The following is a 72089-nucleotide window of genomic DNA, read 5'->3' on the forward strand; positions in this document are numbered from 1 at the left end:
TCCCGGACATCAAATACGGCATAAGAAACAATTTTCACCCACTCAAAATGACCACATTATATTTTTTGGCATTTTACAGCCATAAAACTGCAAATCCGCGCGAGTCCCAAATTTTTGTGTGCTATAGTCCATGCCTTCCGCCTTGGGACCGGATGGATCCGTCGTGGAATCGCTTAATATTTGTCCCGAACATTAAATACGGCCTAAGAAACAATTTCCACCGACTTGAAATGACCACATTATATGTTTTGGCATTTTACAACCATAAAACTACAAATCCGCGCGAGTCCCAAATTTTTGTGTGCTATAGCCCATGCTTTCGGCCTTGGGCCCGGATGGATCCGTCGTGGAATCGCCTAATATTTGTCCCGGACATCAAATACAGCATAAGAAACAATTTCCACCCACCCAAAATGACCACATTATATTTTCTGGCATTTTACAACCATAAAACTGCAAATTCGCGTGAGTCCCAAATTTTTGTGTGCTATAGCCCATGCCTTCCGCCTTGGGCTCAGATAGATCCGTCAGGGAATCGCCTAATATTTGTCCCGGACATCAAATACGGCATAAGAAATAATTTCCACCCACCCGAAATGACCACATTATATTTTTTGGTATTTAACAGCCATAAAACTGCAAATTCGCGCGAGTCCCAAATTTTTGTGTGCGCCCATGCCTTCCGCCTTGGGCCCGGATGGATCCGTCGTGGAATCGCCTAATATTTGACCCGGACATCAAATACGACATAAGAAACAATTTCCACCCAATCGAAATGACCACATTATATTTTTTGGCATTTTACAGCCATAAAACCGCAAATCCGCGCGAGTCCCAAATTTTTGTGTGCTATAGTCCATGCCTTCCGCCTTGGGACCGGATGGATCCGTCGTGGAATCGCTTAATATTTGTCCCGAACATTAAATACGGCCTAAGAAACAATTTCCACCGACTTGAAATGACCACATTATATGTTTTGGCATTTTACAACCATAAAACTGCAAATCCGCGCGAGTCCCAAATTTTTGTGTGCTATAGCCCATGCCTTCCGCCTTGGGCCGGATGGATCCGTCGTGGAATTGCCTAATATTTGTCCCGGACATCAAATACGGCATAAGAAACAATTTCCACCCACTCGAAATGACCACATTATATTTTTTGGCATTTAACAGCCATAAAACTGCAAATTCGCGCGAGTCCCAAATTTTTGTGTGCTATAGCCTATGCCTTCCGCCTTGGGCCGGATGGATCCGTCGTGGAATCGCCTAATATTTGTCCCGGACATCAAATACGGCATAAGAAACAATTTTCACCCACTGGAAATGACCACATTATATTTTTTGGCATTTTACAGCCATAAAACTACAAATACGCGCGAGTCCCAAATTTTTGTGTGCGCCAATGCCTTCCGCCTTGGGCCCGGATGGATCCGTCGTGGAATCGCCTAATATTTGTCCCGGACATCAAATACGGCATAAGAAACAATTTTCACCCACTCAAAATGACCACATTATATTTTTTGGCATTTTACAGCCATAAAACTGCAAATCCGCGCGAGTCCCAAATTTTTGTGTGCTATAGCCCATGCCTTCCGCCTTGGGCCCGGATGGATCCGTCGTGGAATCGCCTAATATTTGTCCCCGACATCAAATACGATATAAGAAACATTTTCCACCCACTCGAAATGACCATATTATATTTTTTGGCATTTTATAGCCATAAAACTGCATATTCGCGGGAGTCCCAAATTTTGTGTGCGCCCATGCCTTCCGCCTTGGGCCCGGATGGATCCGTCGTGGAATCGCCTAATATTTGTCTCCGACATCAAATACGATATAAGAAACATTTTCCACCCACTCGAAATGACCACATTGTATTTTTTGGCATTTTACAGCCATAAAACTGCAAATCCGCGGGAGTCCCAAATTTTGTGTGCGCCCATGCCTTCCGCCTTGGGCCCGGATGGATCCGTCGTGGAATCGCCTAATATTTGTCCCGGACATCAAATACGGCCTAAGAAACAATTTCCACCGACTTGAAATGACCACATTATATGTTTTGGCATTTTACAACCATAAAACTGCAAATCCGCGCGAGTCCCAAATTTTTGTGTGCTATAGCCCATGCCTTCCGCCTTGGGCCGGATGGATCCGTCGTGGAATTGCCTAATATTTGTCCCGGACATCAAATACGGCATAAGAAACAATTTCCACCCACTCAAAATGACCACATTATATTTTTTGGAATTTAACAGCCATAAAACTGCAAATTCGCGCGAGTCCCAAATTTTTGTGTGCTATAGCCTATGCCTTCCGCCTTGGGCCGGATGGATCCGTCGTGGAATCGCCTAATATTTGTCCCGGACATCAAATACGGCATAAGAAACAATTTTCACCCACTGGAAATGACCACATTATATTTTTTGGCATTTTACAGCCATAAAACTACAAATACGCGCGAGTCCCAAATTTTTGTGTGCGCCAATGCCTTCCGCCTTGGGCCCGGATGGATCCGTCGTGGAATCGCCTAATATTTGTCCCGGACATCAAATACGGCATAAGAAACAATTTTCACCCACTCAAAATGACCACATTATATTTTTTGGCATTTTACAGCCATAAAACTGCAAATCCGCGCGAGTCCCAAATTTTTGTGTGCTATAGCCCATGCCTTCCGCCTTGGGCCCGGATGGATCCGTCGTGGAATCGCTTAATATTTGTCCCGAACATTAAATACGGCCTAAGAAACAATTTCCACCGACTTGAAATGACCACATTATATTTTTTGGCATTTTACAGCCATAAAACTGCAAATCCGCGCGAGTCCCAAATTTTTGTGTGCTATAGTCCATGCCTTCCGCCTTGGGACCGGATGGATCCGTCGTGGAATCGCTTAATATTTGTCCCGAACATTAAATACGGCCTAAGAAACAATTTCCACCGACTTGAAATGACCACATTATATGTTTTGGCATTTTACAACCATAAAACTACAAATCCGCGCGAGTCCCAAATTTTTGTGTGCTATAGCCCATGCTTTCGGCCTTGGGCCCGGATGGATCCGTCGTGGAATCGCCTAATATTTGTCCCGGACATCAAATACAGCATAAGAAACAATTTCCACCCACCAAAATGACCACATTATATTTTCTGGCATTTTACAACCATAAAACTGCAAATTCGCGTGAGTCCCAAATTTTTGTGTGCTATAGCCCATGCCTTCCGCCTTGGGCTCAGATAGATCCGTCAGGGAATCGCCTAATATTTGTCCCGGACATCAAATACGGCATAAGAAATAATTTCCACCCACCCGAAATGACCACATTATATTTTTTGGTATTTAACAGCCATAAAACTGCAAATTCGCGCGAGTCCCAAATTTTTGTGTGCGCCCATGCCTTCCGCCTTGGGCCCGGATGGATCCGTCGTGGAATCGCCTAATATTTGACCCGGACATCAAATACGACATAAGAAACAATTTCCACCCAATCGAAATGACCACATTATATTTTTTGGCATTTTACAGCCATAAAACCGCAAATCCGCGCGAGTCCCAAATTTTTGTGTGCTATAGTCCATGCCTTCCGCCTTGGGACCGGATGGATCCGTCGTGGAATCGCTTAATATTTGTCCCGAACATTAAATACGGCCTAAGAAACAATTTCCACCGACTTGAAATGACCACATTATATGTTTTGGCATTTTACAACCATAAAACTGCAAATCCGCGCGAGTCCCAAATTTTTGTGTGCTATAGCCCATGCCTTCCGCCTTGGGCCGGATGGATCCGTCGTGGAATTGCCTAATATTTGTTCCGGACATCAAATACGGCATAAGAAACAATTTCCACCCACTCGAAATGACCACATTATATTTTTTGGCATTTAACAGCCATAAAACTGCAAATTCGCGCGAGTCCCAAATTTTTGTGTGCTATAGCCTATGCCTTCCGCCTTGGGCCGGATGGATCCGTCGTGGAATCGCCTAATATTTGTCCCGGACATCAAATACGGCATAAGAAACAATTTTCACCCACTGGAAATGACCACATTATAGTTTTTGGCATTTTACAGCCATAAAACTACAAATACGCGCGAGTCCCAAAGTTTTGTGTGCGCCAATGCCTTCCGCCTTGGGCCCGGATGGATCCGTCGTGGAATTGCCTAATATTTGTCTCGGACATCAAATACGGCATAAGAAACAATTTTCACCCACTCAAAATGACCACATTATATTTTTTGGCATTTTACAGCCATAAAACTGCAAATCCGCGCGAGTCCCAAATTTTTGTGTGCTATAGCCCATGCCTTCCGCCTTGGGCCCGGATGGATCCGTCGTGGAATCGCCTAATATTTGTCCCCGACATCAAATACAGCATAAGAAATATTTCCACCCACTCGAAATGACCATATTATATTTTTTGGCATTTTATAGCCATAAAACTGCATATTCGCGGGAGTCCCAAATTTTGTGTGCGCCCATGCCTTCCGCCTTGGGCCCGGATGGATCCGTCGTGGAATCGCCTAATATTTGTCTCCGACATCAAATACGATATAAGAAACATTTTCCACCCACTCGAAATGACCACATTGTATTTTTTGGCATTTTACAGCCATAAAACTGCAAATCCGCGGGAGTCCCAAATTTTGTGTGCGCCCATGCCTTCCGCCTTGGGCCCGGATGGATCCGTCGTGGAATCGCCTAATATTTGTCCCGGACATCAAATACGGCCTAAGAAACAATTTCCACCGACTTGAAATGACCACATTATATGTTTTGGCATTTTACAACCATAAAACTGCAAATCCGCGTGAGTCCCAAATTTTTGTGTGCTATAGCCCATGCCTTCCGCCTTGGGCCGGATGGATCCGTCGTGGAATTGCCTAATATTTGTCCCGGACATCAAATACGGCATAAGAAACAATTTCCACCCACTCAAAATGACCACATTATATTTTTTGGAATTTAACAGCCATAAAACTGCAAATTCGCGCGAGTCCCAAATTTTTGTGTGCTATAGCCTATGCCTTCCGCCTTGGGCCGGATGGATCCGTCGTGGAATCGCCTAATATTTGTCCCGGACATCAAATACGGCATAAGAAACAATTTTCACCCACTGGAAATGACCACATTATATTTTTTGGCATTTTACAGCCATAAAACTACAAATACGCGCGAGTCCCAAATTTTTGTGTGCGCCAATGCCTTCCGCCTTGGGCCCGGATGGATCCGTCGTGGAATCGCCTAATATTTGTCCCGGACATCAAATACGGCATAAGAAACAATTTTCACCCACTCAAAATGACCACATTATATTTTTTGGCATTTTACAGCCATAAAACTGCAAATCCGCGCGAGTCCCAAATTTTTGTGTGCTATAGCCCATGCCTTCCGCCTTGGGCCCGGATGGATCCATCGTGGAATCGCCTAATATTTGTCCCGGACATCAAATACGGCCTAAGAAACAATTTCCACCGACTTGAAATGACCACATTATATGTTTTGGCATTTTACAACCATAAAACTGCAAATCCGCGCGAGTCCCAAATTTTTGTGTGCTATAGCCCATGCCTTCCGCCTTGGGCCGGATGGATCCGTCGTGGAATTGCCTAATATTTGTCCCGGACATCAAATACGGCATAAGAAACAATTTCCACCCACTCGAAATGACCACATTATGTTTTCTTGGCATTTAACAGCCATAAAACTGCAAATTCGCGCGAGTCCCAAATTTTTGTGTGCTATAGCCTATGCCTTCCGCCTTGGGCCGGATGGATCCGTCGTGGAATCGCCTAATATTTGTCCCGGACATCAAATACGGCATAAGAAACAATTTTCACCCACTGGAAATGACCACATTATATTTTTTGGCATTTTACAGCCATAAAACTACAAATACGCGCGAGTCCCAAATTTTTGTGTGCGCCAATGCCTTCCGCCTTGGGCCCGGATGGATCCGTCGTGGAATCGCCTAATATTTGTCCCGGACATCAAATACGATATAAGAAACAATTTCCACCCACTCGAAATGACCACATTATATTTTTTGGCATTTTACAGCCATAAAACTGCAAATCCGCGCGAGTCCCAAATTTTTGTGTGCTATAGCCCATGCCTTCCGCCTTGGGCCCGGATGGATCCGTCGTGGAATCGCCTAATATTTGTCCCGGACATCAAATACGGCCTAAGAAACAATTTCCACCGACTTGAAATGACCACATTATATTTTTTGGCATTTAACAGCCATAAAACTGCAAATTCGCGGGAGTCCCAAATTTTGTGTGCGCCCATGCCTTCCGCCTTGGGCCCGGATGGATCCGTCGTGGAATCGCCTAATATTAGTCTCCGACATCAAATACGATATAAGAAACATTTTCCACCCACTCGAAATGACCACATTATATTTTTTGGCATTTTACAGCCATAAAACTGCAAATCCGCGCGATTCCCAAATTTTTGTGTGCTATAGCCCATGCCTTCCGCCTTGGGCCCGGATGGATCCATCGTGGAATCGCCTAATATTAGTCCCGGACGTCAAATACGGCCTAAGAAACAATTTCCACCGACTTGAAATGACCACATTATATGTTTTGGCATTTTACAACCATAAAACTGCAAATCCGCGCGAGTCCCAAATTTTTGTGTGCTATAGCCCATGCCTTCCGCCTTGGGCCGGATGGATCCGTCGTGGAATTGCCTAATATTTGTCCCGGACATCAAATACGGCATAAGAAACAATTTCCACCCACTCGAAATGACCACATTATGTTTTCTTGGCATTTAACAGCCATAAAACTGCAAATTCGCGCGAGTCCCAAATTTTTGTGTGCTATAGCCTATGCCTTCCGCCTTGGGCCGGATGGATCCGTCGTGGAATCGCCTAATATTTGTCCCGGACATCAAATACGGCATAAGAAACAATTTCCACCCACTCGAAATGACCACATTATATTTTTTGGCATTTTACAGCCATAAAACTGCAAATCCGCGCGAGTCCCAAATTTTTGTGTGCTATAGCCCATGCCTTCCGCCTTGGGCCCGGATGGATCCGTCGTGGAATCGCCTAATATTTGTCCCGGACATCAAATACGGCATAAGAAACAATTTTCACCCACTGGAAATGACCACATTATATTTTTTGGCATTTTACAGCCATAAAACTACAAATACGCGCGAGTCCCAAATTTTTGTGTGCGCCAATGCCTTCCGCCTTGGGCCCGGATGGATCCGTCGTGGAATCGCCTAATATTTGTCCCGGACATCAAATACGGCATAAGAAACAATTTTCACCCACTCAAAATGACCACATTATATTTTTTGGCATTTAACAGCCATAAAACTGCAAATTCGCGCGAGTCCCAAATTTTTGTGTGCTATAGCCTATGCCTTCCGCCTTGGGCCGGATGGATCCGTCGTGGAATCGCCTAATATTTGTCCCCGATATCAAATACGATATAAGAAACATTTTCCACCCACTCGAAATGACCATATTATATTTTTTGGCATTTTACAGCCATAAAACTACAAATACGCGCGAGTCCCAAATTTTTGTGTGCGCCAATGCCTTCCGCCTTGGGCCCGGATAGATCCGTCGTGGAATCGCCTAATATTTGTCCCCGACATCAAATACGATATAAGAAACATTTTCCACCCACTCGAAATGACCACATTATATTTTTTGGCATTTTACATCCATAAAACTGCAAATCCGCGCGAGTCCCAAATTTTTGTGTGCTATAGCCCATGCCTTCCGCCTTGGGCCCGGATGGATCCGTCGTGGAATCGCCTAATATTTGTCCCGGACATCAAATACGGCCTAAGAAACAATTTCCACCGACTTGAAATGACCACATTATATGTTTTGGCATTTTACAACCATAAAACTGCAAATCCGCGCGAGTCCCAAATTTTTGTGTGCTATAGCCCATGCCTTCCGCCTTGGGCCGGATGGATCCGTCGTGGAATTGCCTAATATTTGTCCCGGACATCAAATACGGCATAAGAAACAATTTCCACCCACTCAAAATGACCACATTATATTTTTTGGCATTTTACAGCCATAAAACTGCAAATCCGCGCGAGTCCCAAATTTTTGTGTGCTATAGCCCATGCCTTCCGCCTTGGGCCCGGATGGATCCATCGTGGAATCGCCTAATATTTGTCCCGGACGTCAAATACGGCCTAAGAAACAATTTCCACCGACTTGAAATGACCACATTATATGTTTTGGCATTTTACAACCATAAAACTGCAAATCCGCGCGAGTCCCAAATTTTTGTGTGCTATAGCCCATGCCTTCCGCCTTGGGCCGGATGGATCCGTCGTGGAATTGCCTAATATTTGTCCCGGACATCAAATACGGCATAAGAAACAATTTCCACCCACTCGAAATGACCACATTATGTTTTCTTGGCATTTAACAGCCATAAAACTGCAAATTCGCGCGAGTCCCAAATTTTTGTGTGCTATAGCCTATGCCTTCCGCCTTGGGCCGGATGGATCCGTCGTGGAATCGCCTAATATTTGTCCCGGACATCAAATACGGCATAAGAAACAATTTCCACCCACTCGAAATGACCATATTATATTTTTTGGCATTTTACAGCCATAAAACTGCAAATCCGCGCGAGTCCCAAATTTTTGTGTGCTATAGCCCATGCCTTCCGCCTTGGGCCGGATGGATCCGTCGTGGAATTGCCTAATATTTGTCCCGGACATCAAATACGGCATAAGAAACAATTTCCACCCACTCGAAATGACCACATTATTTTTCTTGGCATTTAACAGCCATAAAACTGCAAATTCGCGCGAGTCCCAAATTTTTGTGTGCTATAGCCTATGCCTTCCGCCTTGGGCCCGGATGGATCCGTCGTGGAATCGCCTAATATTTGTCCCGGACATCAAATACGGCATAAAAAACAATTTCCACCCACTCGAAATGACCACATTATATTTTTTGGCATTTTACAGCCATAAAACTGCAAATCCGCGCGAGTCCCAAATTTTTGTGTGCTATAGCCCATGCCTTCCGCCTTGGGCCGGATGGATCCGTCGTGGAATTGCCTAATATTTGTCCCGGACATCAAATACGGCATAAGAAACAATTTCCACCCACTCGAAATGACCACATTATATTTTTTGGCATTTAACAGCCATAAAACTGCAAATTCGCGCGAGTCCCAAATTTTTGTGTGCTATAGCCTATGCCTTCCGCCTTGGGCCGGATGGATCCGTCGTGGAATCGCCTAATATTTGTCCCGGACATCAAATACGGCATAAGAAACAATTTTCACCCACTGGAAATGACCACATTATATTTTTTGGCATTTTACAGCCATAAAACTGCAAATCCGCGCGAGTCCCAAATTTTTATGTGCTATAGCCCATGCCTTCCGCCTTGGGCCGGATGGATCCGTCGTGGAATTGCCTAATATTTGTCCCGGACATCAAATACGGCATAAGAAACAATTTCCACCCACTCGAAATGACCACATTATTTTTCTTGGCATTTAACAGCCATAAAACTGCAAATTCGCGCGAGTCCCAAATTTTTGTGTGCTATAGCCTATGCCTTCCGCCTTGGGCCGGATGGATCCGTCGTGGAATCGCCTAATATTTGTCCCGGACATCAAATACGGCATAAAAAACAATTTCCACCCACTCGAAATGACCACATTATATTTTTTGGCAATTTACAGCCATAAAACTGCAAATCCGCGCGAGTCCCAAATTTTTGTGTGCTATAGCCCATGCCTTCCGCCTTGGGCCGGATGGATCCGTCGTGGAATTGCCTAATATTTGTCCCGGACATCAAATACGGCATAAGAAACAATTTCCACCCACTCGAAATGACCACATTATATTTTTTGGCATTTTACAGCCATAAAACTGCAAATCCGCGCGAGTCCCAAATTTTTGTGTGCTATAGCCCATGCCTTCCGCCTTGGGCCCGGATGGATCCATCGTGGAATCGCCTAATATTTGTCCCGGACGTCAAATACGGCCTAAGAAACAATTTCCACCGACTTGAAATGACCACATTATATGTTTTGGCATTTTACAACCATAAAACTGCAAATCCGCGCGAGTCCCAAATTTTTGTGTGCTATAGCCCATGCCTTCCGCCTTGGGCCGGATGGATCCGTCGTGGAATTGCCTAATATTTGTCCCGGACATCAAATACGGCATAAGAAACAATTTCCACCCACTCGAAATGACCACATTATGTTTTCTTGGCATTTAACAGCCATAAAACTGCAAATTCGCGCGAGTCCCAAATTTTTGTGTGCTATAGCCTATGCCTTCCGCCTTGGGCCGGATGGATCCGTCGTGGAATCGCCTAATATTTGTCCCGGACATCAAATACGGCATAAGAAACAATTTTCACCCACTGGAAATGACCACATTATATTTTTTGGCATTTTACAGCCATAAAACTACAAATACGCGCGAGTCCCAAATTTTTGTGTGCGCCAATGCCTTCCGCCTTGGGCCCGGATGGATCCGTCGTGGAATCGCCTAATATTTGTCCCGGACATCAAATACGATATAAGAAACAATTTCCACCCACTCGAAATGACCACATTATATTTTTTGGCATTTTACAGCCATAAAACTGCAAATCCGCGCGAGTCCCAAATTTTTGTGTGCTATAGCCCATGCCTTCCGCCTTGGGCCCGGATGGATCCGTCGTGGAATCGCCTAATATTTGTCCCGGACATCAAATACGGCCTAAGAAACAATTTCCACCGACTTGAAATGACCACATTATATGTTTTGGCATTTTACAACCATAAAACTGCAAATCCGCGCGAGTCCCAAATTTTTGTGTGCTATAGCCCATGCCTTCCGCCTTGGGCCGGATGGATCCGTCGTGGAATCGCCTAATATTTGTCCCGGACATCAAATACGATATAAGAAACATTTTCCACCCACTCGAAATGACCACATTATATTTTTTGGCATTTTACAGCCATAAAACTGCAAATCCGCGCGAGTCCCAAATTTTTGTGTGCTATAGCCCATGCCTTCCGCCTTGGGCCCGGATGGATCCATCGTGGAATCGCCTAATATTTGTCCCGGACGTCAAATACGGCCTAAGAAACAATTTCCACCGACTTGAAATGACCACATTATATGTTTTGGCATTTTACAACCATAAAACTGCAAATCCGCGCGAGTCCCAAATTTTTGTGTGCTATAGCCCATGCCTTCCGCCTTGGGCCGGATGGATCCGTCGTGGAATTGCCTAATATTTGTCCCGGACATCAAATACGGCATAAGAAACAATTTCCACCCACTCGAAATGACCACATTATGTTTTCTTGGCATTTAACAGCCATAAAACTGCAAATTCGCGCGAGTCCCAAATTTTTGTGTGCTATAGCCTATGCCTTCCGCCTTGGGCCGGATGGATCCGTCGTGGAATCGCCTAATATTTGTCCCGGACATCAAATACGGCATAAGAAACAATTTTCACCCACTGGAAATGACCACATTATATTTTTTGGCATTTTACAGCCATAAAACTACAAATACGCGCGAGTCCCAAATTTTTGTGTGCGCCAATGCCTTCCGCCTTGGGCCCGGATGGATCCGTCGTGGAATCGCCTAATATTTGTCTCCGACATCAAATACGATATAAGAAACATTTTCCACCCACTCGAAATGACCACATTATATTTTTTAACATTTTACAGCCATAAAACTGCAAATCCGCGCGAGTCCCAAATTTTTGTGTGCTATAGCCCATGCCTTCCGCCTTGGGCCGGATGGATCCATCGTGGAATCGCCTAATATTAGTCCCGGACGTCAAATACGGCCTAAGAAACAATTTCCACCGACTTGAAATGACCACATTATATGTTTTGGCATTTTACAACCATAAAACTGCAAATCCGCGCGAGTCCCAAATTTTTGTGTGCTATAGCCCATGCCTTCCGCCTTGGGCCCGGATGGATCCGTCGTGGAATCGCCTAATATTTGTCCCCCACATCAAATACGATATAAGAAACATTTTCCACCCACTCGAAATGACCACATTATATTTTTTGGCATTTTACAGCCATAAAACTGCAAATCCGCGCGAGTCCCAAATTTTTGTGTGCTATAGCCCATGCCTTCCGCCTTGGGCCCGGATGGATCCGTCGTGGAATCGCCTAATATTTGTCCCCGATATCAAATACGATATAAGAAACATTTTCCACCCACTCGAAATGACCATATTATATTTTTTGGCATTTTACAGCCATAAAACTGCAAATTCGCGCGAGTCCCAAATTTTTGTGTGCTATAGCCCATGCCTTCCGCCTTGGGCCCGGATGGATCCGTCGTGGAATCGCCTAATATTTGTCTCGGACATCAAATACGGCATAAGAAAAAATTTCCTACCACTCGAAATGATCACATTATATTTTTTGGCATTTAACAGCCATAAAACTGCAAATTCGCGGGAGTCCCAAATTTTGTGTGCGCCCATGCCTTCCGCCTTGGGCCCGGATGGATCCGTCGTGGAATCGCCTAATATTTGTCCCGGACATCAAATACGGCATAAGAAACAATTTCCACCCACTCGAAATGACCACATTATATTTTTTGGCATTTTACAGCCATAAAACTGCAAATCCGCGCGAGTCCCAAATTTTTGTGTGCTATAGCCCATGCCTTCCGCCTTGGGCCCGGATGGATCCATCGTGGAATCGCCTAATATTTGTCCCGGACATCAAATACGGCCTAAGAAACAATTTCCACCGACTTGAAATGACCACATTATATGTTTTGGCATTTTACAACCATAAAACTGCAAATCCGCGCGAGTCCCAAATTTTTGTGTGCTATAGCCCATGCCTTCCGCCTTGGGCCGGATGGATCCGTCGTGGAATTGCCTAATATTTGTCCCGGACATCAAATACGGCATAAGAAACAATTTCCACCCACTCGAAATGACCACATTATATTTTTTGGCATTTAACAGCCATAAAACTGCAAATTCGCGCGAGTCCCAAATTTTTGTGTGCTATAGCCTATGCCTTCCGCCTTGGGCCGGATGGATCCGTCGTGGAATCGCCTAATATTTGTCCCCGATATCAAATACGATATAAGAAACATTTTCCACCCACTCGAAATGACCATATTATATTTTTTGGCATTTTACAGCCATAAAACTGCAAATTCGCGGGAGTCCCAAATTTTGTGTGCGCCCATGCCTTCCGCCTTGGGCCCGGATTGATCCGTCGTGGAATCGCCTAATATTTGTCTCCGACATCAAATACGATATAAGAAACATTTTCCACCCACTCGAAATGACCACATTGTATTTTTTGGCATTTTACAGCCATAAAACTGCAAATACGCGCGAGTCCCAAATTTTTGTGTGCTATAGCCCATGCCTTCCGCCTTGGGCCCGGATGGATCCGTCGTGGAATCGCCTAATATTTGTCCCGGACATCAAATACGGCATAAGAAACAATTTCCACCCACTCGAAATGACCACATTATTTTTCTTGGCATTTAACAGCCATAAAACTGCAAATTCGCGCGAGTCCCAAATTTTTGTGTGCTATAGCCTATGCCTTCCGCCTTGGGCCGGATGGATCCGTCGTGGAATCGCCTAATATTTGTCCCGGACATCAAATACGGCATAAGAAACAATTTTCACCCACTGGAAATGACCACATTATATTTTTTGGCATTTTACAGCCATAAAACTACAAATACGCGCGAGTCCCAAATTTTTGTGTGCGCCAATGCCTTCCGCCTTGGGCCCGGATGGATCCGTCGTGGAATCGCCTAATATTTGTCTCCGACATCAAATACGATATAAGAAACATTTTCCACCCACTCGAAATGACCACATTATATTTTTTGGCATTTTACAGCCATAAAACTGCAAATCCGCGCGAGTCCCAAATTTTTGTGTGCTATAACCCATGCCTTCCGCCTTGGGCCCGGATGGATCCGTCGTGGAATCGCCTAATATTTGTCCCGGACATCAAATACGGCCTAAGAAACAATTTCCACCGACTTGAAATGACCACATTATATGTTTTGGCATTTTACAACCATAAAACTGCAAATCCGCGCGAGTCCCAAATTTTTGTGTGCTATAGCCCATGCCTTCCGCCTTGGGCCGGATGGATCCGTCGTGGAATTGCCTAATATTTGTCCCGGACATCAAATACGGCATAAGAAACAATTTCCACCCACTCGAAATGACCACATTATATTTTTTGGCATTTTACAGCCATAAAACTGCAAATCCGCGCGAGTCCCAAATTTTTGTGTGCTATAGCCCATGCCTTCCGCCTTGGGCCGGATGGATCCATCGTGGAATCGCCTAATATTTGTCCCGGACATCAAATACGGCATAAGAAACAATTTCCACCCACTCGAAATGACCACATTATATTTTTTGGCATTTAACAGCCATAAAACTGCAAATTCGCGCGAGTCCCAAATTTTTGTGTGCTATAGCCTATGCCTTCCGCCTTGGGCCGGATGGATCCGTCGTGGAATCGCCTAATATTTGTCCCCGATATCAAATACGATATAAGAAACATTTTCCACCCACTCGAAATGACCATATTATATTTTTTGGCATTTTACAGCCATAAAACTGCAAATTCGCGCGAGTCCCAAATTTTTGTGTGCTATAGCCCATGCCTTCCGCCTTGGGCCCGGATGGATCCGTCGTGGAATCGCCTAATATTTGTCTCGGACATCAAATACGGCATAAGAAAAAATTTCCTACCACTCGAAATGATCACATTATATTTTTTGGCATTTAACAGCCATAAAACTGCAAATTCGCGGGAGTCCCAAATTTTGTGTGCGCCCATGCCTTCCGCCTTGGGCCCGGATGGATCCGTCGTGGAATCGCCTAATATTTGTCCCGGACATCAAATACGGCATAAGAAACAATTTCCACCCACTCGAAATGACCACATTATATTTTTTGGCATTTTACAGCCATAAAACTGCAAATCCGCGCGAGTCCCAAATTTTTGTGTGCTATAGCCCATGCCTTCCGCCTTGGGCCCGGATGGATCCATCGTGGAATCGCCTAATATTTGTCCCGGACATCAAATACGGCCTAAGAAACAATTTCCACCGACTTGAAATGACCACATTATATGTTTTGGCATTTTACAACCATAAAACTGCAAATCCGCGCGAGTCCCAAATTTTTGTGTGCTATAGCCCATGCCTTCCGCCTTGGGCCGGATGGATCCGTCGTGGAATTGCCTAATATTTGTCCCGGACATCAAATACGGCATAAGAAACAATTTCCACCCACTCGAAATGACCACATTATATTTTTTGGCATTTAACAGCCATAAAACTGCAAATTCGCGCGAGTCCCAAATTTTTGTGTGCTATAGCCTATGCCTTCCGCCTTGGGCCGGATGGATCCGTCGTGGAATCGCCTAATATTTGTCCCCGATATCAAATACGATATAAGAAACATTTTCCACCCACTCGAAATGACCATATTATATTTTTTGGCATTTTACAGCCATAAAACTGCAAATTCGCGGGAGTCCCAAATTTTGTGTGCGCCCATGCCTTCCGCCTTGGGCCCGGATTGATCCGTCGTGGAATCGCCTAATATTTGTCTCCGACATCAAATACGATATAAGAAACATTTTCCACCCACTCGAAATGACCACATTGTATTTTTTGGCATTTTACAGCCATAAAACTGCAAATACGCGCGAGTCCCAAATTTTTGTGTGCTATAGCCCATGCCTTCCGCCTTGGGCCCGGATGGATCCGTCGTGGAATCGCCTAATATTTGTCCCGGACATCAAATACGGCATAAGAAACAATTTCCACCCACTCGAAATGACCACATTATTTTTCTTGGCATTTAACAGCCATAAAACTGCAAATTCGCGCGAGTCCCAAATTTTTGTGTGCTATAGCCTATGCCTTCCGCCTTGGGCCGGATGGATCCGTCGTGGAATCGCCTAATATTTGTCCCGGACATCAAATACGGCATAAGAAACAATTTTCACCCACTGGAAATGACCACATTATATTTTTTGGCATTTTACAGCCATAAAACTACAAATACGCGCGAGTCCCAAATTTTTGTGTGCGCCAATGCCTTCCGCCTTGGGCCCGGATGGATCCGTCGTGGAATCGCCTAATATTTGTCTCCGACATCAAATACGATATAAGAAACATTTTCCACCCACTCGAAATGACCACATTATATTTTTTGGCATTTTACAGCCATAAAACTGCAAATCCGCGCGAGTCCCAAATTTTTGTGTGCTATAACCCATGCCTTCCGCCTTGGGCCCGGATGGATCCGTCGTGGAATCGCCTAATATTTGTCCCGGACATCAAATACGGCCTAAGAAACAATTTCCACCGACTTGAAATGACCACATTATATGTTTTGGCATTTTACAACCATAAAACTGCAAATCCGCGCGAGTCCCAAATTTTTGTGTGCTATAGCCCATGCCTTCCGCCTTGGGCCGGATGGATCCGTCGTGGAATTGCCTAATATTTGTCCCGGACATCAAATACGGCATAAGAAACAATTTCCACCCACTCGAAATGACCACATTATATTTTTTGGCATTTTACAGCCATAAAACTGCAAATCCGCGCGAGTCCCAAATTTTTGTGTGCTATAGCCCATGCCTTCCGCCTTGGGCCGGATGGATCCATCGTGGAATCGCCTAATATTTGTCCCGGACATCAAATACGGCATAAGAAACAATTTCCACCCACTCGAAATGACCACATTATATTTTTTGGCATTTTACAGCCATAAAACTGCAAATTCGCGCGAGTCCCAAATTTTTGTGTGCTATAGCCCATGCCTTCCGCCTTGGGCCCGGATGGATCCATCGTGGAATCGCCTAATATTTGTCCCGGACATCAAATACGGCCTAAGAAACAATTTCCACCGACTTGAAATGACCACATTATATGTTTTGGCATTTTACAACCATAAAACTGCAAATCCGCGCGAGTCCCAAATTTTTGTGTGCTATAGCCCATGCCTTCCGCCTTGGGCCCGAATGGATCCGTCGTGGAATCGCCTAATATTTGTCTCGGACATCAAATACGGCGTAAGAAACAATTCCACCCACTCGAAATGACCACATTATATTTTTTGGCATTTAACAGCCATAAAACTGCAAATTCGCGGGAGTCCCAAATTTTGTGTGCGCCCATGCCTTCCGCCTTGGGCCCGGATGGATCCGTCGTGGAATCGCCTAATATTAGTCTCCGACATCAAATACGATATAAGAAACATTTTCCACCCACTCGAAATGACCACATTATATTTTTTGGCATTTTACAGCCATAAAACTGCAAATCCGCGCGAGTCCCAAATTTTTGTGTGCTATAGACCATGCCTTCCGCCTTGGGCCCGGATGGATCCATCGTGGAATCGCCTAATATTAGTCCCGGACGTCAAATACGGCCTAAGAAACAATTTCCACCGACTTGAAATGACCACATTATATGTTTTGGCATTTTACAACCATAAAACTGCAAATCCGCGCGAGTCCCAAATTTTTGTGTGCTATAGCCCATGCCTTCCGCCTTGGGCCGGATGGATCCGTCGTGGAATTGCCTAATATTTGTCCCGTACATCAAATACGGCATAAGAAACAATTTCCACCCACTCGAAATGACCACATTATGTTTTTTGGCATTTTACAGCCATAAAACTGCAAATTCGCGCGAGTCCCAAATTTTTGTGTGCTATAGCCCATGCCTTCCGCCTTGGGCCGGATGGATCCGTCGTGGAATTGCCTAATATTTTTTCCGGACATCAAATACGGCATAAGAAACAATTTCCACCCACTCAAAATGACCACATTATATTTTTTGGAATTTAACAGCCATAAAACTGCAAATTCGCGCGAGTCCCAAATTTTTGTGTGCTATAGCCTATGCCTTCCGCCTTGGGCCGAATGGATCCGTCGTGGAATCGCCTAATATTTGTCCCGGACATCAAATACGGCATAAGAAACAATTTTCACCCACTGGAAATGACCACATTATATTTTTTGGCATTTTACAGCCATAAAACTACAAATACGCGCGAGTCCCAAATTTTTGTGTGCGCCAATGCCTTCCGCCTTGGGCCCGGATGGATCCGTCGTGGAATCGCCTAATATTTGTCCCGGACATCAAATACGGCATAAGAAACAATTTTCACCCACTCAAAATGACCACATTATAATTTTTGGCATTTTACAGCCATAAAACTGCAAATCCGCGCGAGTCCCAAATTTTTGTGTGCTATAGCCCATGCCTTCCGCCTTGGGCCCGGATGGATCCATCGTGGAATCGCCTAATATTAGTCCCGGACGTCAAATACGGCCTAAGAAACAATTTCCACCGACTTGAAATGACCACATTATATGTTTTGGCATTTTACAACCATAAAACTGCAAATCCGCGCGAGTCCCAAATTTTTGTGTGCTATAGCCCATGCCTTCCGCCTTGGGCCGGATGGATCCGTCGTGGAATTGCCTAATATTTGTCCCGGACATCAAATACGGCATAAGAAACAATTTCCACCCACTCGAAATGACCACATTATTTTTCTTGGCATTTAACAGCCATAAAACTGCAAATTCGCGCGAGTCCCAAATTTTTGTGTGCTATAGCCTATGCCTTCCGCCTTGGGCCGGATGGATCCGTCGTGGAATCGCCTAATATTTGTCCCGGACATCAAAATACGGCATAAGAAACAATTTTCACCCACTGGAAATGACCACATTATATTTTTTGGCATTTTACAGCCATAAAACTACAAATACGCGCGAGTCCCAAATTTTTGTGTGCGCCAATGCCTTCCGCCTTGGGCCCGGATGGATCCGTCGTGGAATCGCCTAATATTTGTCTCCGACATCAAATACGATATAAGAAACAATTTCCACCCACTCGAAATGACCACATTATATTTTTTGGCATTTTACAGCCATAAAACTGCAAATCCGCGCGAGTCCCAAATTTTTGTGTGCTATAGCCCATGCCTTCCGCCTTGGGCCCGGATGGATCCATCGTGGAATCGCCTAATATTTGTCCCGGACATCAAATACGGCCTAAGAAACAATTTCCACCCACTCGAAATGACCACATTATATTTTTTGGCATTTTACAGCCATAAAACTGCAAATCCGCGCGAGTCCCAAATTTTTGTGTGCTATAGCCCATGCCTTCCGCCTTGGGCCGGATGGATCCGTCGTGGAATCGCCTAATATTTGTCCCGGACATCAAATACGGCATAAGAAACAATTTCCACCCACTCGAAATGACCACATTATATTTTTTGGCATTTAACAGCCATAAAACTGCAAATTCGCGCGAGTCCCAAATTTTTGTGTGCTATAGCCTATGCCTTCCGCCTTGGGCCGGATGGATCCGTCGTGGAATCGCCTAATATTTGTCCCCGATATCAAATACGATATAAGAAACATTTTCCACCCACTCGAAATGACCATATTATATTTTTTGGCATTTTACAGCCATAAAACTGCAAATTCGCGCGAGTCCCAAATTTTTGTGTGCTATAGCCCATGCCTTCCGCCTTGGGCCCGGATGGATCCGTCGTGGAATCGCCTAATATTTGTCTCGGACATCAAATACGGCATAAGAAAAAATTTCCTCCCACTCGAAATGATCACATTATATTTTTTGGCATTTAACAGCCATAAAACTGCAAATTCGCGGGAGTCCCAAATTTTGTGTGCGCCCATGCCTTCCGCCTTGGGCCCGGATGGATCCGTCGTGGAATCGCCTAATATTTGTCCCGGACATCAAATACGGCATAAGAAACAATTTCCACCCACTCGAAATGACCACATTATATTTTTTGGCATTTTACAGCCATAAAACTGCAAATCCGCGCGAGTCCCAAATTTTTGTGTGCTATAGCCCATGCCTTCCGCCTTGGGCCCGGATGGATCCATCGTGGAATCGCCTAATATTTGTCCCGGACATCAAATACGGCCTAAGAAACAATTTCCACCGACTTGAAATGACCACATTATATGTTTTGGCATTTTACAACCATAAAACTGCAAATCCGCGCGAGTCCCAAATTTTTGTGTGCTATAGCCCATGCCTTCCGCCTTGGGCCCGGATGGATCCGTCGTGGAATCGCCTAATATTTGTCCCGGACATCAAATACGGCATAAGAAAAAATTTTCACCCACTCGAAATGACCACATTATATTTTTTGGCATTTAACAGCCATAAAACTGCAAATTCGCGGGAGTCCCAAATTTTGTGTGCGCCCATGCCTTCCGCCTTGGGCCCGGATGGATCCGTCGTGGAATCGCCTAATATTAGTCTCCGACATCAAATACGATATAAGAAACATTTTCCACCCACTCGAAATGACCACATTTATATTTTTTGGCATTTTACAGCCATAAAACTGCAAATCCGCGCGAGTCCCAAATTTTTGTGTGCTATAGCCCATGCCTTCTGCCTTGGGCCCGGATGGATCCATCGTGGAATCGCCTAATATTAGTCCCGGACGTCAAATACGGCCTAAGAAACAATTTCCACCGACTTGAAATGACCACATTATATGTTTTGGCATTTTACAACCATAAAACTGCAAATCCGCGCGAGTCCCAAATTTTTGTGTGCTATAGCCCATGCCTTCCGCCTTGGGCCGGATGGATCCGTCGTGGAATTGCCTAATATTTGTCCCGGACATCAAATACGGCATAAGAAACAATTTCCACCCACTCGAAATGACCACATTATTTTTCTTGGCATTTAACAGCCATAAAACTGCAAATTCGCGCGAGTCCCAAATTTTTGTGTGCTATAGCCCATGCCTTCCGCCTAGGGCCGGATGGATCCGTCGTGGAATTGCCTAATATTTGTCCCGGACATCAAATACGGCATAAGAAACAATTTCCAGCCACTCAAAATGACCACATTATATTTTTTGGAATTTAACAGCCATAAAACTGCAAATTCGCGCGAGTCCCAAATTTTTGTGTGCTATAGCCTATGCCTTCCGCCTTGGGCCGGATGGATCCGTCGTGGAATCGCCTAATATTTGTCCCGGACATCAAATACGGCATAAGAAACAATTTTCACCCACTGGAAATGACCACATTATATTTTTTGGCATTTTACAGCCATAAAACTACAAATACGCGCGAGTCCCAAATTTTTGTGTGCGCCAATGCCTTCCGCCTTGGGCCCGGATGGATCCGTCGTGGAATCGCCTAATATTTGTCTCCGACATCAAATACGATATAAGAAACATTTTCCACCCACTCGAAATGACCACATTATATTTTTTGGCAATTTACAGCCATAAAACTGCAAATCCGCGCGAGTCCCAAATTTTTGTGTGCTATAGCCCATGCCTTCCGCCTTGGGCCCGGATGGATCCGTCGTGGAATCGCCTAATATTTGTCCCGGACATCAAATACGGCCTAATAAACAATTTCCACCCACTTGAAATGACCACATTATATGTTTTGGCATTTTACAACCATAAAACTGCAAATCCGCGCGAGTCCCAAATTTTTGTGTGCTATAGCCCATGCCTTCCGCCTTGGGCCGGATGGATCCGTCGTGGAATTGCCTAATATTTGTCCCGGACATCAAATACGGCATAAGAAACAATTTCCACCCACTCGAAATGACCACATTATATTTTTTGGCATTTAACAGCCATAAAACTGCAAATTCGCGCGAGTCCCAAATTTTTGTGTGCTATAGCCTATGCCTTCCGCCTTGGGCCGGATGGATCCGTCGTGGAATCGCCTAATATTTGTCCCCGATATCAAATACGATATAAGAAACATTTTCCACCCACTCGAAATGACCATATTATATTTTTTGGCATTTTACAGCCATAAAACTGCAAATTCGCGCGAGTCCCAAATTTTTGTGTGCTATAGCCCATGCCTTCCGCCTTGGGCCCGGATGGATCCGTCGTGGAATCGCCTAATATTTGTCTCGGACATCAAATACGGCATAAGAAAAAATTTCCTCCCACTCGAAATGATCACATTATATTTTTTGGCATTTAACAGCCATAAAACTGCAAATTCGCGGGAGTCCCAAATTTTGTGTGCGCCCATGCCTTCCGCCTTGGGCCTGGATGGATCCGTCGTGGAATCGCCTAATATTAGTCTCCGACATCAAATACGATATAAGAAACATTTTCCACCCACTCGAAATGACCATATTATATTTTTAGGCATTTTACAGCCATAAAACTGCAAATCCGCGTGAGTCCCAAATTTTTGTGTGCTATAGCCCATGCCTTCCGCCTTGGGCCCGGATGGATCCATCGTGGAATCGCCTAATATTTGTCCCGGACATCAAATACGGCCTAAGAAACAATTTCCACCGACTTGAAATGACCACATTATATGTTTTGGCATTTTACAACCATAAAACTGCAAATCCGCGCGAGTCCCAAATTTTTGTGTGCTATAGCCCATGCCTTCCGCCTTGGGCCCGGATGGATCCGTCGTGGAATCGCCTAATATTTGTCCCGGACATCAAATACGGCCTAAGAAACAATTTCCACCGACTTGAAATGACCACATTATATGTTTTGGCATTTTACAGCCATAAAACTGCAAATCCGCGCGAGTCCCAAATTTTTGTGTGCTATAGCCCATGCCTTCCGCCTAGGGCCAGATGGATCCGTCGTGGAATTGCCTAATATTTGTCCCGGACATCAAATACGGCATAAGAAACAATTTCCAGCCACTCAAAATGACCACATTATATTTTTTGGAATTTAACAGCCATAAAACTGCAAATTCGCGCGAGTCCCAAATTTTTGTGTGCTATAGCCTATGCCTTCCGCCTTGGGCCGGATGGATCCGTTGTGGAATCGCCTAATATTTGTCCCGGACATCAAATACGGCATAAGAAACAATTTTCACCCACTGGAAATGACCACATTATATTTTTTGGCATTTTACAGCCATAAAACTACAAATACGCGCGAGTCCCAAATTTTTGTGTGCGCCAATGCCTTCCGCCTTGGGCCCTGATGGATCCGTCGTGGAATCGCCTAATATTTGTCTCCGACATCAAATACGATATAAGAAACATTTTCCACCCACTCGAAATGACCACATTATATTTTTTGGCAATTTACAGCCATAAAACTGCAAATCCGCGCGAGTCCCAAATTTTTGTGTGCTATAGCCCATGCCTTCCGCCTTGGGCCCGGATGGATCCGTCGTGGAATCGCCTAATATTTGTCCCGGACATCAAATACGGCCTAATAAACAATTTCCACCCACTCGAAATGACCACATTATATGTTTTGGCATTTTACAACCATAAAACTGCAAATCCGCGCGAGTCCCAAATTTTTGTGTGCTATAGCCCATGCCTTCCGCCTTGGGCCGGATGGATCCATCGTGGAATTGCCTAATATTTGTCCCGGACATCAAATACGGCATAAGAAACAATTTCCACCCACTCGAAATGACCACATTATATTTTTTGGCATTTAACAGCCATAAAACTGCAAATTCGCGCGAGTCCCAAATTTTTGTGTGCTATAGCCTATGCCTTCCGCCTTGGGCCGGATGGATCCGTCGTGGAATCGCCTAATATTTGTCCCCGATATCAAATACGATATAAGAAACATTTTCCACCCACTCGAAATGACCATATTATATTTTTTGGCATTTTACAGCCATAAAACTGCAAATTCGCGCGAGTCCCAAATTTTTGTGTGCTATAGCCCATGCCTTCCGCCTTGGGCCCGGATGGATCCGTCGTGGAATCGCCTAATATTTGTCTCGGACATCAAATACGGCATAAGAAAAAATTTCCTCCCACTCGAAATGATCACATTATATTTTTTGGCATTTAACAGCCATAAAACTGCAAATTCGCGGGAGTCCCAAATTTTGTGTGCGCCCATGCCTTCCGCCTTGGGCCCGGATGGATCCGTCGTGGAATCGCCTAATATTTGTCCCGGACATCAAATACGGCATAAGAAACAATTTCCACCCACTCGAAATGACCACATTATATTTTTTGGCATTTTACAGCCATAAAACTGCAAATCCGCGCGAGTCCCAAATTTTTGTGTGCTATAGCCCATGCCTTCCGCCTTGGGCCCGGATGGATCCATCGTGGAATCGCCTAATATTTGTCCCGGACATCAAATACGGCCTAAGAAACAATTTCCACCGACTTGAAATGACCACATTATATGTTTTGGCATTTTACAACCATAAAACTGCAAATCCGCGCGAGTCCCAAATTTTTGTGTGCTATAGCCCATGCCTTCCGCCTTGGGCCCGGATGGATCCGTCGTGGAATCGCCTAATATTTGTCCCGGACATCAAATACGGCATAAGAAAAAATTTTCACCCACTCGAAATGACCACATTATATTTTTTGGCATTTAACAGCCATAAAACTGCAAATTCGCGGGAGTCCCAAATTTTGTGTGCGCCCATGCCTTCCGCCTTGGGCCCGGATGGATCCGTCGTGGAATCGCCTAATATTAGTCTCCGACATCAAATACGATATAAGAAACATTTTCCACCCACTCGAAATGACCACATTTATATTTTTTGGCATTTTACAGCCATAAAACTGCAAATCCGCGCGAGTCCCAAATTTTTGTGTGCTATAGCCCATGCCTTCTGCCTTGGGCCCGGATGGATCCATCGTGGAATCGCCTAATATTAGTCCCGGACGTCAAATACGGCCTAAGAAACAATTTCCACCGACTTGAAATGACCACATTATATGTTTTGGCATTTTACAACCATAAAACTGCAAATCCGCGCGAGTCCCAAATTTTTGTGTGCTATAGCCCATGCCTTCCGCCTTGGGCCGGATGGATCCGTCGTGGAATTGCCTAATATTTGTCCCGGACATCAAATACGGCATAAGAAACAATTTCCACCCACTCGAAATGACCACATTATTTTTCTTGGCATTTAACAGCCATAAAACTGCAAATTCGCGCGAGTCCCAAATTTTTGTGTGCTATAGCCCATGCCTTCCGCCTAGGGCCGGATGGATCCGTCGTGGAATTGACTAATATTTGTCCCGGACATCAAATACGGCATAAGAAACAATTTCCAGCCACTCAAAATGACCACATTATATTTTTTGGAATTTAACAGCCATAAAACTGCAAATTCGCGCGAGTCCCAAATTTTTGTGTGCTATAGCCTATGCCTTCCGCCTTGGGCCGGATGGATCCGTTGTGGAATCGCCTAATATTTGTCCCGGACATCAAATACGGCATAAGAAACAATTTTCACCCACTGGAAATGACCACATTATATTTTTTGGCATTTTACAGCCATAAAACTACAAATACGCGCGAGTCCCAAATTTTTGTGTGCGCCAATGCCTTCCGCCTTGGGCCCGGATGGATCCGTCGTGGAATCGCCTAATATTTGTCTCCGACATCAAATACGATATAAGAAACATTTTCCACCCACTCGAAATGACCACATTATATTTTTTGGCAATTTACAGCCATAAAACTGCAAATCCGCGCGAGTCCCAAATTTTTGTGTGCTATAGCCCATGCCTTCCGCCTTGGGCCCGGATGGATCCGTCGTGGAATCGCCTAATATTTGTCCCGGACATCAAATACGGCCTAATAAACAATTTCCACCCACTTGAAATGACCACATTATATGTTTTGGCATTTTACAACCATAAAACTGCAAATCCGCGCGAGTCCCAAATTTTTGTGTGCTATAGCCCATGCCTTCCGCCTTGGGCCGGATGGATCCGTCGTGGAATTGCCTAATATTTGTCCCGGACATCAAATACGGCATAAGAAACAATTTCCACCCACTCGAAATGACCACATTATATTTTTTGGCATTTAACAGCCATAAAACTGCAAATTCGCGCGAGTCCCAAATTTTTGTGTGCTATAGCCTATGCCTTCCGCCTTGGGCCGGATGGATCCGTCGTGGAATCGCCTAATATTTGTCCCCGATATCAAATACGATATAAGAAACATTTTCCACCCACTCGAAATGACCATATTATATTTTTTGGCATTTTACAACCATAAAACTGCAAATTCGCGCGAGTCCCAAATTTTTGTGTGCTATAGCCCATGACTTCCGCCTTGGGCCCGGATGGATCCGTCGTGGAATCGCCTAATATTTGTCTCGGACATCAAATACGGCATAAGAAAAAATTTCCTCCCACTCGAAATGATCACATTATATTTTTTGGCATTTAACAGCCATAAAACTGCAAATTCGCGGGAGTCCCAAATTTTGTGTGCGCCCATGCCTTCCGCCTTGGGCCTGGATGGATCCGTCGTGGAATCGCCTAATATTAGTCTCCGACATCAAATACGATATAAGAAACATTTTCCACCCACTCGAAATGACCATATTATATTTTTAGGCATTTTACAGCCATAAAACTGCAAATCCGCGTGAGTCCCAAATTTTTGTGTGCTATAGCCCATGCCTTCCGCCTTGGGCCCGGATGGATCCATCGTGGAATCGCCTAATATTTGTCCCGGACATCAAATACGGCCTAAGAAACAATTTCCACCGACTTGAAATGACCACATTATATGTTTTGGCATTTTACAACCATAAAACTGCAAATCCGCGCGAGTCCCAAATTTTTGTGTGCTATAGCCCATGCCTTCCGCCTTGGGCCCGGATGGATCCGTCGTGGAATCGCCTAATATTTGTCCCGGACATCAAATACGGCCTAAGAAACAATTTCCACCGACTTGAAATGACCACATTATATGTTTTGGCATTTTACAGCCATAAAACTGCAAATCCGCGCGAGTCCCAAATTTTTGTGTGCTATAGCCCATGCCTTCCGCCTAGGGCCGGATGGATCCGTCGTGGAATTGCCTAATATTTGTCCCGGACATCAAATACGGCATAAGAAACAATTTCCAGCCACTCAAAATGACCACATTATATTTTTTGGAATTTAACAGCCATAAAACTGCAAATTCGCGCGAGTCCCAAATTTTTGTGTGCTATAGCCTATGCCTTCCGCCTTGGGCCCGGATGGATCCGTCGTGGAATCGCCTAATATTTGTCCCCGACATCAAATACGATATAAGAAACATTTTCCACCCACTCGAAATGACCACATTATATGTTTTGGCAATTTACAGCCATAAAACTGCAAATCCGCGCGAGTCCCAAATTTTTGTGTGCTATAGCCCATGCCTTCCGCCTTGGGCCCGGATGGATCCGTCGTGGAATCGCCTAATATTTGTCCCGGACATCAAATACGGCCTAATAAACAATTTCCACCCACTCTAAATGACCACATTATATGTTTTGGCATTTTACAACCATAAAACTGCAAATCCGCGCGAGTCCCAAATTTTTGTGTGCTATAGCCCATGCCTTCCGCCTTGGGCCCGGATGGATCCGTCGTGGAATCGCCTAATATTTGTCCCCCACATCAAATACGATATAAGAAACATTTTCCACCCACTCGAAATGACCACATTATATGTTTTGGCATTTTACAACCATAAAACTGCAAATCCGCGCGAGTCCCAAATTTTTGTGTGCTATAGCCCATGCCTTCCGCCTTGGGCCGGATGGATCCGTCGTGGAATTGCCTAATATTTGTCCCGGACATCAAATACGGCATAAGAAACAATTTCCACCCACTCGAAATGACCACATTATTTTTCTTGGCATTTAACAGCCATAAAACTGCAAATTCGCGCGAGTCCCAAATTTTTGTGTGCTATAGCCCATGCCTTCCGCCTAGGGCCGGATGGATCCGTCGTGGAATTGCCTAATATTTGTCCCGGACATCAAATACGGCATAAGAAACAATTTCCAGCCACTCAAAATGACCACATTATATTTTTTGGAATTTAACAGCCATAAAACTGCAAATTCGCGCGAGTCCCAAATTTTTGTGTGCTATAGCCTATGCCTTCCGCCTTGGGCCGGATGGATCCGTCGTGGAATCGCCTAATATTTGTCCCGGACATCAAATACGGCATAAGAAACAATTTTCACCCACTGGAAATGACCACATTATATTTTTTGGCATTTTACAGCCATAAAACTACAAATACGCGCGAGTCCCAAATTTTTGTGTGCGCCAATGCCTTCCGCCTTGGGCCCGGATGGATCCGTCGTGGAATCGCCTAATATTTGTCCCGGACATCAAATACGGCATAAGAAACAATTTCCACCCACTCGAAATGACCACATTATTTTTCTTGGCATTTAACAGCCATAAAACTGCAAATTCGCGCGAGTCCCAAATTTTTGTGTGCTATAGCCCATGCCTTCCGCCTAGGGCCGGATGGATCCGTCGTGGAATTGCCTAATATTTGTCCCGGACAATCAAATACGGCATAAGAAACAATTTCCAGCCACTCAAAATGACCACATTATATTTTTTGGAATTTAACAGCCATAAAACTGCAAATTCGCGCGAGTCCCAAATTTTTGTGTGCTATAGCCTATGCCTTCCGCCTTGGGCCGGATGGATCCGTCGTGGAATCGCCTAATATTTGTCCCGGACATCAAATACGGCATAAGAAACAATTTTCACCCACTGGAAATGACCACATTATATTTTTTGGCATTTTACAGCCATAAAACTACAAATACGCGCGAGTCCCAAATTTTTGTGTGCGCCAATGCCTTCCGCCTTGGGCCCGGATGGATCCGTCGTGGAATCGCCTAATATTTGTCCCGGACATCAAATACGGCATAAGAAACAATTTTCACCCACTCAAAATGACCACATTATATTTTTTGGCATTTTACAGCCATAAAACTGCAAATCTGCGCGAGTCCCAAATTTTTGTGTGCTATAGCCCATGCCTTCCGCCTTGGGCCCGGATGGATCCATCGTGGAATCGCCTAATATTAGTCCCGGACGTCAAATACGGCCTAAGAAACAATTTCCACCGACTTGAAATGACCACATTATATGTTTTGGCATTTTACAACCATAAAACTGCAAATCCGCGCGAGTCCCAAATTTTTGTGTGCTATAGCCCATGCCTTCCGCCTTGGGCCGGATGGATCCGTCGTGGAATTGCCTAATATTTGTCCCGGACATCAAATACGGCATAAGAAACAATTTCCACCCACTCGAAATGACCACATTATTTTTCTTGGCATTTAACAGCCATAAAACTGCAAATTCGCGCGAGTCCCAAATTTTTGTGTGCTATAGCCAATGCCTTCCGCCTTGGGCCGGATGGATCCGTCGTGGAATCGCCTAATATTTGTCCCCGATATCAAATACGATATAAGAAACATTTTCCACCCACTCGAAATGACCACATTATATTTTTTGGCATTTTACAGCCATAAAACTGCAAATTCGCGCGAGTCCCAAATTTTTGTGTGCTATAGCCCATGCCTTCCGCCTTGGGCCCGGATGGATCCGTCATGGAATCGCCTAATATTTGTCTCGGACATCAAATACGGCATAAGAAAAAATTTCCTCCCACTCGAAATGATCACATTATATTTTTTGGCATTTAACAGCCATAAAACTGCAAATTCGCGGGAGTCCCAAATTTTGTGTGCGCCCATGCCTTCCGCCTTGGGCCTGGATGGATCCGTCGTGGAATCGCCTAATATTAGTCTCCGACATCAAATACGATATAAGAAACATTTTCCACCCACTCGAAATGACCATATTATATTTTTAGGCATTTTACAGCCATAAAACTGCAAATCCGCGCGAGTCCCAAATTTTTGTGTGCTATAGCCCATGCCTTCCGCCTTGGGCCGGATGGATCCGTCGTGGAATCGCCTAATATTTGTCCCGGACATCAAATACGGCATAAGAAACAATTTCCACCCACTCGAAATGACCACATTATGTTTTTTGGCATTTTACAGCCATAAAACTGCAAATCCGCGCGAGTCCCAAATTTTTGTGTGCTATAGCCCATGCCTTCCGCCTTGGGCCCGGATGGATCCGTCGTGGAATCGCCTAATATTTGTCTCGGACATCAAATACGGCATAAGAAAAAATTTCCACCCACTCGAAATGACCACATTATATTTTTTGGCATTTAACAGCCATAAAACTGCAAATTCGCGGGAGTCCCAAATTTTGTGTGCGCCCATGCCTTCCGCCTTGGGCCCGGATGGATCCGTCGTGGAATCGCCTAATATTAGTCTCCGACATCAAATACGATATAAGAAACATTTTCCACCCACTCGAAATGACCACATTATATTTTTTGGCATTTTACAGCCATAAAACTGCAAATCCGCGCGATTCCCAAATTTTTGTGTGCTATAGCCCATGCCTTCCGCCTTGGGCCCGGATGGATCCATCGTGGAATCGCCTAATATTAGTCCCGGACGTCAAATACGGCCTAAGAAACAATTTCCACCGACTTGAAATGACCACATTATATGTTTTGGCATTTTACAACCATAAAACTGCAAATCCGCGCGAGTCCCAAATTTTTGTGTGCTATAGCCCATGCCTTCCGCCTTGGGCCGGATGGATCCGTCGTGGAATTGCCTAATATTTGTCCCGGACATCAAATACGGCATAAGAAACAATTTCCACCCACTCGAAATGACCACATTATATTTTTTGGCATTTAACAGCCATAAAACTGCAAATTCACGCGAGTCCCAAATTTTTGTGTGCTATAGCCTATGCCTTCCGCCTTGGGCCGGATGGATCCGTCGTGGAATCGCCTAATATTTGTCCCCGATATCAAATACGATATAAGAAACATTTTCCACCCACTCGAAATGACCATATTATATTTTTTGGCATTTTACAGCCATAAAACTGCAAATTCGCGCGAGTCCCAAATTTTTGTGTGCTATAGCCCATGCCTTCCGCCTTGGGCCCGGATGGATCCGTCGTGGAATCGCCTAATATTTGTCTCGGACATCAAATACGGCATAAGAAAAAATTTCCTCCCACTCGAAATGATCACATTATATTTTTTGGCATTTAACAGCCATAAAACTGCAAATTCGCGGGAGTCCCAAATTTTGTGTGCGCCCATGCCTTCCGCCTTGGGCCCGGATGGATCCGTCGTGGAATCGCCTAATATTTGTCCCGGACATCAAATACGGCATAAGAAACAATTTCCACCCACTCGAAATGACCACATTATATTTTTTGGCATTTTACAGCCATAAAACTGCAAATCCGCGCGAGTCCCAAATTTTTGTGTGCTATAGCCCATGCCTTCCGCCTTGGGCCCGGATGGATCCATCGTGGAATCGCCTAATATTTGTCCCGGACATCAAATACGGCCTAAGAAACAATTTCCACCCACTCGAAATGACCACATTATATTTTTTGGCATTTTACAGCCATAAAACTGCAAATCCGCGCGAGTCCCAAATTTTTGTGTGCTATAGCCCATGCCTTCCGCCTTGGGCCGGATGGATCCGTCGTGGAATCGCCTAATATTTGTCCCGGACATCAAATACGGCATAAGAAACAATTTCCACCCACTCGAAATGACCACATTATGTTTTTTGGCATTTTACAGCCATAAAACTGCAAATCCGCGCGAGTCCCAAATTTTTGTGTGCTATAGCCCATGCCTTCCGCCTTGGGCCCGGATGGATCCGTCGTGGAATCGCCTAATATTTGTCTCGGACATCAAATACGGCATAAGAAAAAATTTCCACCCACTCGAAATGACCACATTATATTTTTTGGCATTTAACAGCCATAAAACTGCAAATTCGCGGGAGTCCCAAATTTTGTGTGCGCCCATGCCTTCCGCCTTGGGCCCGGATGGATCCGTCGTGGAATCGCCTAATATTAGTCTCCGACATCAAATACGATATAAGAAACATTTTCCACCCACTCGAAATGACCACATTATATTTTTTGGCATTTTACAGCCATAAAACTGCAAATCCGCGCGATTCCCAAATTTTTGTGTGCTATAGCCCATGCCTTCCGCCTTGGGCCCGGATGGATCCATCGTGGAATCGCCTAATATTAGTCCCGGACGTCAAATACGGCCTAAGAAACAATTTCCACCGACTTGAAATGACCACATTATATGTTTTGGCATTTTACAACCATAAAACTGCAAATCCGCGCGAGTCCCAAATTTTTGTGTGCTATAGCCCATGCCTTCCGCCTTGGGCCGGATGGATCCGTCGTGGAATTGCCTAATATTTGTCCCGGACATCAAATACGGCATAAGAAACAATTTCCACCCACTCGAAATGACCACATTATATTTTTTGGCATTTAACAGCCATAAAACTGCAAATTCACGCGAGTCCCAAATTTTTGTGTGCTATAGCCTATGCCTTCCGCCTTGGGCCGGATGGATCCGTCGTGGAATCGCCTAATATTTGTCCCCGATATCAAATACGATATAAGAAACATTTTCCACCCACTCGAAATGACCATATTATATTTTTTGGCATTTTACAGCCATAAAACTGCAAATTCGCGCGAGTCCCAAATTTTTGTGTGCTATAGCCCATGCCTTCCGCCTTGGGCCCGGATGGATCCGTCGTGGAATCGCCTAATATTTGTCTCGGACATCAAATACGGCATAAGAAAAAATTTCCTCCCACTCGAAATGATCACATTATATTTTTTGGCATTTAACAGCCATAAAACTGCAAATTCGCGGGAGTCCCAAATTTTGTGTGCGCCCATGCCTTCCGCCTTGGGCCCGGATGGATCCGTCGTGGAATCGCCTAATATTTGTCCCGGACATCAAATACGGCATAAGAAACAATTTCCACCCACTCGAAATGACCACATTATATTTTTTGGCATTTTACAGCCATAAAACTGCAAATCCGCGCGAGTCCCAAATTTTTGTGTGCTATAGCCCATGCCTTCCGCCTTGGGCCCGGATGGATCCATCGTGGAATCGCCTAATATTTGTCCCGGACATCAAATACGGCCTAAGAAACAATTTCCACCCACTCGAAATGACCACATTATATTTTTTGGCATTTTACAGCCATAAAACTGCAAATCCGCGCGAGTCCCAAATTTTTGTGTGCTATAGCCCATGCCTTCCGCCTTGGGCCCGGATGGATCCATCGTGGAATCGCCTAATATTAGTCCCGGACGTCAAATACGGCCTAAGAAACAATTTCCACCGACTTGAAATGACCACATTATATGTTTTGGCATTTTACAACCATAAAACTGCAAATCCGCGCGAGTCCCAAATTTTTGTGTGCTATAGCCCATGCCTTCCGCCTTGGGCCGGATGGATCCGTCGTGGAATTGCCTAATATTTGTCCCGGACATCAAATACGGCATAAGAAACAATTTCCACCCACTCGAAATGACCACATTATGTTTTTTTGGCATTTTACAGCCATAAAACTGCAAATTCGCGCGAGTCCCAAATTTTTGTGTGCTATAGCCCATGCCTTCCGCCTTGGGCCCGGATGGATCCGTCGTGGAATCGCCTAATATTTGTCTCGGACATCAAATACGGCATAAGAAAAAATTTCCTCCCACTCGAAATGATCACATTATATTTTTTGGCATTTTACAGCCATAAAACTGCAAATTCGCGCGAGTCCCAAATTTTGTGTGCGCCCATGCCTTCCGCCTTGGGCCCGGATGGATCCGTCGTGGAATCGCCTAATATTTGTCCCGGACATCAAATACGGCATAAGAAACAATTTCCACCCACTCGAAATGACCACATTATATTTTTTGGCATTTTACAGCCATAAAACTGCAAATCCGCGCGAGTCCCAAATTTTTGTGTGCTATAGCCCATGCCTTCCGCCTTGGGCCCGGATGGATCCATCGTGGAATCGCCTAATATTTGTCCCGGACATCAAATACGGCCTAAGAAACAATTTCCACCCACTCGAAATGACCACATTATATTTTTTGGCATTTTACAGCCATAAAACTGCAAATCCGCGCGAGTCCCAAATTTTTGTTTGCTATAGCCCATGCCTTCCGCCTTGGGCCCGGATGGATCCATCGTGGAATCGCCTAATATTAGTCCCGGACGTCAAATACGGCCTAAGAAACAATTTCCACCGACTTGAAATGACCACATTATATGTTTTGGCATTTTACAACCATAAAACTGCAAATCCGCGCGAGTCCCAAATTTTTGTGTGCTATAGCCCATGCCTTCCGCCTTGGGCCGGATGGATCCGTCGTGGAATTGCCTAATATTTGTCCCGGACATCAAATACGGCATAAGAAACAATTTCCACCCACTCGAAATGACCACATTATTTTTCTTGGCATTTAACAGCCATAAAACTGCAAATTCGCGCGAGTCCCAAATTTTTGTGTGCTATAGCCCATGCCTTCCGCCTTGGGCCGGATGGATCCGTCGTGGAATTGCCTAATATTTGTCCCGGACATCAAATACGGCATAAGAAACAATTTTCACCCACTCGAAATGACCACATTATTTTTCTTGGCATTTAACAGCCATAAAACTGCAAATTCGCGCGAGTCCCAAATTTTTGTGTGCTATAGCCCATGCCTTCCGCCTTGGGCCGGATGGATCCGTCGTGGAATTGCCTAATATTTGTCCCGGACATCAAATACGGCATAAGAAACAATTTCCACCCACTCAAAATGACCACATTATATTTTTTGGCATTTAACAGCCATAAAACTGCAAATTCGCGCGAGTCCCAAATTTTTGTGTGCTATAGCCTATGCCTTCCGCCTTGGGCCGGATGGATCCGTCGTGGAATCGCCTAATATTTGTCCCGGACATCAAATACGGCATAAGAAACAATTTTCACCCACTGGAAATGACCACATTATATTTTTTGGCATTTTACAGCCATAAAACTACAAATACGCGCGAGTCCCAAATTTTTGTGTGCGCCAATGCCTTCCGCCTTGGGCCCGGATGGATCCGTCGTGGAATCGCCTAATATTTGTCCCGGACATCAAATACGGCATAAGAAACAATTTTCACCCACTCAAAATGACCACATTATATTTTTTGGCATTTTACAGCCATAAAACTGCAAATCCGCGCGAGTCCCAAATTTTTGTGTGCTATAGCCCATGCCTTCCGCCTTGGGCCCGGATGGATCCATCGTGGAATCGCCTAATATTTGTCCCGGACGTCAAATACGGCCTAAGAAACAATTTCCACCGACTTGAAATGACCACATTATATGTTTTGGCATTTTACAACCATAAAACTGCAAATCCGCGCGAGTCCCAAATTTTTGTGTGCTATAGCCCATGCCTTCCGCCTTGGGCCGGATGGATCCGTCGTGGAATTGCCTAATATTTGTCCCGGACATCAAATACGGCATAAGAAACAATTTCCACCCACTCGAAATGACCACATTATTTTTCTTGGCATTTAACAGCCATAAAACTGCAAATTCGCGCGAGTCCCAAATTTTTGTGTGCTATAGCCTATGCCTTCCGCCTTGGGCTGGATGGATCCGTCGTGGAATCGCCTAATATTTGTCCCGGACATCAAATACGGCATAAGAAACAATTTTCACCCACTGGAAATGACCACATTATATTTTTTGGCATTTTACAGCCATAAAACTACAAATACGCGCGAGTCCCAAATTTTTGTGTGCGCCAATGCCTTCCGCCTTGGGTCCGGATGGATCCGTCGTGGAATCGCCTAATATTTGTCTCCGACATCAAATACGATATAAGAAACATTTTCCACCCACTCGAAATGACCACATTATATTTTTTGGCATTTTACAGCCATAAAACTGCAAATCCGCGCGAGTCCCAAATTTTTGTGTGCTATAGCCCATGCCTTCCGCCTTGGGCCCGGATGGATCCGTCGTGGAATCGCCTAATATTTGTCCCGGACATCAAATACGGCCTAAGAAACAATTTCCACCGACTTGAAATGACCACATTATATGTTTTGGCATTTTACAACCATAAAACTGCAAATCCGCGCGAGTCCCAAATTTTTGTGTGCTATAGCCCATGCCTTCCGCCTTGGGCCGGATGGATCCATCGTGGAATTGCCTAATATTTGTCCCGGACATCAAATACGGCATAAGAAACAATTTCCACCCACTCGAAATGACCACATTATATTTTTTGGCATTTAACAGCCATAAAACTGCAAATTCGCGCGAGTCCCAAATTTTTGTGTGCTATAGCCTATGCCTTCCGCCTTGGGCCGGATGGATCCGTCGTGGAATCGCCTAATATTTGTCCCCGATATCAAATACGATATAAGAAACATTTTCCACCCACTCGAAATGACCATATTATATTTTTTGGCATTTTACAGCCATAAAACTGCAAATCCGCGCGAGTCCCAAATTTTTGTGTGCTATAGCCCATGCCTTCCGCCTTGGGCCCGGATGGATCCGTCGTGGAATCGCCTAATATTTGTCTCGGACATCAAATACGGCATAAGAAAAAATTTCCTCCCACTCGAAATGATCACATTATATTTTTTGGCATTTAATAGCCATAAAACTGCAAATTCGCGGGAGTCCCAAATTTTGTGTGCGCCCATGCCTTCCGCCTTGGGCCCGGATGGATCCGTCGTGGAATCGCCTAATATTTGTCCCGGACATCAAATACGGCATAAGAAACAATTTCCACCCACTCGAAATGACCACATTATATTTTTTGGCATTTTACAGCCATAAAACTGCAAATCCGCGCGAGTCCCAAATTTTTGTGTGCTATAGCCCATGCCTTCCGCCTTGGGCCCGGATGGATCCATCGTGGAATCGCCTAATATTTGTCCCGGACATCAAATACGGCCTAAGAAACAATTTCCACCCACTCGAAATGACCACATTATATTTTTTGGCATTTTACAACCATAAAAACTGCAAATCCGCGCGAGTCCCAAATTTTTGTGTGCTATAGCCCATGCCTTCCGCCTTGGGCCCGGATGGATCCGTCGTGGAATCGCCTAATATTTGTCTCGGACATCAAATACGGCATAAGAAAAAATTTCCACCCACTCGAAATGACCACATTATATTTTTTGGCATTTAACAGCCATAAAACTGCAAATTCGCGGGAGTCCCAAATTTTGTGTGCGCCCATGCCTTCCGCCTTGGGCCCGGATGGATCCGTCGTGGAATCGCCTAATATTAGTCTCCGACATCAAATACGATATAAGAAACATTTTCCACCCACTCGAAATGACCACATTATATTTTTTGGCATTTTACAGCCATAAAACTGCAAATCCGCGCGATTCCCATATTTTTGTGTGCTATAGCCCATGCCTTCCGCCTTGGGCCCGGATGGATCCATCGTGGAATCGCCTAATATTAGTCCCGGACGTCAAATACGGCCTAAGAAACAATTTCCACCGACTTGAAATGACCACATTATATGTTTTGGCATTTTACAACCATAAAACTGCAAATCCGCGCGAGTCCCAAATTTTTGTGTGCTATAGCCCATGCCTTCCGCCTTGGGCCGGATGGATCCGTCGTGGAATTGCCTAATATTTGTCCCGGACATCAAATACGGCATAAGAAACAATTTCCACCCACTCGAAATGACCACATTATATTTTTTGGCATTTAACAGCCATAAAACTGCAAATTCACGCGAGTCCCAAATTTTTGTGTGCTATAGCCTATGCCTTCCGCCTTGGGCCGGATGGATCCGTCGTGGAATCGCCTAATATTTGTCCCTGATATCAAATACGATATAAGAAACATTTTCCACCCACTCGAAATGACCATATTATATTTTTTGGCATTTTACAGCCATAAAACTGCAAATTCGCGCGAGTCCCAAATTTTTGTGTGCTATAGCCCATGCCTTCCGCCTTGGGCCCGGATGGATCCGTCGTGGAATCGCCTAATATTTGTCCCGGACATCAAATACGGCATAAGAAACAATTTCCACCCACTCGAAATGACCACATTATTTTTCTTGGCATTTAACAGCCATAAAACAGCAAATTCGCGCGAGTCCCAAATTTTTGTGTGCTATAGCCTATGCCTTCCGCCTTGGGCTGGATGGATCCGTCGTGGAATCGCCTAATATTTGTCCCGGACATCAAATACGGCATAAGAAACAATTTTCACCCACTGGAAATGACCACATTATATTTTTTGGCATTTTACAGCCATAAAACTACAAATACGCGCGAGTCCCAAATTTTTGTGTGCGCCAATGCCTTCCGCCTTGGGCCCGGATGGATCCGTCGTGGAATCGCCTAATATTTGTCTCCGACATCAAATACGATATAAGAAACATTTTCCACCCACTCGAAATGACCACATTATATTTTTTGGCATTTTACAGCCATAAAACTGCAAATCCGCGCGAGTCCCAAATTTTTGTGTGCTATAGCCCATGCCTTCCGCCTTGGGCCCGGATGGATCCGTCGTGGAATCGCCTAATATTTGTCCCGGACATCAAATACGGCCTAAGAAACAATTTCCACCGACTTGAAATGACCACATTATATGTTTTGGCATTTTACAACCATAAAACTGCAAATCCGCGCGAGTCCCAAATTTTTGTGTGCTATAGCCCATGCCTTCCGCCTTGGGCCGGATGGATCCATCGTGGAATTGCCTAATATTTGTCCCGGACATCAAATACGGCATAAGAAACAATTTCCACCCACTCGAAATGACCACATTATATTTTTTGGCATTTAACAGCCATAAAACTGCAAATTCGCGCGAGTCCCAAATTTTTGTGTGCTATAGCCTATGCCTTCCGCCTTGGGCCGGATGGATCCGTCGTGGAATCGCCTAATATTTGTCCCCGATATCAAATACGATATAAGAAACATTTTCCACCCACTCGAAATGACCATATTATATTTTTTGGCATTTTACAGCCATAAAACTGCAAATCCGCGCGAGTCCCAAATTTTTGTGTGCTATAGCCCATGCCTTCCGCCTTGGGCCCGGATGGATCCGTCGTGGAATCGCCTAATATTTGTCTCGGACATCAAATACGGCATAAGAAAAAATTTCCTCCCACTCGAAATGATCACATTATATTTTTTGGCATTTAATAGCCATAAAACTGCAAATTCGCGGGAGTCCCAAATTTTGTGTGCGCCCATGCCTTCCGCCTTGGGCCCGGATGGATCCGTCGTGGAATCGCCTAATATTTGTCCCGGACATCAAATACGGCATAAGAAACAATTTCCACCCACTCGAAATGACCACATTATATTTTTTGGCATTTTACAGCCATAAAACTGCAAATCCGCGCGAGTCCCAAATTTTTGTGTGCTATAGCCCATGCCTTCCGCCTTGGGCCCGGATGGATCCATCGTGGAATCGCCTAATATTTGTCCCGGACATCAAATACGGCCTAAGAAACAATTTCCACCCACTCGAAATGACCACATTATATTTTTTGGCATTTTACAGCCATAAAACTGCAAATCCGCGCGAGTCCCAAATTTTTGTGTGCTATAGCCCATGCCTTCCGCCTTGGGCCCGGATGGATCCGTCGTGGAATCGCCTAATATTTGTCTCGGACATCAAATTCGGCATAAGAAAAAATTTCCACCCACTCGAAATGACCACATTATATTTTTTGGCATTTAACAGCCATAAAACTGCAAATTCGCGGGAGTCCCAAATTTTGTGTGCGCCCATGCCTTCCGCCTTGGGCCCGGATGGATCCGTCGTGGAATCGCCTAATATTAGTCTCCGACATCAAATACGATATAAGAAACATTTTCCACCCACTCGAAATGACCACATTATATTTTTTGGCATTTTACAGCCATAAAACTGCAAATCCGCGCGATTCCCATATTTTTGTGTGCTATAGCCCATGCCTTCCGCCTTGGGCCCGGATGGATCCGTCGTGGAATCGCCTAATATTTGTCTCGGACATCAAATACGGCATAAGAAAAAATTTCCACCCACTCGAAATGACCACATTATATTTTTTGGCATTTAACAGCCATAAAACTGCAAATTCGCGGGAGTCCCAAATTTTGTGTGCGCCCATGCCTTCCGCCTTGGGCCCGGATGGATCCGTCGTGGAATCGCCTAATATTAGTCTCCGACATCAAATACGATATAAGAAACATTTTCCACCCACTCGAAATGACCACATTATATTTTTTGGCATTTAACAGCCATAAAACTGCAAATTCACGCGAGTCCCAAATTTTTGTGTGCTATAGCCTATGCCTTCCGCCTTGGGCCGGATGGATCCGTCGTGGAATCGCCTAATATTTGTCCCTGATATCAAATACGATATAAGAAACATTTTCCACCCACTCGAAATGACCATATTATATTTTTTGGCATTTTACAGCCATAAAACTGCAAATTCGCGCGAGTCCCAAATTTTTGTGTGCTATAGCCCATGCCTTCCGCCTTGGGCCCGGATGGATCCGTCGTGGAATCGCCTAATATTTGTCCCGGACATCAAATACGGCATAAGAAACAATTTCCACCCACTCGAAATGACCACATTATTTTTCTTGGCATTTAACAGCCATAAAACAGCAAATTCGCGCGAGTCCCAAATTTTTGTGTGCTATAGCCTATGCCTTCCGCCTTGGGCTGGATGGATCCGTCGTGGAATCGCCTAATATTTGTCCCGGACATCAAATACGGCATAAGAAACAATTTTCACCCACTGGAAATGACCACATTATATTTTTTGGCATTTTACAGCCATAAAACTACAAATACGCGCGAGTCCCAAATTTTTGTGTGCGCCAATGCCTTCCGCCTTGGGCCCGGATGGATCCGTCGTGGAATCGCCTAATATTTGTCTCCGACATCAAATACGATATAAGAAACATTTTCCACCCACTCGAAATGACCACATTATATTTTTTGGCATTTTACAGCCATAAAACTGCAAATCCGCGCGAGTCCCAAATTTTTGTGTGCTATAGCCCATGCCTTCCGCCTTGGGCCCGGATGGATCCGTCGTGGAATCGCCTAATATTTGTCCCGGACATCAAATACGGCCTAAGAAACAATTTCCACCGACTTGAAATGACCACATTATATGTTTTGGCATTTTACAACCATAAAACTGCAAATCCGCGCGAGTCCCAAATTTTTGTGTGCTATAGCCCATGCCTTCCGCCTTGGGCCGGATGGATCCATCGTGGAATTGCCTAATATTTGTCCCGGACATCAAATACGGCATAAGAAACAATTTCCACCCACTCGAAATGACCACATTATATTTTTTGGCATTTAACAGCCATAAAACTGCAAATTCGCGCGAGTCCCAAATTTTTGTGTGCTATAGCCTATGCCTTCCGCCTTGGGCCGGATGGATCCGTCGTGGAATCGCCTAATATTTGTCCCCGATATCAAATACGATATAAGAAACATTTTCCACCCACTCGAAATGACCATATTATATTTTTTGGCATTTTACAGCCATAAAACTGCAAATCCGCGCGAGTCCCAAATTTTTGTGTGCTATAGCCCATGCCTTCCGCCTTGGGCCCGGATGGATCCGTCGTGGAATCGCCTAATATTTGTCTCGGACATCAAATACGGCATAAGAAAAAATTTCCTCCCACTCGAAATGATCACATTATATTTTTTGGCATTTAATAGCCATAAAACTGCAAATTCGCGGGAGTCCCAAATTTTGTGTGCGCCCATGCCTTCCGCCTTGGGCCCGGATGGATCCGTCGTGGAATCGCCTAATATTTGTCCCGGACATCAAATACGGCATAAGAAACAATTTCCACCCACTCGAAATGACCACATTATATTTTTTGGCATTTTACAGCCATAAAACTGCAAATCCGCGCGAGTCCCAAATTTTTGTGTGCTATAGCCCATGCCTTCCGCCTTGGGCCCGGATGGATCCATCGTGGAATCGCCTAATATTTGTCCCGGACATCAAATACGGCCTAAGAAACAATTTCCACCCACTCGAAATGACCACATTATATTTTTTGGCATTTTACAGCCATAAAACTGCAAATCCGCGCGAGTCCCAAATTTTTGTGTGCTATAGCCCATGCCTTCCGCCTTGGGCCCGGATGGATCCGTCGTGGAATCGCCTAATATTTGTCTCGGACATCAAATTCGGCATAAGAAAAAATTTCCACCCACTCGAAATGACCACATTATATTTTTTGGCATTTAACAGCCATAAAACTGCAAATTCGCGGGAGTCCCAAATTTTGTGTGCGCCCATGCCTTCCGCCTTGGGCCCGGATGGATCCGTCGTGGAATCGCCTAATATTAGTCTCCGACATCAAATACGATATAAGAAACATTTTCCACCCACTCGAAATGACCACATTATATTTTTTGGCATTTTACAGCCATAAAACTGCAAATCCGCGCGATTCCCATATTTTTGTGTGCTATAGCCCATGCCTTCCGCCTTGGGCCCGGATGGATCCGTCGTGGAATCGCCTAATATTTGTCTCGGACATCAAATACGGCATAAGAAAAAATTTCCACCCACTCGAAATGACCACATTATATTTTTTGGCATTTAACAGCCATAAAACTGCAAATTCGCGGGAGTCCCAAATTTTGTGTGCGCCCATGCCTTCCGCCTTGGGCCCGGATGGATCCGTCGTGGAATCGCCTAATATTAGTCTCCGACATCAAATACGATATAAGAAACATTTTCCACCCACTCGAAATGACCACATTATATTTTTTGGCATTTTACAGCCATAAAACTGCAAATCCGCGCGATTCCCATATTTTTGTGTGCTATAGCCCATGCCTTCCGCCTTGGGCCCGGATGGATCCATCGTGGAATCGCCTAATATTAGTCCCGGACGTCAAATACGGCCTAAGAAACAATTTCCACCGACTTGAAATGACCACATTATATGTTTTGGCATTTTACAACCATAAAACTGCAAATCCGCGCGAGTCCCAAATTTTTGTGTGCTATAGCCCATGCCTTCCGCCTTGGGCCGGATGGATCCGTCGTGGAATTGCCTAATATTTGTCCCGGACATCAAATACGGCATAAGAAACAATTTCCACCCACTCGAAATGACCACATTATATTTTTTGGCATTTAACAGCCATAAAACTGCAAATTCACGCGAGTCCCAAATTTTTGTGTGCTATAGCCTATGCCTTCCGCCTTGGGCCGGATGGATCCGTCGTGGAATCGCCTAATATTTGTCCCTGATATCAAATACGATATAAGAAACATTTTCCACCCACTTGAAATGACCATATTATATTTTTTGGCATTTTACAGCCATAAAACTGCAAATTCGCGCGAGTCCCAAATTTTTGTGTGCTATAGCCCATGCCTTCCGCCTTGGGCCCGGATGGATCCGTCGTGGAATCGCCTAATATTTGTCCCGGACATCAAATACGGCATAAGAAACAATTTCCACCCACTCGAAATGACCACATTATTTTTCTTGGCATTTAACAGCCATAAAACAGCAAATTCGCGCGAGTCCCAAATTTTTGTGTGCTATAGCCTATGCCTTCCGCCTTGGGCTGGATGGATCCGTCGTGGAATCGCCTAATATTTGTCCCGGACATCAAATACGGCATAAGAAACAATTTTCACCCACTGGAAATGACCACATTATATTTTTTGGCATTTTACAGCCATAAAACTACAAATACGCGCGAGTCCCAAATTTTTGTGTGCGCCAATGCCTTCCGCCTTGGGCCCGGATGGATCCGTCGTGGAATCGCCTAATATTTGTCTCCGACATCAAATACGATATAAGAAACATTTTCCACCCACTCGAAATGACCACATTATATTTTTTGGCATTTTACAGCCATAAAACTGCAAATCCGCGCGAGTCCCAAATTTTTGTGTGCTATAGCCCATGCCTTCCGCCTTGGGCCCGGATGGATCCGTCGTGGAATCGCCTAATATTTGTCCCGGACATCAAATACGGCCTAAGAAACAATTTCCACCGACTTGAAATGACCACATTATATGTTTTGGCATTTTACAACCATAAAACTGCAAATCCGCGCGAGTCCCAAATTTTTGTGTGCTATAGCCCATGCCTTCCGCCTTGGGCCGGATGGATCCATCGTGGAATTGCCTAATATTTGTCCCGGACATCAAATACGGCATAAGAAACAATTTCCACCCACTCGAAATGACCACATTATATTTTTTGGCATTTAACAGCCATAAAACTGCAAATTCGCGCGAGTCCCAAATTTTTGTGTGCTATAGCCTATGCCTTCCGCCTTGGGCCGGATGGATCCGTCGTGGAATCGCCTAATATTTGTCCCCGATATCAAATACGATATAAGAAACATTTTCCACCCACTCGAAATGACCATATTATATTTTTTGGCATTTTACAGCCATAAAACTGCAAATCCGCGCGAGTCCCAAATTTTTGTGTGCTATAGCCCATGCCTTCCGCCTTGGGCCCGGATGGATCCGTCGTGGAATCGCCTAATATTTGTCTCGGACATCAAATACGGCATAAGAAAAAATTTCCTCCCACTCGAAATGATCACATTATATTTTTTGGCATTTAATAGCCATAAAACTGCAAATTCGCGGGAGTCCCAAATTTTGTGTGCGCCCATGCCTTCCGCCTTGGGCCCGGATGGATCCGTCGTGGAATCGCCTAATATTTGTCCCGGACATCAAATACGGCATAAGAAACAATTTCCACCCACTCGAAATGACCACATTATATTTTTTGGCATTTTACAGCCATAAAACTGCAAATCCGCGCGAGTCCCAAATTTTTGTGTGCTATAGCCCATGCCTTCCGCCTTGGGCCCGGATGGATCCATCGTGGAATCGCCTAATATTTGTCCCGGACATCAAATACGGCCTAAGAAACAATTTCCACCCACTCGAAATGACCACATTATATTTTTTGGCATTTTACAGCCATAAAACTGCAAATCCGCGCGAGTCCCAAATTTTTGTGTGCTATAGCCCATGCCTTCCGCCTTGGGCCCGGATGGATCCGTCGTGGAATCGCCTAATATTTGTCTCGGACATCAAATTCGGCATAAGAAAAAATTTCCACCCACTCGAAATGACCACATTATATTTTTTGGCATTTAACAGCCATAAAACTGCAAATTCGCGGGAGTCCCAAATTTTGTGTGCGCCCATGCCTTCCGCCTTGGGCCCGGATGGATCCGTCGTGGAATCGCCTAATATTAGTCTCCGACATCAAATACGATATAAGAAACATTTTCCACCCACTCGAAATGACCACATTATATTTTTTGGCATTTTACAGCCATAAAACTGCAAATCCGCGCGATTCCCATATTTTTGTGTGCTATAGCCCATGCCTTCCGCCTTGGGCCCGGATGGATCCATCGTGGAATCGCCTAATATTAGTCCCGGACGTCAAATACGGCCTAAGAAACAATTTCCACCGACTTGAAATGACCACATTATATGTTTTGGCATTTTACAACCATAAAACTGCAAATCCGCGCGAGTCCCAAATTTTTGTGTGCTATAGCCCATGCCTTCCGCCTTGGGCCGGATGGATCCGTCGTGGAATTGCCTAATATTTGTCCCGGACATCAAATACGGCATAAGAAACAATTTCCACCCACTCGAAATGACCACATTATATTTTTTGGCATTTAACAGCCATAAAACTGCAAATTCACGCGAGTCCCAAATTTTTGTGTGCTATAGCCTATGCCTTCCGCCTTGGGCCGGATGGATCCGTCGTGGAATCGCCTAATATTTGTCCCTGATATCAAATACGATATAAGAAACATTTTCCACCCACTCGAAATGACCATATTATATTTTTTGGCATTTTACAGCCATAAAACTGCAAATTCGCGCGAGTCCCAAATTTTTGTGTGCTATAGCCCATGCCTTCCGCCTTGGGCCCGGATGGATCCGTCGTGGAATCGCCTAATATTTGTCCCGGACATCAAATACGGCATAAGAAACAATTTCCACCCACTCGAAATGACCACATTATTTTTCTTGGCATTTAACAGCCATAAAACAGCAAATTCGCGCGAGTCCCAAATTTTTGTGTGCTATAGCCTATGCCTTCCGCCTTGGGCTGGATGGATCCGTCGTGGAATCGCCTAATATTTGTCCCGGACATCAAATACGGCATAAGAAACAATTTTCACCCACTGGAAATGACCACATTATATTTTTTGGCATTTTACAGCCATAAAACTACAAATACGCGCGAGTCCCAAATTTTTGTGTGCGCCAATGCCTTCCGCCTTGGGCCCGGATGGATCCGTCGTGGAATCGCCTAATATTTGTCTCCGACATCAAATACGATATAAGAAACATTTTCCACCCACTCGAAATGACCACATTATATTTTTTGGCATTTTACAGCCATAAAACTGCAAATCCGCGCGAGTCCCAAATTTTTGTGTGCTATAGCCCATGCCTTCCGCCTTGGGCCCGGATGGATCCGTCGTGGAATCGCCTAATATTTGTCCCGGACATCAAATACGGCCTAAGAAACAATTTCCACCGACTTGAAATGACCACATTATATGTTTTGGCATTTTACAACCATAAAACTGCAAATCCGCGCGAGTCCCAAATTTTTGTGTGCTATAGCCCATGCCTTCCGCCTTGGGCCGGATGGATCCATCGTGGAATTGCCTAATATTTGTCCCGGACATCAAATACGGCATAAGAAACAATTTCCACCCACTCGAAATGACCACATTATATTTTTTGGCATTTAACAGCCATAAAACTGCAAATTCGCGCGAGTCCCAAATTTTTGTGTGCTATAGCCTATGCCTTCCGCCTTGGGCCGGATGGATCCGTCGTGGAATCGCCTAATATTTGTCCCCGATATCAAATACGATATAAGAAACATTTTCCACCCACTCGAAATGACCATATTATATTTTTTGGCATTTTACAGCCATAAAACTGCAAATCCGCGCGAGTCCCAAATTTTTGTGTGCTATAGCCCATGCCTTCCGCCTTGGGCCCGGATGGATCCGTCGTGGAATCGCCTAATATTTGTCTCGGACATCAAATACGGCATAAGAAAAAATTTCCTCCCACTCGAAATGATCACATTATATTTTTTGGCATTTAATAGCCATAAAACTGCAAATTCGCGGGAGTCCCAAATTTTGTGTGCGCCCATGCCTTCCGCCTTGGGCCCGGATGGATCCGTCGTGGAATCGCCTAATATTTGTCCCGGACATCAAATACGGCATAAGAAACAATTTCCACCCACTCGAAATGACCACATTATATTTTTTGGCATTTTACAGCCATAAAACTGCAAATCCGCGCGAGTCCCAAATTTTTGTGTGCTATAGCCCATGCCTTCCGCCTTGGGCCCGGATGGATCCATCGTGGAATCGCCTAATATTTGTCCCGGACATCAAATACGGCCTAAGAAACAATTTCCACCCACTCGAAATGACCACATTATATTTTTTGGCATTTTACAACCATAAAAACTGCAAATCCGCGCGAGTCCCAAATTTTTGTGTGCTATAGCCCATGCCTTCCGCCTTGGGCCCGGATGGATCCGTCGTGGAATCGCCTAATATTTGTCTCGGACATCAAATACGGCATAAGAAAAAATTTCCACCCACTCGAAATGACCACATTATATTTTTTGGCATTTAACAGCCATAAAACTGCAAATTCGCGGGAGTCCCAAATTTTGTGTGCGCCCATGCCTTCCGCCTTGGGCCCGGATGGATCCGTCGTGGAATCGCCTAATATTAGTCTCCGACATCAAATACGATATAAGAAACATTTTCCACCCACTCGAAATGACCACATTATATTTTTTGGCATTTTACAGCCATAAAACTGCAAATCCGCGCGATTCCCATATTTTTGTGTGCTATAGCCCATGCCTTCCGCCTTGGGCCCGGATGGATCCATCGTGGAATCGCCTAATATTTGTCCCGGACGTCAAATACGGCCTAAGAAACAATTTCCACCGACTTGAAATGACCACATTATATGTTTTGGCATTTTACAACCATAAAACTGCAAATCCGCGCGAGTCCCAAATTTTTGTGTGCTATAGCCCATGCCTTCCGCCTTGGGCCGGATGGATCCGTCGTGGAATTGCCTAATATTTGTCCCGGACATCAAATACGGCATAAGAAACAATTTCCACCCACTCGAAATGACCACATTATATGTTTTGGCATTTTACAACCATAAAACTGCAAATCCGCGCGAGTCCCAAATTTTTGTGTGCTATAGCCCATGCCTTCCGCCTTGGGCCGGATGGATCCGTCGTGGAATTGCCTAATATTTGTCCCGGACATCAAATACGGCATAAGAAACAATTTCCACCCACTCGAAATGACCACATTATATTTTTTGGCATTTAACAGCCATAAAACTGCAAATTCGCGCGAGTCCCAAATTTTTGTGTGCTATAGCCTATGCCTTCCGCCTTGGGCCGGATGGATCCGTCGTGGAATCGCCTAATATTTGTCCCCGATATCAAATACGATATAAGAAACATTTTCCACCCACTCGAAATGACCATATTATATTTTTTGGCATTTTACAGCCATAAAACTGCAAATTCGCGCGAGTCCCAAATTTTTGTGTGCTATAGCCCATGCCTTCCGCCTTGGGCCCGGATGGATCCGTCGTGGAATCGCCTAATATTTGTCTCGGACATCAAATACGGCATAAGAAAAAATTTCCTCCCACTCGAAATGATCACATTATATTTTTTGGCATTTAACAGCCATAAAACTGCAAATTCGCGGAAGTCCCAAATTTTGTGTGCGCCCATGCCTTCCGCCTTGGGCCCGGATGGATCCGTCGTGGAATCGCCTAATATTTGTCCCGGACATCAAATACGGCATAAGAAACAATTTCCACCCACTCGAAATGACCACATTATATTTTTTGGCATTTTACAGCCATAAAACTGCAAATCCGCGCGAGTCCCAAATTTTTGTGTGCTATAGCCCATGCCTTCCGCCTTGGGCCCGGATGGATCCATCGTGGAATCGCCTAATATTTGTCCCGGACATCAAATACGGCCTAAGAAACAATTTCCACCCACTCGAAATGACCACATTATATTTTTTGGCATTTTACAGCCATAAAACTGCAAATCCGCGCGAGTCCCAAATTTTTGTGTGCTATAGCCCATGCCTTCCGCCTTGGGCCCGGATGGATCCATCGTGGAATCGCCTAATATTAGTCCCGGACGTCAAATACGGCCTAAGAAACAATTTCCACCGACTTGAAATGACCACATTATATGTTTTGGCATTTTACAACCATAAAACTGCAAATCCGCGCGAGTCCCAAATTTTTGTGTGCTATAGCCCATGCCTTCCGCCTTGGGCCGGATGGATCCGTCGTGGAATTGCCTAATATTTGTCCCGGACATCAAATACGGCATAAGAAACAATTTCCACCCACTCGAAATGACCACATTATATGTTTTGGCATTTTACAACCATAAAACTGCAAATCCGCGCGAGTCCCAAATTTTTGTGTGCTATAGCCCATGCCTTCCGCCTTGGGCCGGATGGATCCGTCGTGGAATTGCCTAATATTTGTCCCGGACATCAAATACGGCATAAGAAACAATTTCCACCCACTCAAAATGACCACATTATATTTTTTGGCATTTTACAGCCATAAAACTGCAAATTCGCGCGAGTCCCAAATTTTTATGTGCTATAGCCTATGCCTTCCGCCTTGGGCCGGATGGATCCGTCGTGGAATCGCCTAATATTTGTCCCGGACATCAAATACGGCATAAGAAACAATTTTCACCCACTGGAAATGACCACATTATATTTTTTGGCATTTTACAGCCATAAAACTACAAATACGAGCGAGTCCCAAATTTTTGTGTGCGCCAATGCCTTCCGCCTTGGGCCCGGATGGATCCGTCGTGGAATCGCCTAATATTTGTCCCGGACATCAAATACGGCATAAGAAACAATTTTCACCCACTCAAAATGACCACATTATATTTTTTGGCATTTTACAGCCATAAAACTGCAAATCCGCGCGAGTCCCAAATTTTTGTGTGCTATAGCCCATGCCTTCCGCCTTGGGCCCGGATGGATCCATCGTGGAATCGCCTAATATTTGTCCCGGACGTCAAATACGGCCTAAGAAACAATTTCCACCGACTTGAAATGACCACATTATATGTTTTGGCATTTTACAACCATAAAACTGCAAATCCGCGCGAGTCCCAAATTTTTGTGTGCTATAGCCCATGCCTTCCGCCTTGGGCCGGATGGATCCGTCGTGGAATTGCCTAATATTTGTCCCGGACATCAAATACGGCATAAGAAACAATTTCCACCCACTCGAAATGACCACATTATGTTTTCTTGGCATTTAACAGCCATAAAACTGCAAATTCGCGCGAGTCCCAAATTTTTGTGTGCTATAGCCTATGCCTTCCGCCTTGGGCCGGATGGATCCGTCGTGGAATCGCCTAATATTTGTCCCGGACATCAAATACGGCATAAGAAACAATTTTCACCCACTGGAAATGACCACATTATATTTTTTGGCATTTTACAGCCATAAAACTACAAATCCGCGCGAGTCCCAAATTTTTGTGTGCTATAGCCTATGCCTTCCGCCTTGGGCCGGATGGATCCGTCGTGGAATCGCCTAATATTTGTCCCGGACATCAAATACGGCATAAGAAACAATTTTCACCCACTGGAAATGACCACATTATATTTTTTGGCATTTTACAGCCATAAAACTGCAAATCCGCGCGAGTCCCAAATTTTTGTGTGCTATAGCCCATGCCTTCCGCCTTGGGCCCGGATGGATCCGTCGTGGAATCGCCTAATATTTGTCCCGGACATCAAATACGGCCTAAGAAACAATTTCCACCGACTTGAAATGACCACATTATATGTTTTGGCATTTTACAACCATAAAACTGCAAATCCGCGCGAGTCCCAAATTTTTGTGTGCTATAGCCCATGCCTTCCGCCTTGGGCCGGATGGATCCGTCGTGGAATTGCCTAATATTTGTCCCGGACATCAAATACGGCATAAGAAACAATTTCCACCCACTCGAAATGACCACATTATATTTTTTGGCATTTAACAGCCATAAAACTGCAAATTCACGCGAGTCCCAAATTTTTGTGTGCTATAGCCTATGCCTTCCGCCTTGGGCCGGATGGATCCGTCGTGGAATCGCCTAATATTTGTCCCCGATATCAAATACGATATAAGAAACATTTTCCACCCACTCGAAATGACCATATTATATTTTTTGGCATTTTACAGCCATAAAACTGCAAATTCGCGCGAGTCCCAAATTTTTGTGTGCTATAGCCCATGCCTTCCGCCTTGGGCCCGGATGGATCCGTCGTGGAATCGCCTAATATTTGTCTCGGACATCAAATACGGCATAAGAAAAAATTTCCTCCCACTCGAAATGATCACATTATATTTTTTGGCATTTAGCAGCCATAAAACTGCAAATTCGCGGGAGTCCCAAATTTTGTGTGCGCCCATGCCTTCCGCCTTGGGCCTGGATGGATCCGTCATGGAATCGCCTAATATTAGTCTCCGACATCAAATACGATATAAGAAACATTTTCCACCCACTCGAAATCACCATATTATATTTTTAGGCATTTTACAGCCATAAAACTGCAAATCCGCGCGAGTCCCAAATTTTTGTGTGCTATAGCCCATGCCTTCCGCCTTGGGCCCGGATGGATCCATCGTGGAATCGCCTAATATTTGTCCCGAACATCAAATACGGCCTAAGAAACAATTTCCACCGACTTGAAATGACCACATTATATGTTTTGGCATTTTACAACCATAAAACTGCAAATCCGCGCGAGTCCCAAATTTTTGTGTGCTATAGCCCATGCCTTCCGCCTTGGGCCCGGATGGATCCGTCGTGGAATCGCCTAATATTTGTCTCGGACATCAAATACGGCATAAGAAAAAATTTTCACCCACTCGAAATGACCACATTATATTTTTTGGCATTTAACAGCCATAAAACTGCAAATCCGCGCGAGTCCCAAATTTTTGTGTGCTATAGCCCATGCCTTCCGCCTTGGGCCCGGATGGATCCGTCGTGGAATCGCCTAATATTTGTCTCGGACATCAAATACGGCATAAGAAAAAATTTCCACCCACTCGAAATGACCACATTATATTTTTTGGCATTTAACAACCATAAAACTGCAAATTCGCGGGAGTCCCAAATTTTGTGTGCGCCCATGCCTTCCGCCTTGGGCCCGGATGGATCCGTCGTGGAATCGCCTAATATTTGTCTCGGACATCAAATACGGCATAAGAAACAATTTCCACCCACTCGAAATGACCACATTATATTTTTTGGCATTTTACAGCCATAAAACTGCAAATCCGCGCGAGTCCCAAATTTTTGTGTGTTATAGCCCATGCCTTCCGCCTTGGGCCCGGATGGATCCGTCGTGGAATCGCCTAATATTTGTCCCGGACATCAAATACGGCCTAAGAAACAATTTCCACCGACTTGAAATGACCACATTATATGTTTTGGCATTTTACAACCATAAAACTGCAAATCCGCGCGAGTCCCAAATTTTTGTGTGCTATAGCCTATGCCTTCCGCCTTGGGCCGGATGGATCCGTCGTGGAATCGCCTAATATTTGTCCCCGATATCAAATACGATATAAGAAACATTTTCCACCCACTCGAAATGACCATATTATATTTTTTGGCATTTTACAGCCATAAAACTGCAAATTCGCGCGAGTCCCAAATTTTTGTGTGCTATAGCCCATGCCTTCCGCCTTGGGCCCGGATGGATCCGTCGTGGAATCGCCTAATATTTGTCTCGGACATCAAATACGGCATAAGAAAAAATTTCCACCCACTCGAAATGACCACATTATATTTTTTGGCATTTAACAGCCATAAAACTGCAAATTCGCGGGAGTCCCAAATTTTGTGTGCGCCCATGCCTTCCGCCTTGGGCCCGGATGGATCCGTCGTGGAATCGCCTAATATTAGTCTCCGACATCAAATACGATATAAGGAACATTTTCCACCCACTCGAAATGACCACATTATATTTTTTGGCAATTTACAGCCATAAAACTGCAAATCCGCGCGAGTCCCAAATTTTTGTGTGCTATAGCCCATGCCTTCCGCCTTGGGCCGGATGGATCCGTCGTGGAATTGCCTAATATTTTTCCCGGACATCAAATACGGCATAAGAAACAATTTCCACCCACTCGAAATGACCACATTATATTTTTTGGCATTTAACAGCCATAAAACTGCAAATCCGCGCGAGTCCCAAATTTTTGTGTGCTATAGCCTATGCCTTCCGCCTTGGGCCGGATGGATCCGTCGTGGAATCGCCTAATATTTGTCCCCGATATCAAATACGATATAAGAAACATTTTCCACCCACTCGAAATGACCATATTATATTTTTTGGCATTTTACAGCCATAAAACTGCAAATTCGCGCGAGTCCCAAATTTTTGTGTGCTATAGCCCATGCCTTCCGCCTTGGGCCCGGATGGATCCGTCGTGGAATCGCCTAATATTTGTCTCGGACATCAAATACGGCATAAGAAAAAATTTCCTCCCACTCGAAATGATCACATTATATTTTTTGGCATTTAACAGCCATAAAACTGCAAATTCGCGGGAGTCCCAAATTTTGTGTGCGCCCATGCCTTCCGCCTTGGGCCTGGATGGATCCGTCGTGGAATCGCCTAATATTAGTCTCCGACATCAAATACGATATAAGAAACATTTTCCACCCACTCGAAATCACCATATTATATTTTTAGGCATTTTACAGCCATAAAACTGCAAATCCGCGCGAGTCCCAAATTTTTGTGTGCTATAGCCCATGCCTTCCGCCTTGGGCCCGGATGGATCCATCGTGGAATCGCCTAAAATTTGTCCCGGACATCAAATACGGCCTAAGAAACAATTTCCACCGACTTGAAATGACCACATTATATGTTTTGGCATTTTACAACCATAAAACTGCAAATCCGCGCGAGTCCCAAATTTTTGTGTGCTATAGCCCATGCCTTCCGCCTTGGGCCCGGATGGATCCGTCGTGGAATCGCCTAATATTTGTCTCGGACATCAAATACGGCATAAGAAAAAATTTTCACCCACTCGAAATGACCACATTATATTTTTTGGCATTTAACAGCCATAAAACTGCAAATTCGCGGGAGTCCCAAATTTTGTGTGCGCCCATGCCTTCCGCCTTGGGCCCGGATGGATCCGTCGTGGAATCGCCTAATATTAGTCTCCGACATCAAATACGATATAAGAAACATTTTCCACCCACTCGAAATGACCACATTATATTTTTTGGCATTTTACAGCCATAAAACTGCAAATCCGCGCGATTCCCAAATTTTTGTGTGCTATAGCCCATGCCTTCCGCCTTGGGCCCGGATGGATCCATCGTGGAATCGCCTAATATTAGTCCCGGACGTCAAATACGGCCTAAGAAACAATTTCCACCGACTTGAAATGACCACATTATATGTTTTGGCATTTTACAACCATAAAACTGCAAATCCGCGCGAGTCCCAAATTTTTGTGTGCTATAGCCCATGCCTTCCGCCTTGGGCCGGATGGATCCGTCGTGGAATTGCCTAATATTTGTCCCGGACATCAAATACGGCATAAGAAACAATTTCCACCCACTCGAAATGACCACATTATGTTTTCTTGGCATTTAACAGCCATAAAACTGCAAATTCGCGCGAGTCCCAAATTTTTGTGTGCTATAGCCTATGCCTTCCGCCTTGGGCCGGATGGATCCGTCGTGGAATCGCCTAATATTTGTCCCGGACATCAAATACGGCATAAGAAACAATTTTCACCCACTGGAAATGACCACATTATTTTTCTTGGCATTTAACAGCCATAAAACTACAAATACGCGCGAGTCCCAAATTTTTGTGTGCGCCAATGCCTTCCGCCTTGGGCCCGGATGAATCCGTCGTGGAATCGCCTAATATTTGTCCCGGACATAAAATACGGCATAAGAAACAATTTTCACCCACTCAAAATGACCACATTATATTTTTTGTGTGCTATAGCTTATGTCTTCCGCCTTGGGTCGGGATGGATCCATCGTGAAATCGCCTAATATTTGTCCCGGACATCAAATACGGCCTAAGAAACAATTTCCACCGCCCCGGAATGACCAAATTATATTTTTTAGCATTCTATAGCCATAAAACTGCAAATCCGCGCGAGTCCCAAATTTTTGTGTGCTATAGCCCATGCCTTCCGCCTTGGGTCCGGATGGATCCGTCGTGGAATCGCCTAATATTTGTCCCGAACATCAAATACGGCCTAAGAAACAATTTCCACCGCCCCGGAATGACCAAATTATATTTTTTGGCATTCTATAGCCATAAAACTGCAAATCCGCGCGAGTCCCAAATTTTTGTGTGCTATAGCCCATGCCTCCCGCCTTGGGCCCGGATGGATCCGTCGTGGAATCGCCTAATATTTGTCCCGGACATCAAATACGGCCTAAGAAAAAATTTCCACCGCCCCGAAATGACCAAATTATACTTTTTGGCATTATATAGCCATAAAACTACAAATCCGCGCGAGTCCCAAATTTTTGTGTGCTATATAGCCCATGCCCTCCGCCTTGGGCCCGGATGGATCCGTCGTGGAATCGCCTAATATTTGTCCCGGACATCAAATACGGCCTAAGAAAAAATTTCCACCCACTCAAAATGACCACATTATATTTTTTGGCATTTAACAGCCATAAAACTGCAAATTCGCGGGAGTCCCAAATTTTGTGTGCGCCCATGCCTTCCGCCTTGGGCCCGGATGGATCCGTCGTGGAATCGCCTAATATTAGTCTCCGACATCAAATACGATATAAGATACAATTTCCACCCGCTCGAAATGACCACATTATATTTTTTGGCATTTTACAGCCATAAAACTGCAAATCCGCGCAAGTCCCAAATTTTTGTGTGCTATAGCCCATGCCTTCCGCCTTGGGCCCGGATGGATCCGTCGTGGAATCGCCTAATATTTGTCTCGGACATCAAATACGGCATAAGAAAAAATTTCCACCCACTCGAAATGACCACATTATATTTTTTGGCATTTAACAACCATAAAACTGCAAATTCGCGCGAGTCCCAAATTTTTGTGTGCTATAGCCCATGCCTTCCGCCTTGGGCCCGGATGGATCCGTCGTGGAATCGCCTAATATTTGTCCCGGACATCAAATACGGCATAAGAAACAATTTCCACCCACTCAAAATGACCACATTATATTTTTTGGCATTTTACAGCCATAAAACTGCAAATCCGCGCGAGTCCCAAATTTTTGTGTGCTATAGCCCATGCCTTCCGCCTTGGGCCCGGATGGATCCGTCGTGGAATCGCCTAATATTTGTCCCGGACATCAAATACGGCCTAAGAAACAATTTCCACCGACTTGAAATGACCACATTATATGTTTTGGCATTTTACAACCATAAAACTGCAAATCCGCGCGAGTCCCAAATTTTTGTGTGCTATAGCCCATGCCTTCCGCCTTGGGCCGGATGGATCCGTCGTGGAATTGCCTAATATTTGTCCCGGACATCAAATACGGCATAAGAAACAATTTCCACCCACTCGAAATGACCACATTATGTTTTCTTGGCATTTAACAGCCATAAAACTGCAAATTCGCGCGAGTCCCAAATTTTTGTGTGCTATAGCCTATGCCTTCCGCCTTGGGCCGGATGGATCCGTCGTGGAATCGCCTAATATTTGTCCCGGACATCAAATACGGCATAAGAAACAATTTTCACCCACTAGAAATGACCACATTATATTTTTTGGCATTTTACAGCCATAAAACTACAAATACGCGCGAGTCCCAAATTTTTGTGTGCGCCAATGCCTTCCGCCTTGGGCCCGGATGGATCCGTCGTGGAATCGCCTAATATTTGTCCCGGACATCAAATACGGCATAAGAAACAATTTTCACCCACTCAAAATGACCACATTATATTTTTTGGCGCTATAGCTCATGTCTTCCTCCTTGGGTCGGGATGGATCCATCGTGAAATCGCCTAATATTTGTCCCGGACATCAAATACGGCCTAAGAAACAATTTCCACCGCCCCGGAATGACCAAATTATATTTTTTAGCATTCTATAGCCATAAAACTGCAAATCCGCGCGAGTCCCAAATTTTTGTGTGCTATAGCCCATGCCTTCCGCCTTAGGCCCGGATGGATCCGTCGTGGAATCGCCTAATATTTGTCCCGGACATCAAATACGGCCTAAGAAACAATTTCCACCGCCTCGAAATGACCAAATTATATTTTTTGGCATTCTATAGCCATAAAACTGCAAATCCGCGCGAGTCCCAAATTTTTGTGTGCTATAGCCCATGCCTCCCGCCTTGGGCCCGGATGGATCCGTCGTGGAATCGCCTAATATTTGTCCCGGACATCAAATACGGCCTAAGAAAAAATTTCCACCGCCCCGAAATGACCAAATTATACTTTTTGGCATTATATAGCCATAAAACTACAAATCCGCGCGAGTCCCAAATTTTTGTGTGCTATATAGCCCATGCCCTCCGCCTTGGGCCCGGATGGATCCGTCGTGGAATCGCCTAATATTTGTCCCGGACATCAAATACGGCCTAAGAAACAATTTCCACCGCCCCAAAATGATCAAATTATATTCTTTGGCATTCTATAGCCATAAAACTGCAAATCCACACGAGTCCCAAATTTTTGTGTGCTATAGCCCATGCCTTCCGGCCTTGGACCGGGATGGATCCATCGTGAAATCGCCTAATATTTGTCCCCGACATCAAATACGGCCTAAGAAACCATTGTCACCGCGCCGAAATGACCAAATTACATTTTTTGGCATTCTATAGCCATAAACATGCAAATCCGCGCGAGTCCCAAATTTTTGTGTGCTATAGCTCATGTCTTCTGCCTTGGGTCGGGATGGATCCATCGTGAAATCGCCTAATATTTGTCCCGGACTTCAAATACGGCCTAAGAAACAATTTCCACCGCCCCAGAATGACCAAATTATATTTTTTAGCATTCTATAGCCATAAAACTGCAAATCCGCGCGAGTCCCAAATTTTTGTGTGCTATAGCCCATGCCTTCCGCCTTGGGCCCGGATGGATCCGTCATGGAATCGACATCAAATACAGCCTAAGAAACAATTTCCACCGCCTCGAAATGACCAAATTATACTTTTTGGCATTCTATAGCCATAAAACTGCAAATCCGCGCGAGTCCCAAATTTTTGTGTGCTATAGCCCATGCCTTCCGCTTTAGGACGGGATGGATCCATCGTGAAATCGCCTAATATTTGTCCCGAATATACAATACGGCCTAAGAAACAATTTCCACCACCCCGAAATGACCTAATTATATTTTTTGGCATTCTACATCCATAAAACTGCAAATCCGCGCAAGTCCCAAATTTTTGTGTTCTATAGCCCATGCCTTCCACCTTGGGCCCGGATGGATCCATCGTGGAATCGCCTAATATTTGTCCCGGACATCAAATACGGCCTAAGAGAAAATTTCCAGCGCCCCGAAATGACCAAATTATATTTTTTGGCATTCTATAGCCATAAAACTGCAAATCTGCGTGGGTCCCAAATTTTTGTGTGCTATAGCCCATGCCTCCCGTCTTGGGCCCAGATGGATTCGTCGTGGAATCGCCTAATATTTGTCCCGGACATCAAATACGGCCTAAGAAACAATTTCCACCGCCCCGGAATGACCAAATTATATTTTTTGTGTGCTATAGCTCATGTCTTCCGCCTTGGGTCGGGATGGATCCATCGTGAAATCGCCTAATATTTGTCCCGGACATCAAATACGGCCTAAGAAACAATTTCCACCGCCCCGGAATGACCAAATTATATTTTTTAGCATTCTATAGCCATAAAACTGCAAATCCGCGCGAGTCCCAAATTTTTGTGTGCTATAGCCCATGCCTTCCGCCTTAGGCCCGGATGGATCCGTCGTGGAATCGCCTAATATTTGTCCCGGACATCAAATACGGCCTAAGAAACAATTTCCACCGCCTCGAAATGACCAAATTATATTTTTTGGCATTCTATAGCCATAAAACTGCAAATCCGCGCGAGTCCCAAATTTTTGTGTGCTATAGCCCATGCCTCCCGCCTTGGGCCCGGTTGGATCCGTCGTGGAATCGCCTAATATTTGTCCCGGACATCAAATACGGCCTAAGAAAAAATTTCCACCGCCCCGAAATGACCAAATTATACTTTTTGGCATTATATAGCCATAAAACTACAAATCCGCGCGAGTCCCAAATTTTTGTGTGCTATATAGCCCATGCCCTCCGCCTTGGGCCCGGATGGATCCGTCGTGGAATCGCCTAATATTTGTCCCGGACATCAAATACGGCCTAAGAAACAATTTCCACCGCCCCAAAATGATCAAATTATATTCTTTGGCATTCTATAGCCATAAAACTGCAAATCCACACGAGTCCCAAATTTTTGGTGTGCTATAGCCCATGCCTTCCGCCTTGGACCGGGATGGATCCATCGTGAAATCGCCTAATATTTGTCCCCGACATCAAATACGGCCTAAGAAACCATTGTCACCGCGCCGAAATGACCAAATTACATTTTTTGGCATTCTATAGCCATAAACATGCAAATCCGCGCGAGTCCCAAATTTTTGTGTGCTATAGCTCATGTCTTCTGCCTTGGGTCGGGATGGATCCATCGTGAAATCGCCTAATATTTGTCCCGGACATCAAATACGGCCTAAGAAACAATTTCCACCGCCCCAGAATGACCAAATTATATTTTTTAGCATTCTATAGCCATAAAACTGCAAATCCGCGCGAGTCCCAAATTTTTGTGTGCTATAGCCCATGCCTTCCGCCTTGGGCCCGGATGGATCCGTCATGGAATCGACATCAAATACAGCCTAAGAAACAATTTCCACCGCCTCGAAATGACCAAATTATACTTTTTGGCATTCTATAGCCATAAAACTGCAAATCCGCGCGAGTCCCAAATTTTTGTGTGCTATAGCCCATGCCTTCCGCTTTAGGACGGGATGGATCCATCGTGAAATCGCCTAATATTTGTCCCGAATATAAAATACGGCCTAAGAAACAATTTCCACCACCCCGAAATGACCTAATTATATTTTTTGGCATTCTACATCCATAAAACTGCAAATCCGCGCAAGTCCCAAATTTTTGTGTTCTATAGCCCATGCCTCCCGTCTTGGGCCCAGATGGATTCGTCGTGGAATCGCCTAATATTTGTCCCGGACATCAAATACGGCCTAAGAAACAATTTCCACCGCCCCGAAATGACCAAATTATATTTTTTGGCATTCTATAGCCATAAAACTGCAAATCCGCGCGAGTCCCAAATTTTTGTGTGCTATAGCCCATGCCTTCCGCCTTGGGCCCGGATGGATCCGTCGTGGAATCGCCTAATATTTGTCCCGGACATCAAATACGGCCTAAGAAAAAATTTCCACCGCCCCGAAATGACCAAATTATACTTTTTGGCATTCTATAGCCATAAAACTGCAAATCCGCGCGAGTCCCAAATTTTTGTGTGCTATAGCCCATGCCTTCCGCTTTAGGACGGGATGGATCCATCGTGAAATCGCCTAATATTTGTCCCGAATATAAAATACGGCCTAAGAAACAATTTCCACCACCCCGAAATGACCTAATTATATTTTTTGGCATTCTACATCCATAAAACTGCAAATCCGCGCAAGTCCCAAATTTTTGTGTTCTATAGCCCATGCCTTCCACCTTGGGCCCGGATGGATCCATCGTGGAATCGCCTAATATTTGTCCCGGACATCAAATACGGCCTAAGAGAAAATTTCCAGCGCCCCGAAATGACCAAATTATATTTTTTGGCATTCTATAGCCATAAAACTGCAAATCTGCGTGGGTCCCAAATTTTTGTGTGCTATAGCCCATGCCTCCCGTCTTGGGCCCAGATGGATTCGTCGTGGAATCGCCTAATATTTGTCCCGGACATCAAATACGGCCTAAGAAACAATTTCCACCGCCCCGGAATGACCAAATTATATTTTTTGTGTGCTATAGCTCATGTCTTCCGCCTTGGGTCGGGATGGATCCATCGTGAAATCGCCTAATATTTGTCCCGGACATCAAATACGGCCTAAGAAACAATTTCCACCGCCCCGGAATGACCAAATTATATTTTTTAGCATTCTATAGCCATAAAACTGCAAATCCGCGCGAGTCCCAAATTTTTGTGTGCTATAGCCCATGCCTTCCGCCTTAGGCCCGGATGGATCCGTCGTGGAATCGCCTAATATTTGTCCCGGACATCAAATACGGCCTAAGAAACAATTTCCACCGCCTCGAAATGACCAAATTATATTTTTTGGCATTCTATAGCCATAAAACTGCAAATCCGCGCGAGTCCCAAATTTTTGTGTGCTATAGCCCATGCCTCCCGCCTTGGGCCCGGTTGGATCCGTCGTGGAATCGCCTAATATTTGTCCCGGACATCAAATACGGCCTAAGAAAAAATTTCCACCGCCCCGAAATGACCAAATTATACTTTTTGGCATTATATAGCCATAAAACTACAAATCCGCGCGAGTCCCAAATTTTTGTGTGCTATATAGCCCATGCCCTCCGCCTTGGGCCCGGATGGATCCGTCGTGGAATCGCCTAATATTTGTCCCGGACATCAAATACGGCCTAAGAAACAATTTCCACCGCCCCAAAATGATCAAATTATATTCTTTGGCATTCTATAGCCATAAAACTGCAAATCCACACGAGTCCCAAATTTTTGGTGTGCTATAGCCCATGCCTTCCGCCTTGGACCGGGATGGATCCATCGTGAAATCGCCTAATATTTGTCCCCGACATCAAATACGGCCTAAGAAACCATTGTCACCGCGCCGAAATGACCAAATTACATTTTTTGGCATTCTATAGCCATAAACATGCAAATCCGCGCGAGTCCCAAATTTTTGTGTGCTATAGCTCATGTCTTCTGCCTTGGGTCGGGATGGATCCATCGTGAAATCGCCTAATATTTGTCCCGGACATCAAATACGGCCTAAGAAACAATTTCCACCGCCCCAGAATGACCAAATTATATTTTTTAGCATTCTATAGCCATAAAACTGCAAATCCGCGCGAGTCCCAAATTTTTGTGTGCTATAGCCCATGCCTTCCGCCTTGGGCCCGGATGGATCCGTCATGGAATCGACATCAAATACAGCCTAAGAAACAATTTCCACCGCCTCGAAATGACCAAATTATACTTTTTGGCATTCTATAGCCATAAAACTGCAAATCCGCGCGAGTCCCAAATTTTTGTGTGCTATAGCCCATGCCTTCCGCTTTAGGACGGGATGGATCCATCGTGAAATCGCCTAATATTTGTCCCGAATATAAAATACGGCCTAAGAAACAATTTCCACCACCCCGAAATGACCTAATTATATTTTTTGGCATTCTACATCCATAAAACTGCAAATCCGCGCAAGTCCCAAATTTTTGTGTTCTATAGCCCATGCCTCCCGTCTTGGGCCCAGATGGATTCGTCGTGGAATCGCCTAATATTTGTCCCGGACATCAAATACGGCCTAAGAAACAATTTCCACCGCCCCGAAATGACCAAATTATATTTTTTGGCATTCTATAGCCATAAAACTGCAAATCCGCGCGAGTCCCAAATTTTTGTGTGCTATAGCCCATGCCTTCCGCCTTGGGCCCGGATGGATCCGTCGTGGAATCGCCTAATATTTGTCCCGGACATCAAATACGGCCTAAGAAAAAATTTCCACCGCCCCGAAATGACCAAATTATACTTTTTGGCATTATATAGCCATAAAACTACAAATCCGCGCGAGTCCCAAATGTTTGTGTGCTATATAGCCCATGCCCTCCGCCTTGGGCCCGGATTGTTTCGTCGTGGAATCGCCTAATATTTGTCCCGGACATCAAATACGGCCTAAGAAACAATTTTCACCGCCCCAAAATGACCAAATTATATTCTTTGGCATTCTATAGCCATAAAACTGCAAATCCACACGAGTCCAAAATTTTTGTGATATAGCCCATGCCTTCCGCTTTGGGCCGGGATGGATCCATCGTGAAATCGCCTAATATTTGTCCCGGGCATCAAATACAGCCTAAGAAATAATTTCCACCGCCCCGAAATGACCAAATTATATTTTTTGGCATTCTACATCCATAAAACTGCAAATCCTTGCGAGTCCCAAATTTTTCTGTACTATAGCCCATGCCTTCCGCCTTGGGCCCGGATGGATCCGTCGTAGAATGACCTAATATTTGTCCCGGACATCAAATACGGCCTAAGAAACAATTTCCACCGCCTCGAAATGACCAAATTATATTTTTTGGCATTCTATAGCCATAAAACTGCAAATCCGCGCGAGTCCCTAATTTTTGTGTGCTATAGCCCATGCCTTCCGCTTTGGGACGGGATGGATCCATCGTGAAATCGCCTAATATTTGTCCCGGATATCAAATACGGCCTAAGAAACAATTTCCACCACCCCGAAATGACCTAATTATATTTTTTGGCATTCTACATCCATAAAACTGCAAATCCGCGCAAGTCCCAAATTTTTGTGTTCTATAGCCCATGCCTTCCACCTTGGGCCCGGATGGATCCATCGTGGAATCGCCTAATATTTGTCCCGGACATCAAATACGGCCTAAGAGAAAATTTCAAGCGCCCCGAAATGACCAAATTATATTTTTTGGCAATCTATAGCCATAAAACTGCAAATCTACGTGGGTCCCAAATTTTTGTGTGCTATAGCCCATGCCTCCCGTCTTGGGCCCAGATGGATTCGTCGTGGAATCGCCTAATATTTGTCCCGGACATCAAATACGGCCTAAGAAACAATTTCCACCGCCCCGGAATGACCAAATTATTATTTTTTGGCATTTTACAGCCATAAAACTGCAAATCCGCGCGAGTCCCAAATTTTTGTGTGCTATATCCCATGCCTTCCGCCTTGGGCCCGGATGGATCCGTCGTGGAATCGCCTAATATTTGTCCCGGACATCAAATACGGCCTAAGAAAAAATTTCCACCGCCCCGAAATGACCAAATTATACTTTTTGGCATTATATAGCCATAAAACTACAAATCCGCGCGAGTCCCAAATGTTTGTGTGCTATATAGCCCATGCCCTCCGCCTTGGGCCCGGATTGTTTCGTCGTGGAATCGCCTAATATTTGTCCCGGACATCAAATACGGCCTAAGAAACAATTTTCACCGCCCCAAAATGACCAAATTATATTCTTTGGCATTCTATAGCCATAAAACTGCAAATCCACACGAGTCCAAAATTTTTGTGATATAGCCCATGCCTTCCGCTTTGGGCCGGGATGGATCCATCGTGAAATCGCCTAATATTTGTCCCGGGCATCAAATACAGCCTAAGAAATAATTTCCACCGCCCCGAAATGACCAAATTATATTTTTTGGCATTCTACATCCATAAAACTGCAAATCCTCGCGAGTCCCAAATTTTTCTGTACTATAGCCCATGCCTTCCGCCTTGGGCCCGGATGGATCCGTCGTGGAATCGCCTAATATTTATCCCGGACATCAAATACGGCCTAAGAAACAATTTCCACCGCCTCGAAATGACCAAATTATATTTTTTGGCATTCTATAGCCATAAAACTGCAAATCCGCGCGAGTCCCTAATTTTTGTGTGCTATAGCCCATGCCTTCCGCTTTGGGCCGGGATGGATCCGTCGTGGAATCGCCTAATATTTGTCCCGGACATCAAATAGGGCCTAAGAAACAATTTCCACCACCCCGAAATGAATAAATTATATTCTTTGGCATTCTATAGCCATAAAACTGCAAATCCGCGTGAGTCCCAAATTTTTGTGTGCTATAGCCCATGCCTCCCGCCTTGGGCCCGGATGGATCCGTCGTGAAATCGCCTAATATTTGTCCCGGACATCAAATACGGCCTAAGAAAAAATTTCCACCGCCCCGAAATGACCAAATTATACTTTTTGGCATTATATAGCCATAAAACTACAAATCCGCGCGAGTCCCAAATGTTTGTGTGCTATATAGCCCATGCCCTCCGCCTTGGGCCCGGATTGTTCCATCGTGAAATCGCCTAATATTTGTCCCGGACATCAAATACGGCCTAAGAAACAATTTCCACCGCCCCGAAATGGACAAATTATATTTTTCTGCATTCTATAGCCATAAAACTGCAAATCCGCGCGAGTCCCAAATTTTTGTGTGCTATAGCCCATGCCTTCCGCCTTGGACCGGGATGGATCCATCGTGAAATCGCCTAATATTTGTCCCCGACATCAAATACGGCCTAAGAAACCATTGTCACCGCGCCGAAATGACCAAATTACATTTTTTGGCATTCTATAGCCATAAACATGCAAATCCGCGCGAGTCCCAAATTTTTGTGTGCTATAGCTCATGTCTTCCGCCTTGGGTCGGGATGGATCCATCGTGAAATCGCCTAATATTTGTCCCGGACATCAAATACGGCCTAAGAAACAATTTCCACCTCCCCGGAATGACCAAATTATATTTTTTAGCATTCTATAGCCATAAAACTGCAAATCCGCGCGAGTCCCAAATTTTTGTGTGCTATAGCCCATGCCTTCCGCCTTGGGCCCGGATGGATCCGTCATGGAATCGACATCAAATACAGCCTAAGAAACAATTTCCACCGCCTCGAAATGACCAAATTATACTTTTTGGCATTCTATAGCCATAAAACTGCAAATCCGCGCGAGTCCCTAATTTTTGTGTGCTATAGCCCATGCCTTCCGCTTTAGGACGGGATGGATCCATCGTGAAATCGCCTAATATTTGTCCCGGATATCAAATACGGCCTAAGAAACAATTTCCACCACCCCAAAATGACCTAATTATATTTTTTGGCATTCTACATCCATAAAACTGCAAATCCGCGCAAGTCCCAAATTTTTGTGTTCTATAGCCCATGCCTTCCACCTTGGGCCCGGATGGATCCATCGTGGAATCGCCTAATATTTGTCCCGGACATCAAATACGGCCTAAGAGAAAATTTCAAGCGCCCCGAAATGACCAAATTATATTTTTTGGCATTCTATAGCCATAAAACTGCAAATCTGCGTGGGTCCCAAATTTTTGTGTGCTATAGCCCATGCCTCCCGTCTTGGGCCCAGATGGATTCGTCGTGGAATCGCCTAATATTTGTCCCGGACATCAAATACGGCCTAAGAAACAATTTCCACCGCCCCGGAATGACCAAATTATATTTTTTGGCATTTTACAGCCATAAAACTGCAAATCCGCGCGAGTCCCAAATTTTTGTGTGCTATATCCCATGCCTTCCGCCTTGGGCCCGGATGGATCCATCGTGGAATCGCCTAATATTTGTCCCGGACATCAAATACGGCCTAAGAAAAAATTTCCACCGCCCCGAAATGACCAAATTATACTTTTTGGCATTATATAGCCATAAAACTACAAATCCGCGCGAGTCCCAAATGTTTGTGTGCTATATAGCCCATGCCCTCCGCCTTGGGCCCGGATTGTTTCGTCGTGGAATCACCTAATATTTGTCCCGGACATCAAATACGGCCTAAGAAACAATTTTCACCGCCCCAAAATGACCAAATTATATTCTTTGGCATTCTTTAGCCATAAAACTGCAAATCCACACGAGTCCAAAATTTTTGTGATATAGCCCATGCCTTCCGCTTTGGGCCGGGATGGATCCATCGTGAAATCGCCTAATATTTGTCCCGGGCATCAAATACAGCCTAAGAAATAATTTCCACCGCCCCGAAATGACCAAATTATATTTTTTGGCATTCTACATCCATAAAACTGCAAATCCTCGCGAGTCCCAAATTTTTCTGTACTATAGCCCATGCCTTCCGCCTTGGGCCCGGATGGATCCGTCGTGGAATCGCCTAATATTTATCCCGGACATCAAATACGGCCTAAGAAACAATTTCCACCGCCTCGAAATGACCAAATTATATTTTTTGGCATTCTATAGCCATAAAACTGCAAATCCGCGCGAGTCCCTAATTTTTGTGTGCTATAGCCCATGCCTTCCGCTTTGGGCCGGGATGGATCCGTCGTGGAATCGCCTAATATTTGTCCCGGACATCAAATAGGGCCTAAGAAACAATTTCCACCGCCCCGAAATGGACAAATTATATTTTTCTGCATTCTATAGCCATAAAACTGCAAATCCGCGCGAGTCCCAAATTTTTGTGTGCTATAGCCCATGCCTTCCGCCTTGGACCGGGATGGATCCATCGTGAAATCGCCTAATATTTGTCCCCGACATCAAATACGGCCTAAGAAACCATTGTCACCGCGCCGAAATGACCAAATTACATTTTTTGGCATTCTATAGCCATAAACATGCAAATCCGCGCGAGTCCCAAATTTTTGTGTGCTATAGCTCATGTCTTCCGCCTTGGGTCGGGATGGATCCATCGTGAAATCGCCTAATATTTGTCCCGGACATCAAATACGGCCTAAGAAACAATTTCCACCTCCCCGGAATGACCAAATTATATTTTTTAGCATTCTATAGCCATAAAACTGCAAATCCGCGCGAGTCCCAAATTTTTGTGTGCTATAGCCCATGCCTTCCGCCTTGGGCCCGGATGGATCCGTCATGGAATCGACATCAAATACAGCCTAAGAAACAATTTCCACCGCCTCGAAATGACCAAATTATACTTTTTGGCATTCTATAGCCATAAAACTGCAAATCCGCGCGAGTCCCTAATTTTTGTGTGCTATAGCCCATGCCTTCCGCTTTAGGACGGGATGGATCCATCGTGAAATCGCCTAATATTTGTCCCGGATATCAAATACGGCCTAAGAAACAATTTCCACCACCCCAAAATGACCTAATTATATTTTTTGGCATTCTACATCCATAAAACTGCAAATCCGCGCAAGTCCCAAATTTTTGTGTTCTATAGCCCATGCCTTCCACCTTGGGCCCGGATGGATCCATCGTGGAATCGCCTAATATTTGTCCCGGACATCAAATACGGCCTAAGAGAAAATTTCAAGCGCCCCGAAATGACCAAATTATATTTTTTGGCATTCTATAGCCATAAAACTGCAAATCTGCGTGGGTCCCAAATTTTTGTGTGCTATAGCCCATGCCTCCCGTCTTGGGCCCAGATGGATTCGTCGTGGAATCGCCTAATATTTGTCCCGGACATCAAATACGGCCTAAGAAACAATTTCCACCGCCCCGGAATGACCAAATTATATTTTTTGGCATTTTACAGCCATAAAACTGCAAATCCGCGCGAGTCCCAAATTTTTGTGTGCTATATCCCATGCCTTCCGCCTTGGGCCCGGATGGATCCATCGTGGAATCGCCTAATATTTGTCCCGGACATCAAATACGGCCTAAGAAAAAATTTCCACCGCCCCGAAATGACCAAATTATACTTTTTGGCATTATATAGCCATAAAACTACAAATCCGCGCGAGTCCCAAATGTTTGTGTGCTATATAGCCCATGCCCTCCGCCTTGGGCCCGGATTGTTTCGTCGTGGAATCACCTAATATTTGTCCCGGACATCAAATACGGCCTAAGAAACAATTTTCACCGCCCCAAAATGACCAAATTATATTCTTTGGCATTCTTTAGCCATAAAACTGCAAATCCACACGAGTCCAAAATTTTTGTGATATAGCCCATGCCTTCCGCTTTGGGCCGGGATGGATCCATCGTGAAATCGCCTAATATTTGTCCCGGGCATCAAATACAGCCTAAGAAATAATTTCCACCGCCCCGAAATGACCAAATTATATTTTTTGGCATTCTACATCCATAAAACTGCAAATCCTCGCGAGTCCCAAATTTTTCTGTACTATAGCCCATGCCTTCCGCCTTGGGCCCGGATGGATCCGTCGTGGAATCGCCTAATATTTATCCCGGACATCAAATACGGCCTAAGAAACAATTTCCACCGCCTCGAAATGACCAAATTATATTTTTTGGCATTCTATAGCCATAAAACTGCAAATCCGCGCGAGTCCCTAATTTTTGTGTGCTATAGCCCATGCCTTCCGCTTTGGGCCGGGATGGATCCGTCGTGGAATCGCCTAATATTTGTCCCGGACATCAAATAGGGCCTAAGAAACAATTTCCACCACCCCGAAATGAATAAATTATATTCTTTGGCATTCTATAGCCATAAAACTGCAAATCCGCGTGAGTCCCAAATTTTTGTGTGCTATAGCCCATGCCTTCCGCCTTGGGCCGGGATGGATCCATCGTGAAATCGCCTAATATTTGTCCCGGACATCAAATACGGCCTAAGAAAAAATTTCCACCGCCCCGAAATGACCAAATTATACTTTTTGGCATTATATAGCCATAAAACTACAAATCCGCGCGAGTCCCAAATGTTTGTGTGCTATATAGCCCATGCCCTCCGCCTTGGGCCCGGATTGTTCCATCGTGAAATCGCCTAATATTTGTCCCGGACATCAAATACGGCCTAAGAAACAATTTCCACCGCCCCGAAATGGACAAATTATATTTTTCTGCATTCTATAGCCATAAAACTGCAAATCCGCGCGAGTCCCAAATTTTTGTGTGCTATAGCCCATGCCTTCCGCCTTGGACCGGGATGGATCCATCGTGAAATCGCCTAATATTTGTCCCCGACATCAAATACGGCCTAAGAAACCATTGTCACCGCGCCGAAATGACCAAATTACATTTTTTGGCATTCTATAGCCATAAACATGCAAATCCGCGCGAGTCCCAAATTTTTGTGTGCTATAGCTCATGTCTTCCGCCTTGGGTCGGGATGGATCCATCGTGAAATCGCCTAATATTTGTCCCGGACATCAAATACGACCTAAGAAACAATTTCCACCTCCCCGGAATGACCAAATTATATTTTTTAGCATTCTATAGCCATAAAACTGCAAATCCGCGCGAGTCCCAAATTTTTGTGTGCTATAGCCCATGCCTTCCGCCTTGGGCCCGGATGGATCCGTCATGGAATCGACATCAAATACAGCCTAAGAAACAATTTCCACCGCCTCGAAATGACCAAATTATACTTTTTGGCATTCTATAGCCATAAAAACTGCAAATCCGCGCGAGTCCCTAATTTTTGTGTGTTATAGCCCATGCCTTCCGCTTTAGGACGGGATGGATCCATCGTGAAATCGCCTAATATTTGTCCCGGATATCAAATACGGCCTAAGAAACAATTTCCACCACCCCAAAATGACCTAATTATATTTTTTGGCATTCTACATCCATAAAACTGCAAATTCGCGCAAGTCCCAAATTTTTGTGTTCTATAGCCCATGCCTTCCACCTTGGGCCCGGATGGATCCATCGTGGAATCGCCTAATATTTGTCCCGGACATCAAATACGGCCTAAGAGAAAATTTCAAGCGCCCCGAAATGACCAAATTATATTTTTTGGCATTCTATAGCCATAAAACTGCAAATCTGCGTGGGTCCCAAATTGTTGTGTGCTATAGCCCATGCCTCCCGTCTTGGGCCCAGATGGATTCGTCGTGGAATCGCCTAATATTTGTCCCGGACATCAAATACGGCCTAAGAAACAATTTCCACCGCCCCAAAATGACCAAATTATATATTTTGGCATTCTATAGCCATAAAACTGCAAATTCGCGCGAGTCCCAAATTTTTGTGTGCTATATCCCATGCCTTCCGCCTTGGGCCCGGATGGATCCATCGTGGAATCGCCTAATATTTGTCCCGGACATCAAATACGGCCTAAGAAAAAATTTCCACCGCCCCGAAATGACCAAATTATACTTTTTGGCATTATATAGCCATAAAACTACAAATCCGCGCGAGTCCCAAATGTTTGTGTGCTATATAGCCCATGCCCTCCGCCTTGGGCCCGGATTGTTCCATCGTGAAATCGCCTAATATTTGTCCCGGACATCAAATACGGCCTAAGAAACAATTTCCACCGCCCCGAAATGGACAAATTATATTTTTCTGCATTCTTTAGCCATAAAACTGCAAATCCACACGAGTCCAAAATTTTTGTGATATAGCCCATGCCTTCCGCTTTGGGCCGGGATGGATCCATCGTGAAATCGCCTAATATTTGTCCCGGGCATCAAATACAGCCTAAGAAATAATTTCCACCGCCCCGAAATGACCAAATTATATTTTTTGGCATTCTACATCCATAAAACTGCAAATCCTCGCGAGTCCCAAATTTTTCTGTACTATAGCCCATGCCTTCCGCCTTGGGCCCGGATGGATCCGTCGTGGAATCGCCTAATATTTGTCCCGGACATCAAATACGGCCTAAAAAACAATTTCCACCGCCTCGAAATGACCAAATTATATTTTTTGGCATTCTATAGCCATAAAACTGCAAATCCGCGCGAGTCCCTAATTTTTGTATGCTATAGCCCATGCCTTCCGCTTTGGGCCGGGATGGATCCGTCGTGGAATCGCCTAATATTTGTCCCGGACATCAAATAGGGCCTAAGAAACAATTTCCACCGCCCCGAAATGACCAAATTATATTTTTTGGCATTCTATAGCCATAAAACTGCAAATCCGCGCGAGTCCCAAATTTTTGTGTGCTATAGCCCATGCCTTCCGCCTTGGGCCCGGATGGATCCGTCGTGAAATCGCCTAATATTTGTCCCGGACATCAAATACGGCCTAAGAAAAAATTTCCACCGCCCCGAAATGACCAAATTATACTTTTTGGCAATTATATAGCCATAAAACTACAAATCCGCGCGAGTCCCAAATGTTTGTGTGCTATATAGCCCATGCCCTCCGCCTTGGGCCCGGATTGTTCCATCGTGAAATCGCCTAATATTTGTCCCGGACATCAAATACGGCCTAAGAAACAATTTCCACTGCCCCGAAATGGACAAATTATATTTTTCTGCATTCTATAGCCATAAAACTGCAAATCCGCGCGAGTCCCAAATTTTTGTGTGCTATAGCCCATGCCTTCCGCCTTGGACCGGGATGGATCCATCGTGAAATCGCCTAATATTTGTCCCCGACATCAAATACGGCCTAATAAACCATTGTCACCGCGCCGAAATGACCAAATTACATTTTTTTGGCATTCTATAGCCATAAACATGCAAATCCGCGCGAGTCCCAAATTTTTGTGTGCTATAGCTCATGTCTTCCGCCTTG

Source organism: Nicotiana sylvestris, chromosome 2, assembly GCF_000393655.2.
Source record: "Nicotiana sylvestris chromosome 2, ASM39365v2, whole genome shotgun sequence".
Taxonomy (NCBI): Eukaryota; Viridiplantae; Streptophyta; class Magnoliopsida; order Solanales; family Solanaceae; genus Nicotiana; species Nicotiana sylvestris.